Raw genomic sequence first — 60,948 nt, forward strand, 5'->3', positions numbered from 1 at the left:
CCAGCAGATTGGTTTTGCTCATGGCTGTGGCCTTTCACCCTGGCAGCTCCTTCAGTGAGGAATGGGGTCTCCCAGCCTGCCACCAGGAGAGCTGGACTCTGTAATCAGTAGGAGGCTGCTGTGATGGAGAGAAATTGCCGTGACCTTTATAAAATGGCCCCTAAGTAGGGCCTTGATAATCCTGATTGGCTGCCAGCCTCCATGGTGCATGCTGCCCACCTTGTTCCCAGCCCGCCCTTGGAAAATTATCTGGAGTTAGAGAAGCATCGGGAAGCCATCCCACTAGTCCCCTGCCGCCCCAAAACCTGTCTCCACGGGGCCGAGAAAATTCAGCCCGATAACTCTGTTATCTCTCCACAGTTGTTCCAGGGCCTGCTGAGTATTTCCAGCATTTTATGTTGTAATTTCAGATTTCCAGCATTTACAGTATTTTGCTTTAGTATTCAGATAAAACTGACTGATCCAATTCTCTTTGGCAGATAGCACCAACGTGAAAAGAATATCCAAATTAAATTTCCATAGGAATAAGATTTTGCTTTTTCTGGAAAAATGACTAAATGCAATAGGAATACACATTCCCACAGCCTCATCCCTCAGGTTCAATACATTCTTACAATCTGGATGTTGACTTGAAAGTATTATTGATGCATTTGTATCTGCAGATAGAGATCATTTGATAGCAAGGATTAGTCCATGGCACATCAGAATAGCTGAAAGGTCCACAATTCTATGTTAGACAGGGCCACAAATTATCAAGAAATTTCTTGGTAATACCTCCCTCAGTCCTGAGAGATTTTGCTTTTCCCATTAGTGGTGGTGGATCTTACCAGAATCTTTAAGGATGAGAAGAATCAAGCATGCAGTACAGAGCTGCACTGTCTAATCACATTACAAAGAGTTGAATTTCTATACATTTTGTGTATTCATGCACATATACAGAGCTAAAGATAATGCATTAAACACTGAAAATCCCCAAGCAGTGACCCTGGCACTGAGGCTGAGACTGCGGACTTCAGTGACCTCAAGCACTGACCCCTGATGCGGTATGTAGAGTCAGTGGGAGTTGACCTAGTTTAAGAGCTCCTGGCAGACACCTGATTCTGAGGCTCCTGCTTCCCTCGTGAGGCCTCAAACTGGTGAATGGTGCTGGTTTCGAGGAGGGTTGCCATGTTGAAGTATGTGCCCATAAAGCACCCTTTATCGCAGGAACGTATTATCAAGTTTATGGCGGGAATTCAGAACAATTCTTCTTTCAGTGTCATGCTGATATAAATGGAAATTTTATGATTCAACCCTCCTTTCACAGTAGTGTGAGTTCATAACAAGAATTCAAATGCAAATGTCATTCCTAAAAGGTACATAAGGCTTCAAAATTAGCATTGCACAACACCGTAGATTGATAGGCCGGGTGGCCTACCCACTGCCCTCCCACCTGCCCCTAAAATGTTTGCAATTTTGTGGGAACAAGTAAGGCTGAGGGCAGCTCATCCTCCCTCGCCCCATTTGAGCCCCTTAAGTGGTCAGGGCCACTGCCTGCTCAGCCATCGTTTTGAGTCTGGTGAGAGGATTCAGGGGCTTAGGGGAAATCTGGCAGTCACCCTGCTCAGGTTGCGAGCAGGGAGGGGGGGTGGAGGTGCCTCCCTTAAGGGACCCCTTTCCACATCGGGTGGCCTAAACTCCCCTACTCCTACTCCCCTTGAGTGCTCCCTGACCATCAAGACCCCTAAACCCCTCCCCACCTCCTTTGGGCCTCTCTTCCCTTCCCCATCATGAGACCCTTGGTGCTTATGCTGCTTGGACTCAGGGGATTTAGAATCTGAGGACTGCCTGTAGCCCCAGTCCTGGCTACTGCTGCTACTGGTGCTGCAGGGACTACATGGCTACTGACCAATCAGATTGGCTGGAAGCTCTCTGAGGAGGTACTTGTGACCAGATGAAGGGTGCAAGTCCCATCTTGAGCCAATTAACATTCCATGGCTACTGTATTTGGTGGGGGTGCATTCCCTGCTGATTCTTCGGGTGGCGGTGAGTGAAACCCCACCATCTGAAAAATCCTGCCTTAAGTCCTGGAGCACTGCCAGATAAGTGGAAGGGATTTCATGGCAGGGAGGGGAGCTAAGGCCCAAGGTGTAGGGAGAAAGGATGGGGTCACGATGGTGAGGCCAGGGGAGAGGGATCATCCTTGGGGACGGACCTCAGGTGGAGCACCTGACGTGGAAAAGGGGCCCTTGAGGGAAGTGCCCCACACCCCTTCCCACCCAAGGTCCAAACAGGGTGACCTGCCAAGCTTCCCCCTGCCTCTCAACACCTCCCACTAGCCTTGAGGCTGGGTGTGATGCTTCCCTGAATTGGTCACTTCCAGTCTGCTCCTTCTGTGATCTACATTTTCCATATTTCTATCACTAAAGAAAAACAGATTACCTGCTCATTTTAATATTGCTGTTTTCTTGCTGTGTGAAAATTGGTTGCTGAGTTCACTACATTACAACAGTAACTGAACTTCAGAGATACATAGACAACTGTAAAACTGAGGTCAAGAAGGGTGCTATATAAATGCAAGTCTTTTTGCTGTAAGATAATACAACATGAAGTATTTTTGTATCAGCAGAACCACAATTATCTATCACAAAGGAGACATTGCCACTAATTGACAATGGAAATTGGTCAGTGTAAAACCACAACCAATCCAGGTCCCGCCTACCACTACAACAACCACTCCCCCCCACCCCCCACCCCCCCCCTGCACCCCCCCCCCCCGCCAACCCCACCCCCCCCCCGCTCCCTCTCCCCCTACTCCCACCCAGAGCACACCAACTCCAACACCAACCCTGCATAACAGAGCATCACAGAGTTAGGTTTCAGTTTTCAATCTATTTTGATTAACTAATCATTTCCCAGCAAGTGCAGATAAGGCCATCATTTTCCCATCTTAGAAATGGAATATTCTTGAGAACAAATAATTCTTATTGCTCTCCTGAATTCGAAGCTCTGATTCCTGTGGTCTCCTAATGCAAGGCTAAATGCCAGGGAAGCATGGATTTAATGCAGCTTGTCGTGGCGGGAAACACGGCGGCTGGGCCCACTTAATCATGGGGGTAGCCCCATGTCAGCCCCCTGGCAGCAGCGAAACCTTCCCTGATTAAACTGAAGGGCAGAAGGAGCTGACACGGGATTCCAGTCACTGGCACAGGGTATCAATTGTCCCATTATCCCCGAGCCCACAGCAATTTAGTGGCAGCCCAGGGATTAACTGGAGGCAGCATAGCTTCCCCATGCCCTCAGAAGGCTACCCAGCAAAACCTTATCACGTTTGCCATGGCCTCCCAAATGGGTCCTTGGTTATCAAGCACTTTGTGCCCAATCAAGGGACCTGGCTTCAAGCAGGGTGGTGGCTGCTGAAAGCCTCCCCTCTGCCCTTGTCTCTGACCATCCCTCCATGCCCTTCCCCTCCCTTGATCGCCAACTTCCCAGCCCCCAGCCAGCCATCACTCACCATTGGTCCAGGATCCCACGATAACCCTGTGCCTCCGGTGAGTGCACTGCTGTCAGCAGGCACAAAATTAAAATTTTAAAATCTGCAAGGAAGATGGTTTGAATGAATTGTTTCAACATTTGATCTTTATAGCTAAATATCGATAATTTGCATACTATTTAAATACCTCACCCAAGAGGAACTAAAATTCTGCTTATATTTTAACAAAGTGCTTTGATATATTTCATATCTTAAGGCATATTTTAGGGTGTTTAAGCCATAGATTTGATCTAAAAGAAAAAGTAGGCCAAGATATGGTACTGCTTTTAGGTGCAAATGGGTATTTAAGGCCTGAATCTTTTGCTCGATGGATGCGCACGATTGGTGGGCCCGGGAGCACATGGGAAATGGCCCCCAACTGCAATCAGCCCCTGACCGCGATTTCACACTGGTTGGCCAGTTAACAGCCAGGCAACATGAAACGCACCCTGAGAAAGGCTCAGCACTGCCGGTGGTGGTAGGAAGAAGGCAGGCACCAACGTTACAGGCGGGTGCTGGTGAGCACTTCCAGTGAGCTCCCTGAAGGCAGACAGCTGCCTCATGGAACTGCAGACCCCAACAGAATAAATAAAACAACAAAAATGCGGCAAAACATGTCCACACAGCACAATCAAGAACCTGAAAGCATACATCATTAAAAAAAACAGTCCCCAGATATCTCTTTTTATCTTATTTCCCCACAGAGATTACATCCCGCCCTGGATCGAGGTTTGAGCAAATAGGTAAAGGCCGCTTGGCCGAATGACCCATCCACCAACCATAAAAGTGGACAGGCCACGAAAATCACTTTCAATTGCCTCCTTAATGGGCTTAATTGCCCACTTAATAGTCAGCGGGCACATGCGGCAGTCAGGAGCGTGCCCGCCGAGCGAGATATCACGCAAGTGTGCGATGACGTTGGGACGCTCGCCCAACATCTTCTCATGGCATTTCGCAGCCGGACGGGTTGGGCTTGCACCTACCCATGGGACGTAAAATTCGGGCCTGAGTCTCCAATTTGGCAGAGGAGGGTTGCACACCCATCATGCACTGGAAATGCACCACCCAGCCAAAAGGCAGAAGACAAGGCATCCAGGGCCTGCACCTGAAAAAGTCAGTAGACCCTTTATGTTTATGCAAGGAGATGAATTTGAGGCCTGTTTGAGTCACCCTCATAAATTTGGGCTGATTTGAATGCAGCTGGAAAGGATGTGCATCAGACAGGTGGCCTCATCAGTTGTGGCACAAAGCTTACCTGAGACTATTTCAGAGAAGAGTAAGAGTCAATTGGATTAGTTGTTGGACTGGTATCACATGTAGATCAGACTGGGTCCAAGCTCTGGGTTACTAGCCAATAATATAACCACAGCATTATCATTTCCTTTACAGTATGGGTCTGAATTTTGCATTCCGAGATTGGGTGTGCGTCCGACATGAACACATGTAAAATTGCATGAAAAGACACTGGGCATGTGTCCCAAAGTCATTGCGCACGCGTGTAATATTGAGGTTGGCGGGCTTGTGCGGGAGTTGGAGCAGCGCCCAATGACGATTAAAGGGCCAATTAAGGTCATTAAAAAGCCTATTGACCGCGAGTTTACGCTGCCTGTGCGATTTTTAGCTCATCGCACGGGCAAAGCGGGTGGTGGAATTCACGCTTTTATCATTTCCTCATCCATGGGCAGGATAAAAGGCCCCGCAGAGCAGCAGCACTTTCTCTGTCATTGTCTGTCCTCTGCTGTCTGTGTGTGTGTGTTGTCCCAGAGTTCCTTTGCATCTTATTTGATTGTCAAACCTGCCTTTCAGCATCTCAGGACCTCATCTTCCCTGGAAAGTCCCCCTGAGTATTGCAGCCCAGTGCTCCTTCATTTTCAAGGCACTGCTCCTCTGCATCCCATCTAATGGGGATAGTTTATTCCACTGGTGGAACCTCCTCTGAAGAGGAAGAGAGGGGCAGGAGGAAGAGAAGGCCAGGTGGGCGCAGGCAGCGTCCCAGGGTCAGACCTTTAAGAGGCAAGGTACGGGCTCAGGTGGTGCAGGGCCAGCAGGGAGGCCAAGGCGGGAGGGCATGCCGAAGACACAATTACTCAGTATTTAGAGTTTTCAGGCAGCGCTCCAACTACCTCCAGATGTCTGAGGTCCAGTGCTGCAGATGATTCCACCTCTCCAGGGACACAGTGACAGCAATATGTCACATGCTAGGTCCGGAAATCTGCCGACTGCGTGGGCAGATACCCCATGCCAGTGGCTTTGAAGATCACAGTGGTCCTCAACCTCTCTGCCTCCGGTTCTTTTCAGGGCTCAGTGTGGGATCTGTGCAGTGTTCCTCAATCAGCTGCACACAGTCGCATCAAGCTCATCACTGACGCTTTCTTTAAACACATATGCACGTTCCTCCATTTCCAGACAGACAAAGCGAGCCAGGCGGAGAGAGTACAAGGAGAGAGCTGCAATGGTGTAATAGATTGCACTCACATGGCAATCAAGGCACCAGCAGGTGAGCCAGGAGCTTTCATAAACAGAAAGGGGCTACACTCAATGAATGTTCAGATCATCTGTGACCATATGATGCAGATTCTTCATGATTGTGTCTGATACCCTGGGAGCTCACACGATCCTTACATCTTGTGGCACTCACAGATACTAAGACTGTTTGTGGCTCCTGCACCATTGGATGGATGGCTCCTGGGTGACAAGGGCTATCCCTTGAAGGGGTGGCTGGTGACCCCACTCAGTCACCCAAGAACTGAGGCCAAGGAGAGATACAACAGGAGTCATGCTTCCATGAGGGGAGTGGTAGAGAGGATAATCGGGCTGCTGAAGATGCGCTTTAGATGCTTGGGCCAATCGGGGGGGAGCATTGCAGTATCCTCCAGAGCATGTCTCCCTCATAGTTACTGCATGCTGCGCCCTTCACAACCTAGCTCTGGCAAGGGGGTACCCACTGGATGTTGAGAAAAGTGAGGCAGCTCCACAGGCAATGGAGGATGACTCAAGTGATGGATCCGAGAAAGAGCCTGGGGAGGTGCAGGGTGAGGAGCTTAAGGCAGAGGAACCTTCATGGAGGCAGGGACACCAGGGATGTTTTGATGCAGTGAACTTTCTGCTAGGCATCCAAGGCATCGATGCCTCATCAAGCTAATGGCACCATCCCCTTTGCTAACAATCAATAAATGAGAACCCAACCCAATACGCCAGCACCACACAACACTCATACTTTTACAAGCATATGCTGCATCTGGCACCTATTCAAACCATCCACCCAACTCAGCTTATTTAAATCAAATAAATGTTTATGTTACTTCACATGAACAAACAAAATATCCATTGTTAACACAAGAGTCAAAATAATTAATGCAAAAAATATCACCCATGACACGGCCCTGCTGTCCTCAAGGAGCCTTCCACTTACGTCTGTGAGTGCTGCGTCTTGGTGCCCCCTCCCCCTTGTTGACAGTGGTGTTGGAGGCAATCTGCTGACTTTGCTGTCCTAGTGGCCCTGATAACCTTGGCGGTCATCCTCAGGCTGCCGGAGCCTGAGAAAGCTCTGCCTGGGAGGGTGCATCCAGCAGCATAGCTGGGCACTCCTCAGTCATCACAGCATCATCAGATGCAGCGGCCATTGGCAGAGGGGAGGAGGAGACAGTGCCCTTGTCCAGAGAACCCTGAGAGAAGCCCATAGAGATGACAGGCAGCTCGTCTGCCAGCGTGAGGAGCATTTGCACCACCCTGCTGACTGTTGATGGATGGGGACCTAGCAGGGAGATTAGGTGCCTCATCCATCTCTCACACTGGCAGTGACCTCCTGAGGTCATTGCCTCTGTGACGGCTTGCAGGTCTGACTGCAACCCCAGGCATCCCTGAGTCTGCTCCTGAAGCTGCCTCTCCACAAGAGTCACCACTCACTCCATGGAGGAGGCAGTGTGCTAGGTGTTAAGGGTCAATGCAGAACCCATGCTCCACATGGACTCCTCCATGACAGAGACCATGGTACGCAGACCCTCATGGATCTCCGTCAGTTCTCCCCACGCATCCTGCTGGACATCCAGCCTCTGCCGCCTGCTGGACAACTCTGCAGGCTCATCATCTGCCTCGGATGCAGCACGGTCCTGGTCTCCAGCTGTGCTCCCACTGTCGGCTCCCTGGGGCCTCTCTGCTGCTGCCAGCCCCTCAAGCGAGTCTGGTGCATCCTCACCGCTGTGCATTACCCATGGAGCAGAATACCTAATGCCCACCAATGTGTGAGTATCTGCGTTCAAAGAGATGGTGTGACGCTGGTACAGGTGTGATGTCTTCCTTGGAGGTCAATGGGGGTCCTCAGGGTCACCATTGGCTCCTGTGGATGGTGCATTTGTGGGAGGAAGGCAAAAGGTCAGTACATTCAATCATCAAAGTCACTGTGCGTGTTAGGCGGGTTGAGGAGACAGTGGAGACCTGCTACATGGTGCTATCTGCATTGGAGCTTCAATAGGCTCTCTGGCTACGACAGTTCAGTTCCTGATGAGAGAGTCCATTATGTTTTCAGTACCCACTGCACACCTATCTCTCACCTGCACTGTTACCTTCATCCGAGACCCCCACCTCACCATGACCAGTGGAGTGAGGTGGCATTCCAGTTCCAGCGCATCGCTCTGTGCTCCGTGAGGATGCACAGATTTGCCATTCCTCCACCCGTTCTGCAGTGCTCCTCTTCTCCTGACAGAGAAAAATAGCCTCATTTTTGCTCCGTGTCCTTGAAAGTCCTTCCCTGGTTCCCAGCTGCTCTCCCACCCGGACATTAGGCAGGACCTGTCACTCTGGCACATCTCACCCTGCAATGCACTGAGGCCAGTCATGCTGACACCCCACCCTTGGCAGGGCAAGCTTCAGTGCCAGTTGGCATACTGCATCTCAGACCCCTGAATCTTCTGAGGAAAAAGCACTCGACTGAAGTTCTCTGCACAGGTCCATGCCATTTCTGCACTCACCCTTGCTGACCACAGCAGATCATTGAATCTTTTGCGGTACCAAATCCATATGCAGCGCACCACTTTGTGCCCACTGACCTAGACCTAGTCCAGGCCTTCATGGTCTTCTTGGGGTGGCCTTCTCTTGCCATCCTTGGGCATCATGATGTGTCGCCTGATCCTGACCTCCTTGACCAGCACTCCCGGGCACTCATCTTAGAAACGGGGGCAGAGTGTCCACCCAACTTGCCCTCCTGCCTTCCATGACTACCCAGTGCTGAGGTTATGAGTACACACCAGGACACTTCTTGACTAGCTTCAAAACAGCTCCCTCAATGTCCCCCACAATTTCTGGCAGCCTTCAGGGAGCTGCCGCTTCCGTTTTTTAAACACCCCACCGGGTCCCCATTGGACTCGGCACCTGATGCATTCCCAACCCCATGCACTGAAAACATATCTGGCGGTTGTGTTTCACGCAGGGCGGGCATTAATTAGACACCCAGTGTAAGATCGTGTTCACAGCGCGGACTTGGCTGGGAGCAGGTTTTACATCCATTCTGGCTGCGCCAACTTTGTGGTAAAATTCAAGCCATGGTCTCCAAGAAACACCGAGAAACAGAACTTGCACTGTATATCCGGTTGAATATGTATCTATGTGGGAGTGAATGACAAAGCATAAGCATTGCAAGGTTCTGGCTTTGGCTGCTTTTAATACTTCAAAGCCAGGTGGTGGTGTAGTGGTATTGTCACTGGAGACCCAGGGTAATTCTCTGGGGACCTGGGTTCAAATCCCACTGTAGCAGATGGTGAAATTTGAATTCAATAAAAAAAATCTGGAGTTGGAAGTCTAATGATGATCTGCTTCAGTAATGTCCTTTAGGGATACAAATTTGCTGTCTGGCCTACATGTGACTCCAAACCTACAGCAATGTGGTTGTTTCTTAAAATGCTCTCTGAACAAAGGCTCCAGTCAGCAATGCCCCCATCCCAAAAAAATGTATTATATGGTTATCCAGGTGCCTGTCACAGTATGAATCAAAGGCTTGTCATTTTTGAGCCCTTCTCCAAGTTAAAAATGTTCCAAACCAGTCTTGACATTTTGCAAGTCATAAAGAGCATGTGCACAGCGGCAGTCAGTTGGTGAAACTGCAGTTCAGCGTAGGTGTTATAGAGTGACCATCCATCATGCAAATAGATTTGGTTACAATGCTTTTACACATGACTCTCTTTGAAGGTGGGAATATGCTAAGGCTTTCAACTACAATTTACACCTGAGTAAACATGACCAAAATTGGAAGAGCTTGAAGATTGAGTGAGAGATTGGCATGCATCAGCAGTAGAGGCATAACCATTTGGCCAACTACAGTATGTATAGATTTTACCTGCCAGTCTCCTTAAATGTGTTATCTTATTGAGGGATTGAGCATGGTTACCACTCCATGCTTGATATGCTGCCCTGTTGTTCCCTGCAGTGTCAAGCAGATGAACCATACTTACATCCACTAAATGCAGCAATATCTTTGCTTTACCAACCATCCAACAGGGAGTTTGAGTGCTCTGCAGTTCCAAACTGGCCATCACTCTCCAACTGTTACCTTCACCTTCACAAAGAGTTTACAACAAATAAACAACCTATTTACCCCAACTGGTTCATAGCAGTATTTATGCTCTACATGAGTCTCCTGCCACTTTGCTTAACCTAACCCCATCAACATTTACTTCCATTCCTTTCTCTTTCTTGTATTTAGCTCCCTTTAAATGGATCTATGTTTCTCACCTCAAATATTCCAGGTGGTAATAAATTCCCCTCCAAGCCACTCATCATCCTGACTTGGAAATATATCAACATTCCTTCACTGTCGCTGAGTCAAAATCCTGAAACTCCCTTCCTAACAGAACTGTGGGTGTACCTACACAACATGGACTGCAGCCATTCAAGAAGGCAGCTCACCTTCTCAAGGGCAACTAGGGATGGGCAATAAATGCCCATCCCGTAAATGAATACAAATAAAATTAGGCAACTCTCTGTCATTCAAAGTATTTCCAAATCTGAAGGAAGTTTAAAGTGTCAGCATATAAGAAAAATCATCACAATTTGAATAAACTCCAAAATTGAATTGATTAGCCAAGTGGCATAACTCTAAACTGAGGAGAAGGGAGATTATTAGTTATTGAAATTCAACTGCCCTTAGCCTCTCATCTGAAACACCATACCTTATATTGCCTCAAATATGGTAAATAACAAGAACTTCAAATTAATGGCTTATCTATTCATTTTGACTGAACTCATTAATTCCAAAAATAAAATCTATGTTTGCTAAGTAGGCTAAAAAAAAAATCATGGAAAGCTGGTCACAGCCAAATGCAAATGTCAAAGCCTATTTTGTCTTCAGAGAACCTTGAAACGTTTCACAAACCATCAGCAGGCTAATCTGCGCTTAGTCAGGCTTTTGGGAGTGTTGTTTGGTATTTGCTGGGCCCAAGCTGTGTGCCCTGAAGGTGCGACCTTCTAATCATTATCTGTCTGTGTTATTACCCAACCGAACGGGTTCCACTTTTAAATAAAATATGCAAAGGTTTCTTAAATTATCACCTGAGGCAAAGCAGATTGCCTTTCTTGCTGTTACATGTTGTTAATCTGTGAAATGCAAATTCCTATCATCTTATAGTTTGGCTTTATTAACTTTTCTGAATTTAAAATTCTGGGAACAATGAGTTCTGTCATTTTTGAAATTATATTTTCTTATTTCTCTCTCTCTCTTCCTGTGAAAGTCAGTTTAAAGCATGAAATTGTCAAGGGAAATAAGAGGGGGATTCATCTCCTTTCCATGCAGTTTTAATTGGCTGCCTAGCAATTATTAGCTTCTTTTTTGTCGACCAAAGTCTGTATTATTCAAGCTCTTTTATTTATTTATTTATTGGACTGAAAACACGGCAGAAATCGGGTGGTAGAGAAATTGTATCGATAGTCTCTTGATCGCCTTTTGGACTAACACTGATCCCCAATTCAGCGGCAAACCTTGTGTTCTATTGGTTGTCAACCTGAAGATTGGAGCTCTTTTCGTTTTTGTACCCAGCAACATAGCCATCATCCTCTGGGAATTTGTGATGTGGATTACATACAACTCAGAACTTTGTACCAACAATTTGTATTTCAACTTTTAAAATGGAAAGCAGGCTCTACAAGTGAAAACAAACTTTGGTTCGACTGTATCTACATTAAAGAAGAACATGCTGCTGGTCGAATTGAGGTACGTCATGTCTTACAATGTGAGCTAAGGAAATGCAGTACTGAATAACAACATCAAGCCAGTAACTGTCACTTAGTTGAAGCTTGTCTGGCGAACTGGACACAATGGGGGCACCTTCCTCTGTTTATGAAGCTTTACCTAAAATACTAATACGTAAAAGGTGCTGCAATGTGGGGAGAAAGCGAGAATACATTAATCACCTGTGCTCTGGGTGTTCCTTCCCTCTGCAAGCAGTTGCTTGAAAAAATTAGAAGCTGTTTGGGGGGGTTTTGGGGGGGACAGAGGAGATATGTGCAGGCGGGAAAGGCCAATAAACGTGTTCCAGCCATGTTAAAAGTCATAAATTAGCAACCAGCGAGTGCAGCATTCCACAAATACAGGGACACATCATGAGCTGAGTACTTTATGGAAGTTCAGACCTCGTGCACATTTATGAGTACAAAGAGTTGTGAGTAGCAGAAGAACAGTGATTTGTTTTGAAGCATTGATGTAGCAGCCATTATTGGTCATTTACAGTGGAAGAAGAGAAGGAATGGGAAGTGTAATAACACAGGATGCACAGGAGGTTCAAATATCACAGCAGGCACAATCATATATAGGGAACCTATTAAAAATTTCAAATACCCAGCACCAAGAGGGATCTCAACCCCCAACACCCGCAGTACAAAGTGGAGTGTCCTGACATTGAACTAGCTGTAGCATCAGAAAAGATAGTGAGGAAACTTAAGGGGACAGAAGCCTCAAAATATTGGAATGATGCTTCTAACTACAAGCCTCAGCCCACACCATGGCCTTCAGTAGGTAGGTCTTTGGGGCAGTTGGACAATGGGGAGGTAATTTGGGAGATGGTGGTAACATCCCTAAACCAATAATCAAGTAATGCTCTGGGAGCATGGGCTCAAATCCCACCAAGTCAGCTAGTGGAATTTAAATTCAATTAATAAAAAAATGAAGCTAGCCTCAGCAAAAATGACTATGAAACTATCACTGATTGTTGAAAAGACCCATCTGGTTCACTAATACCTTTTAGGGAAGGTAATCTGCCATTCTTAGCACAGATGCTTAAGTGCTCTCTCAAACATCCAGTTCAAGGGTAATTGGGGATGGGCAAAAAACTCTGGTCTTTCCAGTGACACCCACAGAATAAAAAAATTATGAAGCTCTCTCCTATTATGGGAACTCAGGCCCACTATTACCAGCCTTGGGGCCTACAGCCAGTTTCCACATGCCAGTGCAGAGGAAGTGGCAGTAAATGGGCCAGAAAGCAGACTTTGCTTCAGACAGCATTTTTGTGCAGTGGACAGGAAAGGAGTAGCCACTGCCACTTGGGGTTCAAATGAGGGATGGAAATCCAGTGGAGGAAGTGAGGTGGAAATGGGCCTTATTGGGTGTATTATCTGAAATTCTGGGCCATGATCCCACCCACTTTATTTTCTGCACAGTGAAAGGAGAACAAACTGCAAAGCTTAATAAAATGTAATATGTTTTATAATATTGAGTAACGCACATAATGCAATTATTTAATCTGGTTGGACTGCGCTATTTGGCCTTTATGTTTGAATTCTCATTTCCCCAGTAAATGACAATGTAAGGTACTCCTTCCTCATTACAACTCAGTACCTTATTCTGTGTTTCTTTCCATCATCTGTATCAATATCATGCTAGTGCCTGCTTCAAGTAGCAAAGTGAGAGTGGTGATGATGAATATGTCAGAACTGTAGTGTAACTCAAATACATCCGGTATTTAACAGGGCTTTGCTTGAAATATGAAGGCAATAGATTATTTATTATCAGTTCTTAAGCACAGTTATCTATTTTGGTTCTGCATTGCTATTATGCACGCTATTATCTGTTGTTGACAACTAGTTATACTGACATAATATCAAAGGCATAGATCAGCACTGCAGCTTTTGAATTTATATGTTAAAGATTAGTGACCTGCAGATGTAAAGGGTCATTTTCTGATTGCACCCTTAGCAGGGAGTCCCACCTGTTGGGAATACTTATTAGAAATATTAACATATGCTGTGTGTGATTTTTTGGCCATAAGTTAACTGGTTGTAAAATCATGCGTGGTGCATATCCAAAATTCCAATCTCCACCCTCAGAGACTGAGGTTCCCTATAAAGAGCTCAAAGTCAGAAAATTCCTCCTCTAATGTCATGTCTTATAGTTCATTGCACCACTGTGTTTGAGAGTACCAGTAAAACCAGTGGAAGTACACAAGGAACTGAGTAGTCAAGGTAAAACACACTAAGAGTATTGTTATAGTCAAAACAAAGAAAAAAAGAAATGTAAATTTAACTAACACTATTTGAAATTCCATGTATGAAGTGAATTCTCACGATCCTCTTTGTCATAAGGTGCATTAAATTGTTATTTTTTTTAAAAGCATTGAAGACATATGGGGTAAATTTCTGATCTTCAACATCTGGTGGAATTGATCACCTACCCATTGTGGAATCTGTCAAACTTTTATCCATTGATTTTAGTGAAGTTAGTAATCTAACCCATAATAGACATTTTGGTCTAACACTTAAATGTTCAAGAATGAGTTTTTAATGTAAATCTGTGAATATGCTATCAAGATTTTTAAGGCCATGCTGAAAGTCCTCAGATAATGTCAATAATTTCCCTTGGTTGGTAGTTAAACCCATGGTACCGTGGCAGACTCTCCAGCATCCAAAATGGAGGAATTTAATGATATGCTCGTGATAATCACAGGTACCAAATTCTTTAAAAAGGGATGAAACTATATAGAGAAATTAGAAATGACAGAAGTTCATAGACTAAAGTAAGTGTTCAAATCCATTAAAAGAAAGCAGGCCAACAGAAGAATATAACATAGAAATTTGTTTTCTGCAGGCCTGGTGGTGTGAACTCAATGGAGGGAATGATCTCTGCACTGGAATTAGTAAATCTGAGGCACATTGGATGTTGGGCCTGCAGACATCTGCTGACCATCCCGAGAGAGTGCACCAGTGAAGAGGCTTCAGATCAAGTAGGTTGACAGGAAGAAGGGGGAGTAATCGAGAAGACGAGAACAGCCAGAAAAGGGAGGACAATTGAGGGGAATATGGAGCTACTAACTGGGGTGGGAGGGCAATCAGGAAACCAAGACTGGGGCTGATTATTACATTGAACTGAAGTGAATTGGTAGGTGGGATAGTGGGCGAGAGGTAAGAAGTGGTCAGCAGCTGCCTGCTTATGGAGCTCCTGCTCATTCCAGCTCCACATTCAAGAAAATATTTTTTAAAGAATTACTTGTAACGTGGTAGCTTCCAACAATCCTCTTAAGGTCTGTTGCTTAGGCCTCATGTTTATTATTTTTTCTTGGGATGTAAGTATTGCTGGCAAATTGCTCATCCCTAATTGCCTTGAGAAGTGGTGGCTAGCCACCTTCTTGAACTGCTGCAGTCCATGTGGTGTAAGTTCTCCAACAGTGCTGTTAAGTAGGGAATTCCAGGATTTTGATCCAGTCACAGTGAAGAAAAGGTGATATACTTTCAAGTCAGGATGGTGTGCGACTTGGAGGGGTCCTTGCAGCTGGTGGTGTTCCCTTGTGCCTGCTGCCTTTGGCCCCATAGGTGGCAGAGTTTGCAGGTTTGGAAGGTGCTGTCTCAGTGAGTTGCTGCAGTGCGCCTGTAGACCTGGTTTTCATTAACCTATTGTTGCACAAAGGGGCCTCAAACAGGCATTACACTCCTTGTTTTCATATACAAAGGACCTAAAACCTATTTCAAACGATGGTCCTGAATTACTATTTTTATACTTACATCAATATGACACACTTTCAACTCATTATATGTGCACTACTTGCCCACCATATTGCTTAGGTGTCCATTTGGCATCCAAAAATCAGGCATTTCACCATCAAATCCTTGGCCTCTCTTTGTGAGAAAGGTCCATTGTTAATGTGGAAGGCAGTGCTTACTAAGCTATGCTGAGCATATGTGTCCCAGATATAACAATGGGTAAGGTCAAGAGAATGAAGATAGTCCAAAGGAGTCCTCCAAAGATAATTAAAAGAAAAGTTAGAACAAGGATGCTAATGTTTTCCAGATTTATAAATTGGATAAAAAACAGATGAGTCATCCTGAGCTTTTTTTTATTTTTAGAAATAAATCCAGACCATAAATTTCATTCGGCTTTGGTGAACAATGAGACAAAGCTGCATGGTTTGAGGAACATTGCAATAGTGGCAATGTGTATGCTTTGATCAAGTGAATTCAGTTTTGCACCTATTTGGCTTCAAATCTCTCAAAGTGAAGTATTTTATTTTAATGTATTGTTTTAAACATTACTTTCTATCATTTGTATACACTAGTCTGTATTTGCATATGACTTCCATTTTGAGCTCTAATGCAATTTGAAATAAAATGTTCATTATTGTTGATTGAACCAGGCCAGTGGAGAGCTTTATTTGCCTCAGACTTTAATAAGTCAAAGCTGTCTTTTTTAACAGCTTTGGCTATAATTACTAAAAATGTATTGGCTGCCAAAAGCAAAATCGCAGTATGATTGAGTGAATGTGAGTTTTCTCCAAGTTGATAAAATACCTTGTTTAGTGATTCGGCACCAATCATAGGTTTTTTAATATATCCAGTTGTTCTTTTTAAACACTATTGAAACCTGCATGGTAGCCTAACATGGAAAAGTATAGAGGGAATGGGCAACATTGGCCAGTATTTTAACTTCCCTTGTTCAGCAGAGTTGGTGCAGGGGAAGGAAAAATAGCTCTCAACTCTAAGTACTGTGCTCTTTTTATTCGTTCATGGGGTATGAGTGTAACTGGCAAAGCCAGTGTTTATTGCCCATCTCTAATTGCCCTTGATAAGCTGGTGGCGAACTGCTGCAGTCTGTGCGGTGAAAGTATACCCAAAGTGCTGTTAAGAAGGGAACTCCAGGATTTTGACCCTGCAACAATGAAAGAACAGTGATATAGTTCCAAGTCAGGTGGTGGTGTTCCCATGTGTCAGCTTTCCTTGTCCTTCCAGGTGGCAGAGGTCACAAATTTGGAAGCTGTTGGCGAATTGCTGGAGTGCATCTTTAAATGTTGCACCCTGCTGCTATGTGTGACTGATGGAGGGAATGAATGTTTAAGGTGTGGATGGGGTACCAATCAAATACTTGCTTTGGTCTGGATGGTGCCTTCTTGAGTGTTGTTGAAGCTGCACTTATTCAGGCAAATGTAGAGTATTCCATCACACTCTTGACTCGTGCCTTCTAGATAATGGACAGGCTTTGGGGAATGAGGAGGTGAATTATTTGCCATAGAATTCCCAGCCTCTGAACTGCCTTTGTAGCTATAGTGTTTATATGGCTAGTCCAGTTCAGTTTCTAATCAATGGCAACCCCTAGGATGTTAATAGTTGGGGATTCAGTGATGGTAATGCCATTGAGTGCCAAAGGGAGGCGGTTAGGTTCCCGTTTTGTTGGAGATGGACATCTCTTGGAAATTATGAATGTTACTTGCCACTTATCAGCCCAAGCCTGAATGTTGTCCAGGTTCTTTTGCATATGGACATGGACTTCTTCAATGTTTGAAGAGTTGTGAATGGTGCTGAACATTGTGCAATCATCAGTGAATATCCCCACTTCTGACCATATGATGGAGGAAAGGTGAAGCTGAAGATGGTTGGACAGAGGACACAACACTGATGTCCTTAATCTGAGATTGACCACCAAGAACTACAATTATCTTCCTCTGTGCTGGGTTTTACTCCATCCAGTGGAGAGTTTGCCCCCGCCAACCACAACCCACCAACCCCCCCCCCCACCCCGCAACCCCCACCAACCACCCCCCCCCACCCACCTTGATTCCCATTGATTTCAGTTTTGCTAGGGCTCCTTGAAGTCATTCTCAGTGAAATGCTGCCTTGATGTCAAGGGCAGTCACTCTCACCTCACCTGTGAAATTCAGCTCTTTCATCCATGTTTGGACGATGGGTTGTAATGGGACATGAGGGGTCCTGGTGGAACCTAAACTGAGCATTGATGAGCAGGTTATTGCTGAGTAAGTGATGCTTGCTAGCACTGTCGATGACACCATCCATCACTTTTGCTGATGATGAAGAGGAGGCTGATGGGGCAGCAACTTGCCAGATTGGATTTTCTTTTAATAGACAGGACATACTAGGCAATTTTCCACATTGACAGGTAAATGCGAATGCTGCAGCTGAACTGGAACAGCTTGTTTGGGGCACAACTAGTTCTTGAGCACATCTTTAATATTGCAGCTGGGACTTCTGGGCCCATAGACTTTGCTGTCTCCAGTGCCTTTGGTGGATTAATGTAGAGTGAATTGAATTGACTGAAGATTGGCATCTATGATTTTGGGGACCTCAGGAAGGAGTCAAGATGTATCATTCACCTGGCATGAGTGGCTGAAGATGGTTGCACATGTTTCAGCCTTGTCTTTTGCACTTATATGCTGGGCTCCATCTTCTTTGAGGATGAGGTGTTTGTGCAGCCCCGTCCTCCTCCAGTTAGTTGCTTAATTGTCCATCACATTCACAATTGAATTTGGCAGGACTGCAGAACTTTGATAAGGTCCGTGATAGATTAGGCCTTAGTTAAAGGCAGGTTCAGCCTAGTTCACATTCAAGTCATTGGTGACCCAACGTGTTATTAACTGCATGTCTTGGAGAGCCCCACAGTGTCTGGATAACTGCGGATGCTATATCTCCCCCAACTCTCCCAGTGGGCTGCCTGCTTTAGCTTGTGGATGTCACTCCTGCTCTTTCACCGATTTTCCTGCAGTGGCCAGATCGGAAATTTAGACTGTAAATTTCACCATCTAGTATACTGACCTTGATGTTGGTACATTCCTCCGACACGATCGGTCTGCCAGGGCATTCCTGTTCTTGCCCCACGGAACTCATTTCTTGTTATCTTGGCTTCATTCTCTCTACCATTGTCCAGTCCCTTCCCACCTACATCCGTGATTCCTCTGACACCCTACATCATATCAACAATTTCCAGATCCCTGGCCCCAACCACTTCCTCTTCATCATGGACGTCCAATCCCTCTACACCTCCATCCCCCACCGGGATGGTCTGAAGGTTCTCCGTTTCTTCCTAAAATGGAGGCCTGAACAATCCCCATCCACCACTACTCTCCTCCGTCTGGCTGAACTTGTTCTCTCACTGAACATCTCCTACTTAAACTCCTCTCACTTCCTCCAAATAAAAGGTGTAGCAATGGGTATCTGCATGGGCCCCAGTTATGCCTATCTCTTTATGGGGTAAGTGGAACATTCCTTATTCCAGTCCCACTCCGGCCCCTTCCCACAATTTTTTCTCCAGTACATCAACAATTGTTTCGGTGCTGCTTCATGCTCTCGTCTGGACCTGGAATAATTTATTAATTTGCTTCCAATTTCCACCCCTCCATCATTTCACATGGTCCATCCCTGACACTTCCCTTCCCTTCCTTGACCTCTCTGTCTCCATTTCTGGTGATAGGCTGTCCACCAATATTCATTTCAAGCCTACCGACTCACACAGCTACCTCGGCTACAGCTCCTCACACCCCGATTCCTGTAAGGAATCCATCCCATTCTCTCAGTTCCTTCGCCTCCATCACATCTGTTCTGATGATGCCACTTTCAGAAACAGTTCCTCTGACATGTCCTCCTTCTTCCTTAACCGAGGTTTTCCACCCATGGTGGTTGACAGGGCCCTCAACTGTGTCTGGACCATCTTCCGTTCATCCGCCCTCATACCTTCCTCTCCCTCCCAGAACCATGATAGGATCCCCCTTGTCTTCACTTATCACCCCATCAGCCTCCACATTCAAAGGATCATCCTCTGCCATTTCCGCCAACTCCAGCATGATGCCACCACCAAACACATCTTCCCTACACACCCCCACCCACACTGCCCCTCCCCCTCCCCCCCTCCCCCTCCGGCAGCATTCTGCAGGGATCGTTCCCTCTGGGACACCCTGGTCCACTCCTCCATCACCCCTACACCTCAACCCCCTCCCACGGCACCTTCCTATGCAACCGCAGGTGGTGCAATACCTGCTCCTTTACTTCCCCTCTCCTCACCGTCCAAGGGCCCAAACACTCCTTTCAAGTGAAGCAGCATTTCACTTGCACTTCCCTCAATTTAGTCTACTGCATTCGCTGCTCCCAATGCGGTTTCCTCTACATTGGAGAGACCAAACGTAGACTGGGTGACCGCTTTGCGGAACACCTTCGGTCTGTCCGCAAGCATGACCCAGACCTCCCTGTCGCCATTTCAACACTCCACCCTGCTCTCATGCCCACATGTCCACCCTTGGCCTGCTGCAATGTTCCAGCGAAGTTCAACGCAAACTGAAGGAACAGCGCCTCATCTCTCGATTAGGCACTTTACAGCCTTCTGGACTGAATATTGAGTTTAACAATTTTAGATCATGAACTCTTTCCTCCATCCCCACCCCCTTTCTGATCCCTCTTTTTTCCAATAATTTATATAGATTTTTCTTTTCCCACCTATTTCCATTATTTTTAAATGTATTTCCATCTGTTGTTTTATCTCTACCTTTTAGCCTATTTCGATCCCTTCCCCACATCCCACCCCCACTAGGGCTATCTGTACCTTACTTGTCCTGCTATCTACCCTTAATGTTACCTATTAGCACATTCCTTAGATAATATCACCACCACCTTCAACATCTCTTTGTCCTTTTGCCTATGACATCTTTTGGCTATCTCCACCTATCAGCCCTCTATCCAGTGTCTACTTATCCCACCCCCCCATTAAACCAGCTTATATTTCACCTCTTTTCTATTTTTCCTTAGTTCTGTTGAAGAGTCATACAGACTCAAAATGTTAACTGTGTTCCTCTCCACAGATGCTGTCAGACCTGCTGAGTTTTTCCAGGTATTTTTATTTTTGTTCAGGTGAATTACTTTTTAAGCAGTAACACCTCCTTATGTTTCTCAGTGCCAAATTTAGTTTAGTGTAAAGTGCCGTGGGGTGTTTATTATCTTAAAATCACTATATAAATGCAAGTTGATGTTGTTGTTGGTGTCATTAACTATGAAAGATGTTGTTTTCAGGCCATAAGGACCATTATCTTTAATTCTAAATAGATGCAACCTGTAAAATGTTGAGTATTCAGCAAAATTGTGACTTGCATTGTTTTCAGTGGAGTTGGGGGGTTGGTGTGTAGCTATGAATATTGACTGGCAATTGTTTTTTTGTAGGATGTTGGTTACAGTTTTGTAGACCTGAAGAACCTTCATGGTTATAGGTATATTAACCCTAAGATAAAAGCAAAAACTGGGGATGCTGGAAATCCAAAATAAAAACAAAAATAAAAATACCTGGAAAAACTCAGCAGGTCTTACAGTATCTGCAGAGAGGAATACAGTTAACATTGTATTAATCCTAAGTCTTTATTGACTTGTGGAATGACTTACAAATATACAGTGAAGGATACAAGCTAGGAGCTGTCTCCATGCTTGCTGGTACATACAGCTCTGGCCAACACTCAACTGAACCTGGATGCAGGTCATATGCTCTCCCTCCTCACTGTGTGGGCGGTACTGTACACAGTCCCACATTAACTCTATATGTGTCAGACTTCTTTACTACACTTCCCTCCAAGTCTTTAGCCAATGTATTTAAGTGATTATAGCTTACCTTCTGTTGTACATTGTTATTGCAATCCTAAATTTACATTGTCATTACTATTATCATTATCTCATTTCCCCCCTTGAAGTCTTGAATTCAAAGGTTAAAGCAGTCTGGAGGCCTTATATATCCCTTCCATATCTTGTTTGCACTTCTGTCAGAGGAGGGTTGGTTCTATGGCTGCTGGTTCCTTCTGTAGGTTTGGAGGTTGTTCTGATGTATGTTTTCATCCCTTTCTTCCATTCCTTCATGTTGAACTGGGCTTGGTCGGTTCAGTGGTTGCTACCCTAACTCGTTTCTTGTGGGGTAGAAGAACATTGTATTCATCTCCTTGTCATTTCTTTAATTTCTTCCACCATCGTGTGGGTCATCGTGATGTCCTCTGTGGCAGAGGATGAGCATTCCAGTGACCAGAATGAGGTTTTGTGGTATGCTCAATTCAGCATTTTGTCGTCAGCAATGGACAGCTGCTACCAGGTTCCAGCATCTTTTGTGGCTTTGGCATACTGGCTGGCGGTTGCAGCATATGTTTGATGGTTGAAGTGTTGACCTGCAGTGCCGTCGTCAGGGCCAGAGGTTGAAGCTCATCGGACTGCTGGTCACTCTCTTTTACATACTCCAGTGGAGGCATTATGGTTTCCCCCTGGGTGGTTGGCTGGTCTGACCATTGAAGGTTTTCTGGCACCTGTAATGAGAATGGACAAACCTATTCCGCAAAGAGAGAAGATGGTTCAGAGCTGAAGACCCAGTCAGGATACCCTTTTTTGTTTGAGTACTTGGGAACTTGCAGTTCTGTATGATTAACGATGGTGGTTGTCTTCAAATCTTTTGCCATTTTGAGGAGATCCAGGGCTACACAGGCATCTGCGATCAAGAGAGAGAAAGGCTGGTTATAAATGACATACATCAGCTCGTAGAATTTTTTGCTGCCAAACCTTAGTGGTTCCAGAATCATGCCTATGATTAGAAATCGGATTCCTTTGGGCCCATAGAGTGGTCTGTCTGCTGTTCGAAGCCAGAGGTCTTTTAGCTATGGTTCTTTGCCTGGCAGGACTGTTACGTCTCCCTGTGTCTAATTTAAAATTTACTAAATGGCCATTGACTGAAATGTCCACATTTCAAAAAAAGAAACCAAGATCTTTGACCTCACCTAAGAAGCACGGTTGTGTATCTTCTGGACCTACAGTCTTGATCTCATGGAAAATCTTTGGGCCTCTTTGTATTTCAGAGTTTTTGCCCTCCACAGTTTGCCATAGTGCCCAATCCTTTTGCACTGAATGCATTGGGTTGAAATTGCAGGATATTGATCTCGCTTTGCTCCATAGCATTGGCATGGTCACTCTGCTGGCCAGTTCGGGTACTTCTTTCCCTGACCTGCAGTGTCCTTGTATCTTTATTGCTTAATTAGCTAAACTATGCATTGACCTCTGCATCATTGTTTATGTTTTCTCCTTAGAATGGTTCTGTTCTGCTCACAGATTTCTGACTGCCTAACTATCTGGATTGCCTTTACCAAGGTTATATCTCCCCACAGATAAAAGCAAAATACTGTGGATGCTGGAAATCTGAAATAAAAACAGAAAATGCTGGAAAACCTCAACAAGTATGACAGCATCTGTGGAGAGAGAAACAGAGTTAGTGTTTTGAGTCCATATGGGCTCTGAAGAAGAGTTACACGGACTCAAAATGTTCACTCTGTTTCTCTCTCCACAGATGCTGTCAGACCTGCTGAGTTTTTCTAGCATTTTCTGTTTTTAGATCTTCGCATGCTTGCATGATCAAAGAGTGCATCATCTGCTACTCCTACCACTATTCTGTCTCTGATGAGTTCAGAATCTAAATCTCCTTATCCGCAGCCTTCTGTCATCTTGTACAGATCATTGATCGACAGGATCTGCCATCCTGTGTAGATCATTAATCAACAGGTTCTACTGGCTGCTGGACTCGCTTGTTAAATTTAGCTCTTTCAAATATTTTATTGTTTTTAGATTAAAATAAACATTGAAAGTTTTTAGTGCTTCTTCAAATGTAACAGATGATTCATTGATTCCCTGTCTTGCAATAATGTTGTCTACAATTGGGCCTACCAAGTAAAGCAGTGTATTAACCTGCTCTGCTTCTGATGTTTTCTAAAACTGAAATGTTGATGTATCTTGGGAAGCTTTTTATCAAATGTCACCAGTTCTGTGATTGATTTGGGCCTTAGATGAGTCTAAATTGATTTAGAAGTGTGGAGTTCTGACCTGTGGTTACATTTTCAAATGTGTAGGCTCTGCTTTAGGAGCTTTCTAAACTTCAAGATGGCTTTGCCATTCATTTGGAGGCAAAGGGATTTCCTGCGCTTGCTAGTTTTCGTGGGCTCTGCTACAATTGCAATTGTGTTCAACTTGAAATTTTTTTTCTCAACAATAGCCACCTGGAATGGCTGCCTGCAGAGATCTCTTGCTCAGTGTTTACATTTAAAATCTTGAATTTGTTGATTCTTGGCTTTTGCTTGCCTTTAGCTGGGTTTAGAAAGTCGCGATTCTCCTGGAGTTTTCAATTAATTATTTATTGTTTTTTTGGCGCATTAAAGTGACAACTCGGGGATTGGGTTATTTCAAATTGTACTTCTGACTCTGAAATTTTTAAAGATTTTTCAGGACTTGCTGTAGCCTGGAATTTAAAAAAAAATTAGTTCACCCTTGCTTGACCTGCTGACCCCGTTCTCTGGGATGTGAAGCTGAACTTCCAAAGAAGATGCAATGGAATCTCCTGCTGCAATAAGGAGTTTTAAATCTTTGCCTTCAGCTTCCAGGCCTCTCTATGGAGCATTCTCCTGGCAATTTTTCCTCTGCACTTCTTCTTCTAGAGCTTCTTTTCAGGTTAGAATGCTTGGTTAAATCTTTTCTCAGTCTTCCAGCATTTTAGTTTTTCTCTGTATTGTGATACGGTAGCCATCACAGAGACGTGGCTGAGGGAGGGGCCGAATTGGCAGCTCAACATTCTGCGACATAGAATCTTCAGGCGGTGTAAGGTGTTGGTTACCGTTTGGTCGATCTGAAGAAGTCTTTATAGTCATATGTAGTTTAACTGTATTAACTTTATTGACTTTTGGAACTATTTACAAATATATAGTAAAAGGTACAAGCTAGGGGCTGTCTCCATGCTTGCTGGTACACATGGCGCTATCCGACACTCAACTAACCCTGGGTGCAGGTCATGTGCTTTCTTACATCACTGTGTGGGCAGTACTGTACTCAGTCCCACATGAACCCTATATGTGCCAGACCCTGATGCTATAGTTCTCAAAGCAAGAAAAAGTGCAAAAGTCACAGGAAAATATGAACTGCCATACCTGATGGTGTAAATGATGGTGTAAATTTAATAATTTTCCCATTTCATTTTGTGCTGTTCCAAGATTCAGCCAACAAACCTGCACTATATTGATGCAGGTTTCCAGGAAAATCTGGTTCAATGAGAGGAAAATGTACCATTTATGAGTTTTTCAGTGTAATTTCAACTGGTTTATTGTCCTTAAAAAAAAATTTCCCTCTTAAACTGAATCAAATAGTATCTACATTTCAGAGGATTAGACAAATATGCAAGTCAAAGCTTTGGGTTTGATTTCAAAGATGCATTGAATACTGAACAAATGAATCTGATAGTGTGAAGTACAAGCCTTGCATTTAGTTGTCAGTTTTTCAAGAGGATGTATCTTGTAAAGAATTGTGGGTGGAACTCTGAAGTAGTCAAAAAATAAACCTAAAAAATAAATTCAAACAAAAATAGCACATAGTTGTGATGAAACAAATTCTTAACTGTCACCAAAGCAGTTACACAGCCAAAGGCATATTGTATGCAACATCATGTGACATACCTTTCAGAGTCCAAAGCATTCCATCATTAGTTATCCTCTTATTTTTTATTATTACATTTTCCATAAACTATTGGAATACAGGTAGTATACCTTCGCTATTGCTATATGTTTCATTTTATGGGAAGTTCTACTGCCAGATCAGATGTTTTATTCTGAACAAATCAAAATTGTTTCTTTTTTAATAGAAAAAATGGTGAATGTGGACTAATTTGGATTCAGTGCAACAGGGAATTCAGGTAAACACTGGCGCCCATGCAAACATTGTGCTGTTTATGTAGAGGAAAAAATTCATTCAATTTTTGGCACTGCACAAATATGTTCATGGAGCATAGATAGGTTAAGTGGGTCAGCAAAAATTTGGCAGATGGAGTTTAATGTGGGAAAATGTGAACTTGTCCACTTTGGTGGGAAGAATGGAAAAGCAGTATATTAATTAAATGGAGAGAGATTGTAGAACACGGTGCTACAGAAGAATCTGGGTGTCCTGGTACATAAATTACAAAAGGTTAGTAAGCAGGTACAGCATGTGATTAGGAAGTCAAATGGAATGTAGGCATTTATTGCAAGGGGAACGAAATAGAAATAGTGAACAGGTTGGGCCGATACCCATTGGACTTTAGAAGAATGAGAGGTGATCTTATTAAAACATATAAGATCCTGAGGGGGATTCTTTTTTATTCTTTCACAGGATGTGAGCATCACTGGCTAGGCAGCATGTATTGCTCATTCCTAATTGCCCTTAAGAAGGTGGTGGTGAGCCGCCTTCTTAAACTGCTGTAGTCCATGTGGTGTAGGTACAACCACAATGCTGTTAGGGAGGGTGTTCCAGGATTTTGACCCAATGACAGTGAAGGAACGGCGATATATTTCCAAGTCAGGGTGGCGTGTGGCTTGGAGGGGAACTTGCAGGCGATGGTGTTCCCATGCATCTGCTGCCCTTTTCCTTCTAGGTGGCAGAGGTCACGGGTTCAAGAGGTGCTATCGAAGGAGTCTTGGTGGGTTACTGCAGTGCATCTTGTAAATGGTACACACTACTGCCACTGTGTGTCAGTGGATGGACGGAATGAACGTTGAAGCTGGTGGATGTGGTGCCAATCAAGCAGGATTGCTTTGTCCTGGACAGTGTCGAGCCTCTTGATTGTTGTTGGAGCTGCACTCATCCAGGTAAGTGGAGATTATTCCCTCACACTCCTGACTTGTGTCTTGTAGATTGTGGACAGGTTTTGGGGAGTCAGGAGGTGAGTTACTCGCTACAGAGTTCCCAGCCTCTGACCTGCGCTTGCAGCCACAGTATTTATATGGCTGTTTCAATTCAGTTTGTGGTCAATGGTAATCCCAGGATCAATTGGGTTCATAGCAGAAAGACTTGAATATAAAACTAGCAGTGCTGCACTAGAGCAATCAAAATAGAGTAAAACCAATTGCATATTGATCTTCATAGTGCGAGATTGGCCACTGTCTGCCATGGAGTTCAATAAGATAAGATCAGTATCTTTTCAGTAATCCTAACATATGTTTATTTGTTAGATGTTATAATCATGTCCATTCATGCTTGTTGCTCACAATGTTTTGTGATTACTTCAAAAGTTCTAAAACAAGTGAAATTTGTATTATTTTATAGTGTGCTTTAGTTTAATAGCAGTAGCAAGTACAGACAATATATAATGGTCTCTTCTGGGAAAGAAAGTAAAGAAGATAATCCTTTTGAGTGCAGGCAAGCTAAGAGAGAAAAATCTCTCGGAGACAAGTTTGAAACACCAGTGGTGCCTCAGGGAAATAAGGCTACATGTATGGATTTTTTAAATGTTCTGGTAGATGACACTGGAAAAATAACAGCTATGCAGACTCTCATGCTTCTATCTAGAATATTCATATAACCATCCTCTTGCAAAAGAGTGAAATTTAAGAATAAGAAGAAAATTCTGAAGATTTTTTGCAAATGTAAGTAAACTCACCAGGAATTAAAGGACAACAATACTTGATTTACTGATCCAGATGAGACAGCTGTTACATGAGAGAGGCAAAAAGTGTTCTGAGGTGCAATCCTGGGTTAGTTGGTGCTGGAGAAATAGGAAAGGAACAAACTCAACAAAACTTGTAAACAATCCAGTCATACCCCATCAAATTCATCTTGGAGAACCTAAAAGTATTAGAGCTTCAACCATTTTGAGAAATTATATATCAAAACACTAGGGCCCAGGGATTGTATTTTCTCATGTTTTCAGATTGCATGACATATATAGATGGCAATAAGGAAATGGTCAGTTATGAGGCAAGAGGAGAAAATTACATAGAATAGCATGACAAACTACAATCATTCTAGTCATAATGAACAAAAGACATTCACAAAAGAGCTGAAACAAATAATGGACTATACTCCTTTGGATTGTTTTAGCTCATTTCTTGAGCTGGTCTTTCAAACAGCACTATCTTTCAAATATTGATCATTTTTGCACTAATTTGCTGTATATCTCTCATTCTCTCATAACCCTCTCTGTTATGCGGTCAGTTAATAATGGAGGTACACAGAACTGAAGGAGTATTTGACTTGCAGCTCTTGGCTAGGCCAATCTGAAACTAATTTCACTGTCTTGCTTTCTGACCTGACTTGCTTTCTCACCATATTACCCTGTATGCTTCAAATGTTTATCCAATTTTTCCTTCAAAAATGCAATGGTGCCCACATTCCTGTGTCAATCTCTTGCATTCTCCAGCAGCCATCTATGTTCAAGAAATTTCAACTAACCTTTCTTCATACTATCATAGGCCCAGATTTTCACCACAACAAAAATGGTGGAATTATAAGTACCACCCCTGAATGTGGCACCTCCCATTTTCACGGGGGTGGAAAAGGGGGCGGTTAGTGTTTTGTGTGTGCATGGTTTACGGAGGTAGCTAAGAGCACTTAAATCACCAATTGCCTCCACCGATTTTGGTACCCAGGAGTGTTAAACCCAAAGTGTGCAGATTAGAGCAGGCGTGGAATTTGTGGATTCATCTGGATAGTCAGGGTACCCATTTGGATCTTGTCCTGAGACATAGAAATAGAAAATAGGAGCAGGAGTGGGCCATTTAGCCCCTCATTCTGCCATTCAGTGGGCAGAATTTTACAAGTCGGCGAGAGGGGAGGGGGCCGGCTCGCCAACACGTAAAATGATGCATACTGATGTCGGGGGGAACTCCCAATCTCACTGCGCCTCATTTAAATTTTCAGGAAGGCGGGGGCTCAGCAAAATCAGCTGTGCGCCCGCCGACCTGTCAATGGTCAATTGAGGCCATTGACAGGGTCAATTAAGTAATTAAAATACCTGCCCATCCAACCTTAAGGTTGGCAGGCAGGCCAGGAGCCCCAGCAGGAATTAGAAAAAGTATGAAACCTCATCCACGGGCGGGATGAGGTTTCATGTAAGGCTTAAAAAATTTAAATAAAGATTTTGTGAAAATTATGGACATGTTCCAACTCACATGACATTGTCACATGAGGGGACATGTAAGGGGATTTTACTTTTCTATTTTTGTCTTTTTCACATTTATAGCTGATCTCCCTGAGGCTGCACTTAGCCTTAGGGAGATGAATTTGCTCTTTAGTGTGCATGTGCGAAAGAGCGCACTCGCGATTTTGGGAATCCCCCCCCCCGCGCCCGCACAGGGAGAGCATAGCGCTTCTGTGTGGACGTCACACTGGGCGGGCCTTAATTGGCCCACCCACGTAAAATGGCGGCAGACCTCCGATTGGGAGCGCTGATTGGAAGCACGCCCGTACGCGCCCGCCTATCAACCTTCCCCCCCGACAGGGGGATAATTCAACCCTACATGATCATGGCTGATCCTTTATCCCAGCGCCATACTCCTGCTCTCTCCCCATACCCCTTGACACCTTTACAGTCTAGAAATCTATCTATTTCCTTCTTACATATATTCAGTGACTTGGCCTCCACAGCCTTCTGTGGTAGAGAATTCTACAGGGTCACCATCCTGTGAGTGAAGAGGTTTCTCCTATCTCTGAACGAAATGGCCTAACCCGTATCCTGAGATTGTGACCCCTTGTTCTAGAATACCAGCCAGAGGAAACATCATCCCTGCATCCAGTTTGTCCAGCCCTGTTAGAATTTTATAAGTTTCAATGAGATCACCTCTCATTCTTCTAACCTCCAGTGAATACAGGCCTAGCTGACCTAGTCTCCCCTCATACGACAATCCTGCCATCCCAGGAATCAGTCTGGTAAACCTTCACTACACTCCCTCTATAGCAATTTGTAAGGAGGTAAGGAGGCCAAAACTGCATACAACACTCCAGATGTGGTCTCATCAAGGCCCTGTACAGCTACATTAAGATCCCCTTGCTGCTGCACTGAAGTCCTCTCACAATGAAGGCCAACAAAAATTCATCCCTAGGAAGAAGAAGCATACTAAAGGGAGGACAGGCAACCATGGCTGACAAGGGAAATCAGGGACAGCATAAAAGCTAAAGAGAAAGCATACAATGCGGCTAAGAGCAGTGGGAAACTAGGGGATTGAGAAGCCTACAAAGACCAACAGAGGACAACTAAAAAAGAAAAAAGGATGGAGAAGATTAAATATGAGGGTAAACTAGCCAGTAATATAAAATAGATTGCAAGAGTTTTTTTTTAGATATATAAAGGGTAAGAGAGAGGCAAAAGTGGACATTGGGCAGCTGGAAAATGACACTGGAGAAGTCATAGTGGGGAACAAAGAAATGGTGGAGGAACTGAATAGGTACTTTGCTTCAGGCTTCACAATGGAAGACATGAGTAACATCCCCAAAGTTCAAGAGAGTCGGGGGGCAGAGGTGAGTATGGTGGCCATTACCAAGGAGAAGGTGCTAGGAAAACTGAAAGGTCTGGAGGTGGATAAATCACCTGGACCAGATGGATTACACCCCAGATTTCTGAAGGAGATAGCTGAAGAGATAGTGGAGGCATTAGTGGTATTCTTTCAGGAATCACTGGAGTCAGGGAGGATCCCAGAGGACTGGAAAATCACTAATGTAACCCTCATGTTTAAGAAGGGAATGAGGCAAAAGAAAGGAAATTACAGGCCGATTAGCCTGACCTCAGTTGTTGGTAAGATATTAGAGTCCATTATTAAGGATGAGATTTCGGAATACTTGAAAGTGCATGGTAAAATAGGGCAAAGTCAGCATGGTTTCATCAAGGGGAGGTCATACCTAACAAATCTGTTACAATTCTTTGAGTAGGTTAGACAAAGGAGAGCTAATGGATGTTATCTACTTGGACCTCGAGAAGGCCTTTGACAAGGTACCGCACAGGAGGCTGCTCAGTAAGATAAGAGCCCATGGTGTTAGAGGCAAGGTACTGGCATGGATAGAAAATTGGCTGTCTGGCAGGAGGCAGAGAGTGGGGATAAGGGGGTCCTTCTCAGGATGACGGCCGGTGACTAGTGGAGTTCTGCAGGGGTCAGTGCTGGGACCACAACTTTTCACTTTATACATTAATGATCTAGATGAAGGAACTGTGGGCATTCTGGCTAAGTTTGCAGATGATACAAAGATAGGTGGAGGGACAGGTAGTATTGAGGAGGTGGGGAGGCTGTAGAAGGATTTAGACAGGTTAGGAGTATGAGCAAAGAAGTGGCAGATGGAATACAACGTGGGGAAGTGTGAGGTCATGCACTTTGGTAGGAAGAATAGAGGCATAGACTATTTTATAAATGGGAAGAGAATTCATAAATCTGGAATGCAAAGGGACTTGGGAGTCCTAGTCCAGAATTCTCTTAAAGTTAACTTGCAGATTGAGTCGATTGTTAGGAAGGCAAATGCAATGTTGGCATTATTTTGAGAGGACTAGAATATATAAGCAGGGATGTGCTGCTGAGGCTTTATAAGGCTCTGGTCAGACCACATTTAGAATATTGTGAGCAATTTTGGGCCCCGTATCTCAGGAAGGATGTGCTGGCCCTGGAGAGGGTCCAGAGGAGGTTCACAAGAAGATCCCAGGAATGAAAGTCTTAAAATATGAGGAACGTTTGAGGACTCTGGGTCTATACTCAATGAAGTTTAGAAGGATGAGGGGGGATCTGATTGAAACTTACAGAATACTAAAAGGCCTGGATTGAGTGGACGTGGGGAAGATGTTTCCATTAGTAGGAGAGACTAGGACCCGAGGGTACAGAGTAAAGGGAAGACCTTTTAGAACAGAGGTGAGGAGAAACTTCTTTAGCCAGAGAGTGGTGAATCTATGGAATTCATTGCCACAGAAGGCTGTGGAGACCAGGTCCTTGAATGTATTTAAGACCAAGATAGATAGGTTCTTGATTGGTAAGGGGATCAAAGGTTACGGGGAGACGGCGGGAGAATGGGCTTGAGAAACTTATCAGCTACAATTGAAAGGCGGGGCAGACTCGATGGGCCAAATGGCCTAATTTTTGCTCCTATGTCTTATGGTCTTATGGTCTAACATGCCATTTGCCTTCTTAACTGCTTGCTGCACCTGCATGCTTCCTTTCAGTGATAAGTGTGCAAGGGCACCCGGGTACCATTGTAAATCAACATTTCCCAATGTATTACCATTTAAATAATACTCCTCCATTCTGTTTTTTCTACTAAAATGGATAAGTTCACACCTATCCACGTTACACTGCATCTGCCTTCTATTTGCCTACTCACTCAACTAGTCTAAATCACTTTGAAGTCTCATAACATCCTCCTCACTATTCATTCCCAACAGGTTTCGTGTCATGAGCAAACTTGGAAATATTACAATTGGTTCCCTCATCCAAATCATTGATATATACTGTGAATAACTGGGGGTCAAGCACTGATCTCTGTGGTACCCCACTAGTCATCGCCTGCCACTCCCAAAAAGACCCATTTATTCCTCCTCTGTTCCCTGTCTGCTAACCAATTCTCAATCCATGCCAATATATTACCCTCAATCTCATGTGCTTTAATTTTGCACACTAACCTTTTATGTGGGACTTTATCAAAAGCTTTCTGAAAATCCAAATACACCACAGCCACTGGTTCTCCCCTATCTATTCTGCTAGTTATGTCTTCAAAAGACTCTGGTAGGTTTGTCAAACATGATTTCCCTTTCATAAATCCATGTTGACTTTGTCTAACCGCATTGATATTTTCTAAGTGTCTTGTTATCACATCGTTTACAATAGACTCTAGCATTTTCCCAACTACTGATGATATGCTAACAGGTCTGTAATTCCTTTTTTCTCCCTCCCTCTTGTTTTAAATAGTGGGGTTACATTTGCCACCCTCCAATCTGCCAGGACTGTTCCAGAATCTACAGAATTTTGGAAGATGATAACCAATGCATCCGCTATTTCCATGGCCACCTCCGTTAGTACCCTGGGATGTAGATTATCAGGCCCTGGGGATTTATTGGCTTTCAGTCCCATTAATTTCTCCAGCGCTATTTTTTTAGCACTGCTAATTTCCTTCAATTCCTCCTTCTCACGAGATCCTTGGTTCCCTAGTATTTCTGGGAAGTTATCTGTGCCTTCCTCTGTGAAGACAGAGCTAAAGCAATTGTTTAATTCCTCTACCATGTCCTTGTTCTCTATTAAAAATTCTCCCATTTCAAACTGTAAGGATGCTACATTTAGCTTCACTAATCTTTTTCTTTTTACATACTTATAGCAGCTTTTACATTCCGCTTTTATGTTTCTTGCAAATTCATCCTCAATTTTTCCCATTTATTCATGAGATGCTGGTATTGCTGGCTAGGCCAGCATTTATTGCCCCTTGTTCAGAGGACAGTTAAGAGTCAACCACAACCTGGAGTCACATGTAGGCCAGACCAGGTAAGGATGGCAGACTTCCTTCCCTAAAAGACATTAGTGAATCAGATGGGTTTTTACGACAATCAACAATGGTTTCATGGTCATTCCAGATTCCACCATCTCCATGTTGAGATTCGCACCCGGGTGCCCAGAGCATTACTCTGGGTCTCTGGAATACTAGTCCAGTAACAATACCACTATGCCACCACCTTCCCGTATTAATCAGGATTAATCTTTTGATCCTCCTTTGCCGAATTCTAAACTGCTCCCAATCCTCAGGCTTGCTACTTTTCCTAGCAACTTTATATGACACGTCTTTGGATCTAATACTATCCTTAATTTTTTTTTTGTTAGCCATGGTTGGGCTGCTTTTCCTGTTGTGTTTTTGCACCAGAATGGAATGTATAACTGTTGCAATGCTTATATTCGTTCCTTAAATATTAGCCATTGCCTACCCACCGTCATGCCTTTTAATGAATTTCCCCAATCTATCTTAACCAATTCATGACTCATGACTTTGTAGTTTCCTTTTATTAGATTTATGACCCTAGTTTCAGATCAGACTACTTCATTTTCCATCCCAATGAAGAATTCTATCATGCATGGTCACTGTTCCCTGAATGACCCCGCAAAACAAGATTATTTATTAAACCGTTCTCATTGCACAATACCAAATCTAAGATAGCCTGTTCCCTAATTTGTTCCTTGATGTACTGGTCTAAAACAAATCTCATACGTACTCCAGGAATTCATCCACTACAGTATTATTGCTAAAATGGTTTACCCAACCTATATGTAGATTAAAATCACCCATGATTACTGTAACACCCTTGTTACATGCATCTCTAATTTCCTGTTAATTCCATCCCCTTCCTTATCACTACTATTTGGAGGCCTATAGACAATTCCCACTAATGTTTTCCACCCCTTGTTGCTTCTTAGTTCCACCCAAACTGATTCTACATCTGGGTTTTCTGAGCCAATGTCCTCTCTCACTATTGCACTGATTTCATCCTTAACTAGCAATGCCATCCCACCTCCTTTTCCTTTTTGCCTGTCCTTCCTAAATATCGAGTACCCTTGGATATTCAGTTCCCAGCCTTGATCACCCTGCAGCCATGTTTTCGTAATCGCAATCATATTGTACCCATTTCCATCTATTTATGCTGTTAATTTATCTACCTTTTTGCGAATGCTCCATGCATTCAGATACAGTGCCTTTAGACTTGTATTTTTAACATTTTTACACAATTTTTGCTGCTAGCCCTTGTTTCCTCTGCCTTCCACTTTTGCTTTCTACTTTTCTGTCTTTCATTCCTATTTTTGTTTCCCTCTCTTGTGTCTCCCCACACAGGTTCCCATCCTCCTGCCAGTCTAGTTTAAACCTACTCCCACATTACTAGTGAATACCTCTGCAAGGATATTGGACCCAGTCCTGCTAGGGTGCAACCCGTCCAACTCCTTCCCTAGAATCGGTCCCAATGCCTTAGGAATCTAAATCCTTCCCTCCTACACCACCTCCCCATCCACACATTCATCTGATCTATTCTCCTATTCCTGATTTCGCTTGCACATGGCACTGGGAGTAATCCTGAGATTATTACTTTGAGGTCCTGTTTTTTAATTCATTTCCTAGCTCCCTATATTCTGCTTTCAGGACTTCATCCCTTTTTTTACCTATGTCAACAATATAAAAATGACACTAAGGCCAAATTTCCATCTGCAAGTCAGGTGTGCAGAGTTGGGAACAAAGTAAAGTTCCAAATGTCTGTTGCAGCCTACCCAACCCAAGGAAATGTTTTTTTTTTCAAAGCACCCTTTCAAAATCTTTCATAATTGTAGAAACTTCTATTAAATCTGTTTTAACCCTTCTCTCATGGAAATAGTGCCAGAACTTGCTATAGAGGGAGTGCAGCGAAAATTTATCCGACTGATTCCTGGGATGGCGGGACTGACATATGAGGAGAGATTGAGTCAATTAGGATTATATTCACTGGAGTTCAGAAGAATGAGGAGAATCTCATAGAAACCTATAAAATTCTAACAAGACTAGACAGGGTAGATGCAGGAAGGATGTTCCCGATGTTGGGGGAGTCCAGAACCAGGGGTCACAGTCTGAAGATATGGGGTAGACCATTTAGGACTGAGTTATATATAGCTCTTGAGGCAAAAGGGATCAAAGGAAATGGGGAGAAAGTGGAAGCAGGCTATTGAATTGGATGATCAGCTATGATCATAATGAATGGTGGAGCAGGCATGAAGGGCCAAATGGCCTGCTCCTAGTTTCTATCTTTCTATGTTTCTATGTAATTGTCAAGTTTCTTTCATATGTTGTTATGACAGGAAACTAGCAGAACCTGTGAATTGTGTTGATAACAACAATGACTTGCATTTATTTCGTGCTCCCACTTCAGTTGTAAGTGGTCCGATCATGCAAAATTTGAAGGCTCGGACGTTTGAATTACTCTAGCAAGTTGCTTGTGGGGGCATCTTATTGAATGCCTTCTAAAAATCCATTTACACACCGCATCTACTATACTCTGTTCATCTATTCAGTTGGCAATTTCTTCAAAAGGGGCAATTAAATTAGTCATAAATGAATTTTCTTTTAACAAACTGTCACAGCTTCTCCTAAGTTAACTTTTATTTAAAAATGCTCACTGATTTTATCTTGGTTACCAAAGTAAATGGATTTTATACATTGTTAAAAAAGATTTAAAGTCTTCTATTAAAATTCAGCTCATTTTGATATTAAGTAATACTAAAAATACATTGTTCAATCTCTAATAATATGTTTGGTGTGACTTTGACAAAGAAAACCAGTACAAAAATCATTTCAATAATGTAGATCAAGGAAACAAACTACAAAAATATCAATACCCAAAATATCAATATCAAAATATTAACATCTATAATGACGAACGCTGGGCAAGTTCCATTCTGACAATCTCATCATGATCTTGCTCTATATCTCCTTTGCAAAAGTCAGTGGTTATGATACAGATGTTAAGTATAGTACAAATTATAACAATTTTTGGAAACAGGAAATCCTCAATGATAAAACGTTACCCTTTTAACTTTAGAACAGTACATGTTCAAACCCAAACATATTGAATTGAATTATTCCCTCGGAGTCATGAGGGTCCTAACTGCAAGAATCAACAACCAAAACAGTTAATAATTAAGCAATAACTGTTAAATTAGTAGTACGATGCAAAATATTTATAAGGATGCTGATGTAGGACAACGAAAGTTCACACCTTGCTTGTAGAAGCCAAGATGCTATTAAGTTCTGATGTCCTCTCTACGGGGTGTCCTATGAAAAAGTGCATAATATGCAGAGCCAACATTTTGAAATTATCAGACAATAAGTGCCAAAATGCGTGATGCATTGTGGAGCATGCTATCATGTGGGTGTTAAAGCAGGTTCTGTATTCTGTGTACCTGTTCTGGTGGTTCAGACTGACCAAAAATATCCTTTGGCACTTTTCAAAGATGGCTGGCAAATATTCTTCCTTTGTCCAACATCACGAAAAGCAATTGGCTATTTATCTAATTTTCAGTTCCTTGACTTGCTGTGCATAACCTGGCTGCTGCATGTGCCTACATAACAACAGTGATTGCAATCAAAAGTAATTCATTACCTGTGAAGCACTTCTGAAGGCCCTAAAATGTAATAAGCATCCATATGTATTGAAGTTTCTTCTTTCTCTTTCTAAATAAAGCTTAATGTTCTCTTCTACCTTACCAGAAATCTCACAATAACTGACACATTTTCAACAAAGCAGGGAAAACTGAAAATTATACTCCTACAATACAAACATACATGGGCGGTTACCAGTAACAAGGCATCTCAGTGAAAAGCGCTATACTCCAGAAAGCCAGTTGGTGAAAAATAGGGCAGAATTTTAGACCAACTCGCACCCTCCACCGCCCCCCCAACCCCCACCCGCCGTTGGCCGGTTTGCGGGCAGGGGGCCATTAAGTTATATGGTTGGCCATCCATCTGCTCCAGACCTGTCTGGTATTTTAGTAGCCCGCCTGCCCTTACCAATATTGGCCACCTAAGGATTACTTCCCACCTGGCTTCAATTTTAAGGATGACAAGAGGAGGTCAGAGGCTGGAGGAAGCCCTGCAGTTTATGCTGCTTGGGCTTTGAGCAGGAAAGGTGGAGGTAGGAAAGGTCATCACTTTGACAGCACGTCTCATTTTTCAGTAATACCGAAGAGTTGGACTTCTTCATTGACATAGCCATTTAGCAATTTTTGCCTCTACAGGCTCCAGGTCAGCAGGAGGTTGGTTAAAGATCTATGTCATCTTCTGCAAAGGCACTAATTCATTGTCTTAAACAATTAAAGTCTATCTGGAAATAATACATGGATGAATGCCAAACAAGCATTTTAAGTTCTGTCGAAGGGTCATGAGGACTCGAAACGTCAACTCTTTTCTTCTCCGCTGATGCTGCCAGACCTGCTGAGTTTTTCCAGGTAATTCTGTTTTTGTTAAGCATTTTAAGTATTTATCCTGGAACTTTGCAGATTGAAAGGAATACAATGCTTAGTTTGTAAAATGGTTCTAGATAGCCGAGAGGCAAAAGTTATAATATATCCTAAATGGACAAACTTTTTGGGGTGTGGTGGCTTCAGAGTGGTTATATTGAGAGAACTGACTCAAATAATAGTTTTTTTTTTCAAACAGAGCCACATCTAAAATGTAAGTTCTACCCTGCCTGCACAGTTGCTTTCTGGCCCTGATGAGCACTTTCAGCAACTTCTATGTTTATTCAGTATCACAGCTTCTGTAGCTTTGGCCAGGATTTTGCGCTTCTGTTGGTGGCAGGTGTCATGACAAAATAAAGGCCCACATGCCATTTTCCTTCCCTATTACCTGTTGAACTTGTATGTTAGCTTTCTGGAATTCATGCTCAGGGATTCCCAAATCCTTCTGTGCTGCAGCTTTCTGCAGTCTTTCTCCATTTAAATAATATTCAGCTCCTCTACTCTTCCTGCCAAAGTGCATAACCTCACATTTTCCACATTATATTCCATCTGCCAAGTTTTTGCCCACTCACTTAACCTGTCTATACCCCTCTGTAGGGTCCTTGTGTCATCTTCACCACTTGCCTTCCCACCTATTTTTGTGTCTTCTGCAAACTTGGTGATAATAAATTCACTTCCCTCATCCAATTTATTAATATATATTGTAAATAATTGAGGCCCCAGCACTGATCCCTGTGGCACTACACTGGTTACAGGTTGCCATCCTTATTTACCTGTGCTACTGCCTTCAGGGATCTAAGGACATATATACCAAGGTCCCTCTGATCCTCTGAACTTCCTAGGGTCCTACCATTCATTGTGTATTCCTTTACCGTGTTAGTCCTCCCAAAATGCATCACCTCACACTTCTCAGGAATAAATTCCATTTAACACTGCTGTGCCCATCTTACCAGCACATCTATATCATCCTTTAATCTAAGGCTTTCCTCCTCACTATTTACAACACCACCAATTTTCGTGCCATCTGCGAACTTACTGATCATACCTCCTATATTCACATTTAAATCATTAATGTACATGACAAACAGCAAGGGCCCTAGCACCGATCCCTGTGGTACACCACTCGTCACAGGCTTCCAATCGCAAAAGCAACATTCAACAATCATCCTCTGCCTCCTGCCACTAAGCCAATTTTGGATCCAATTTGCCAAATTGCTCTGGATCCCATGGGCTCTTACCTTCTTGGCCATTCTCCCATGTGGGACCTTGTCAAAAGCCTTACTGAAGTCCGTGTAGACTACATCAACTGCACTACCCTCATCTACACAACTAGTCACCACATCAAAAAATTCAAACGAATTTGTTAGACGTGATCTCTCCCTGACAAAGCCATGCTGACTACCTCTGATTAATCCCTGCCTCTCCACGTGGTGATTAATCCAGTCCCTCAGAATTTTTTCCAATAGTTTCCCTACCACTGATGTTAGACTCGCTGGCCTGTAATTACCTGGTTTATCTTTACTACCCTTCTTGAATAATGGTACCACATTCTCTATCCTCCAGTTCTCCGGCACCACTCTTGTGGCCAGACCGGATTTGAAAATTAGAGTCGGAGCTCCTGCAATCTCCTCCCTTGCCTCACATAGCAGCCTGGGATACATCTTCTCTGGCCCTGGGGACTAATCCACTTTTAAGCCCACTAAAAACGCTAATACCTCCTCCGTTTCAATGCTAATTTGTTCAAGTATATCACAGTCACCTCCCTGATTCCTACACCTACATCGTCCTTCTCCATAGTGAACACAGAGGAAAAGTAATCATTCAAAACCTCACCTACGTCCTCCGGCTCCAAGCACAGATTGCAACTTTTGTCCCTAATTGGCCCTACTCTTTCCCTGGTTAACCTCTTGCCCTTAATATATTTATAAAATGCCTTGGGATTTTCCTTTATTCTTGCCTGTCAATGTTTTTTCATGTCCCCTCTTCGTTCTCCTAATTACTTTTTTAAGTACCTCCCCTACACTTTCTGTATTCCTCTAGGGCTTCTGCTGTTTTCAGCCCTCTGTATCTGCCATAAGCTTCCTTTTTTCCCTTATCCAATCCTCTATATCCCTTGACATCCAGGGTGCCCTGGACTTGTTAGTCCTACCGTTCAATATTACGGGAATACGTTGGCCCTGAACTCCCACTATTTCCTTTTTGAATGACTCCCACTGTCTGATGTTCACTTTCCTACAAGTAGCCGCTCCCAGTCCACTTTGTCCAGATCCTCTCATATCATATTGAAACTGGCCTTCCCCCAGTTCAGGACTCTTATTTCTGGTCAATATTTGTCCTTTTCCATAACTACCTTAAATCTTATAGAGTTATGGTCATTATCCCTGAAATGCTCCCCCACTGACATTTCTACCACTTGCTCGGCTTCATTCCCTAAGATTAGATCCAGTACTGCCCCTTCTCTTATAGGACTTTCTATGTGCTGGCTCAAAAAGCTCTCCTGGATGCACTTTAACAATTCCACCCCCTCTAAGCCTTTCACACTAAGACTATCCCAGTTAGTATTCTGGAAGTTGAAATCCCCTACTATTATTACCTTATTATTTTTACGCTTCTCTGAGATTTGCCAACATACTTCCTCCTCTATCTCCCACTGGCTGTTTGGATAATACACTCCCAGCAATGTGTTTGCATCCTTTTTGTTTTTAGGTTCTACCCATATGGCCTAATTTGAGGAACCTTCTAAGATACCATCCCACCTTAATGCAATAATTGACTCCTTGATGAACAGTGCAATGCCACCTCCTCTTTCACACCACCACCACCCCCATCCCCAACCCCTGCCATGCCTGAAGATTCTATAACCTGGAATATTAAGCTGCCAGTCCTGCCCTTCCCTCAACCATGTCTCTGTGATAGCAACAATATCATATTCCAATGTGTTAATCAACGCCCTCAATTCATCTGCCTTACTTGTAAGATTCCTTGCATTAAAATAGATGCAATAAATCCAGCCATGCATTATTCCTTTGTGCCTTAACAGGTCTATATTTGCTCTGCCTTCCAGGCTGACTTAGTTTCTCTTCTATGTTGCACTATGCATCACCCCTGACTGTACCTCCACCCTGTATCCCTGCCAAATTAGTCTAAACTACGGGAAGGTGTAAAGTGGGAGGAAGGTTTAAGGGCTGAGGAAGATGTACAGAGGCGTGATAGTGTAAGGGGGCTGGAATGTCCAGGTGAATGTACAAGGGAGTTGCCTGTGGGGTCAATAACTGCTTCCTGGGGCGCGAACTCAGGGTGGGCGTAGTAGGAGGGAATGGTGAGTATTGGACGGTGCAGAGTGAGCCAGTAGGGTGAGGGTGGAAGGGTGATGGTGTGACAGTAGTGGTAGAAGGGCAGCGAGGCTGGTTGGTGGGGATACGAAGGCAAACTCAGACTCTGGGGGTGGAAAGGAGAAATTTGGGGAGGCCAATGTGGATGGGGGCAGAATTTTCAGGAAGGTAGGGAATGTGCATGTTCACCTGGACATTCTGGAAGGAGGAGAGTTCGGGCTGGATGGTAACGGTGAGGAGGTGGAAGGTGATGCCGGGGGGTCCACTGTGATGGGGGAAAGGACATAGGTGACTGGAGGAGGGGAAAAATTGGGGGATCTTATTAGAACCTTACTGACTACCATATTGCATAAATCAAAAGTGGGCTGAGCCTCATTTTGGACGGGCACAGGTGCTGCATGGGAGTGTGATCAGTGGGTGGGCGGTGTTGTAGGTAGGCTCAGATGGACAACTGAATGAGAACCCCAGCAGGCAGCATTGAAAATGCTCAGCACAGTGAGATGAGTGTGTGGATGAAGGTTCCACATACGTGGGAGAGTACTTGCATGAGGCTCGGGAAGGCCCTGCCACACACACACACAATTCTCCCTCCAGATTCGCTTCTGGTCCAGCTGTGTGCAGTTGAACTGCTAGAGGGGGGAGATGCAGGGGGAAAACTTGTGAAGCCTGCCAATGATGCTGAAAGATAAACATTACACATTATTCAGTGAAAGTGAATATATTTTCAAATTATAAAGTGACAAAATGCTTTCACTCATGCAACCACTTATGATCAAAATTTCTTGATGTTTCTAGGCCTACCACTTCTTCTAGGTGCTGCCCTAACATCTGCAGCAGGGGTAGAGACAGCCTGTGCAATGGCTATCCCTGTTGGTGACAGGCATGCGTCCTCTGGAGAGACGAGGCCTAGAGGGCCCTGGCTTGCTTTGCCTGTCCTCCTGTGGGCCAGCTGCTCCTTCTGCAGTGACAGAGGGGCTCACAGGCAAAAGGGACTCGGAGGGAGTGAACAGCCTCTAAGATTCCTGAGTGGATGACCCAGGGATGTCCAGCTGTCACTCCTCCTCCCTTTGGGTGCCCGAGGGCCATGGCCTAACTCCTTGAGGGGAAGAAGCACCCGAAGGGATGTCGAGGTGCCCCATTTCCCCCTCGTGTTGCCACTGCAGGAACTCACCCATGGCTACCCTGATGGAGCGCAGGTCTGCGTGTGTTTCTGTGCTCTGTCGGATCAGGGTTTCATGCGTCCGCCATCCTTCCCATGGAAACCTCCATAAGTGCACATGTAGGCACCACTTCATCAGAGAGCAGGCAGACACACTCCTCCGACTCACGTGCCACTCTGTTGAGGACATCCAACAGCTCTGCATGATGTTCCCCTGCCTTCTGCTGACTCTCCACGATGAGTTGGAAGGCTAGATGCAGAGGCCCGTCATCTGACTTGGACCTCACAGATGCCTCTTCCCCAGCAGTTCTCTGAGAGCCATGCAGCTCAGTTGAACCTACCTCTTCCTCCTATGGATACGTATCCATCCGGTGGCCACCAGATTGTGACCCCGAGCTTGCTCTAGGTCTAGGTTCCACTGAGGTGTGTGTCTCTGCGCTGGTGGAAGGTGTGGGTAAGTGCTGTGATGGGTCATCCAGCTCCTCAATGGAAGAAATGTCCTCTTGGTCTGGAGGTGAGGAGTTGGATGGAGCTGAGGAACTGGCTGACGGTGTTGGTCAATTGGCAGAGCCCCTGTGAACCAAAGTAGAGATAATTAGTGCATGGCAGCAGAGTGAAAAACAGGAGAGAGAGCACTCACAGTTGTGTTGAGAGAGGATCCTCATGTGGGCATTCACAGCCAACCTCATCTTTGGCACAGGAACAGTCTACATCACCAGCCAGTGTGATGGAATGCTCCTCAAAGTGAGTGAGGGGCCTAATATTGGGCACTCCACCTGGTCTGGGGCCTCTCCCTCCTGTTGTGAGCCTGCATGAAAGCAGATGGAGACAGTGTGAGCAGAACATGCCAGGGTAGATGATAAGTATGTGTGGTAAGTTTCTGTAGTGAGTGGAGCCATGGACGGGATGAGGATGCGAGCTGCAGAGGATAAGAGCCTGAGGGAGATGTAAGGGTGTGTGTGAGAGTCAATGGTGTTGCCCCTTGAGGTGTGAGATCCCTGTGGCTGTGCGATGGCTTTGTGAGTGTGTAAGTTGAGAGTGATGAGGTAGTTGACTTATCCTGGCGGAAAGAATGAGATCATTCATCCACTTCCTGCACTAGATGGCTGACGTCTTGTTTGCTCCGTTGGCGCTGACTGCTGCTGCCACCACCTCCCAGACCAGATTAGTGACTCTGGTGGACCTCCTGCGGCCGGAGTGGGAGCAGAGGACATTACGGTAGGCCTCAATGGTGTCCAAAAGGCGCTCCACTGAGGCGTCACTACATTTGAATGCTGCTGTCTTCTTTGGCTTCAGAGCCATTTGAAGCCTGGAGCGAACCTGCTCTGGAGACATGAAGTAGGCTGCGCTCTGGTACACTTTAAATATGGCACTTAGGTGACAGCATGTCTGGCAAATGCAAGCCCCCCCCCCCACCCCCCACCACCCACCCACCAGCAATCCAGCATGTTTCCTGTGAATGAATTATTACTGAAGTGGGACACACAGGGAAGGGGACAATATGGCGCAAAAGCTATTGGCCACCACTGCACTTCATGCAATTCAGGGAAAATTCCACCTTTCATTGACCGTTTAACAGGTGCTGTGACTTAATGGCATCTTAAACCAGCAATTACAAAAAATTTTTATCCTCTTGATATGAATTCTTATTCAGGCAAATTTGTGAATGTTCCACAAAGGATGTACTGATTAATTGAGGAGTTTCAGTGATATAGTTCCCTTCAAGAAAATTATTAATGTATACCCTGGTCCACGCAAATGATAAAACATTTGAAAATGATCTAAATAATCTATAAAATAATGAACACTTATTCTTTTCATTCAGTTTTCATCTCAAATTCCCCTATTTTCAATAATTTCCTTACTTCAGAGCTGTGTTGTAATGATTTAGAAAAAATAATTTGCATTTGTCTACGTATAGCCTTTCCCAATCTCAAGAGGTCCCAATTTATAACCAATGAATTACTTTTTGAGGTGTAGTCACTGTTGCAATGTAGGAAAGACTCAGTCAATTTACATATACCAAGCTCTGACAAATAGCAATGTGAGCATGATCGGATGATGGGCCAAATCTTCTGAAGAGTGGCAATCGCCATCATATTGTCACTTCACTCCTATTGACTTACCTTGCACTGGAACTCCACATTTCCCACCTGGACTTCCAAACCAGGCAACCTGAAAAATGTGGAGCATACCTGCTTTTGGAGTCCTTCCTTCATAATGTAGGAACATCAGGGAAAAGCCTTGCACCTCCCCCCCCGCCCCCCACCCCAATTTGTTACCGCACTAGCTGCCGTACTTTGGTGAGTTTAAATGTCCCAAATCATTTTGACAAACTCCGGAGAGAAAGGCATTGTGTAAAGTAAGTGGGTGAGGGAGTAGGGTGGCAGCTAAATGGGGGAGGGGGTAGGGTGGGGGTTTGGAGGGTAGTGAGGAGGTGGGTAGTTTAGTCAGGGGAGTCCTTGGGTGTTGGGAGCAGCAGTCAGGGGTAGAGGTGATATTTGGGGGGTAGTCATAGGGTCTGGAGGGTAGTCAGTGGTTGGGGGGCAATCAGGGAGTTGGGAGAGTAATAGAGGGGTGGGGACTAGTTGGAAGAGTAGTCAGAGATGGGGGGGGGGGGTAGACAGGGGTTGGGAGGCTAGTTGGGGGTGAGCGGATAGTCAGGGGTCAGGGATGAGTCGGGTGATCGGGCGGAGGGTAGGCTGGGTGGCCAGTGGAAAGTGGGAGGGGTGGCAGTATAGTTACGCAGTAGTTAGAACTGGTTTTAATCCTTCTAACATCTCCTGGTCAACTATTCTGTTAAATGAGTCCGAACCATCCAAAGCCTTTGTCTCCTAACTCAGAATTTCAGAGGGTTCCAGACACAGGGTAATTGTCCAATGGAACTTGAAACTTCCTGGGCAATTCCCGTGTAGTTAGTACATGGGGACTTCCGAGGGAACGCCAGCATATCTTCTAGGGTACCTCCAGGGTACAACCATCTGGGATCTGGGCCATTTAAGATGCTTTTGTAATGTTGACTGAGGATAGATATTGGCTAGAACACCTGGGATAACTCCCCTGCTTTTCTTTGCAATTGTACCATGGGTATTTTATGTGCCCCCACAAGAGCTGATGGGGGTCAATTTAACATCTCATCTGAAAGGTGGCACTTTCGATAGGGTAGCACTCCCACCAGTCTCTAGATTGTCAGACCCACAATCTACTGGCTCAAAGCTGAGAGTGCTGCCTAGTGGTGTTGATTTGGACCTGCTTGTATGCCTCCAATCTGAATTGTATATTCTACTAGAAACCATATATACTTGCAAGCTTGATAAAGGTTGCAAAATTGCTTTACTTTTGAGTAGCTAAGTGATTCGTCCTATAATGTTTAACAAAGGAACTTCCTGGTTTCTCACACTACGGCCTCAAAGCATCCTAAAACACTAAAGAACATCAAGCCAACAGATAAAGGAATGACAGATGTTTTAAACAAAGGGGCACAGGTCTCAACAACCTGCATGGCCTGAGAGCACATAACAACATTTTTGATGAAGAATAATGTTCTGATTAATGAAATACTTTGGAATCTCAGATAGCTAAATTACTTTGATAATCGATTGTAATTTAGCATTGCCAAGTCAAAGCTTAGCGATTGGTCTCTGTAATTGAGGGTTTATCTAGCCAACATTTTTTGACACTCTTGATGCTACTTAGATAACCTCAAAATATTTGCTTCTTGAAATGGATTGAGATTATGAAAATGGTTTAGCACTTAAAGCACAAGTCACATAAAATAGGAAATTCTTCAGCATTATGAAGATTACAAAGCATATGACAATTTATAAAATATTGTGGTCACCCCCTCCTTCCCAATTTTCCCCCAAGGCCACTTGAAAGCTACTATACTGAGGAAAACTTACAAACATGAGAGCTAGGTAAAGACCAGCTGGTCTAACTAGGCTACCCATACTCACCATACTTACCATATTCATGGTGGCCAAAGCATCAAAACATTTTTAAAAAGCAAGGGCTAATAAGATAATAAAAAACTCAAGAAAATTGCTAATTCAAAAGCAAAATACTACATATGCTGCAAACCTGAAATATAGATTTGTAAAAAAGTGGTAGCATCTGTGATCTGAGAAAGAGAGTTAATGTTTCAGGTCAATTACCTTTCCTTAGAAATGGAAAATGTTAGATATGTAACAAGCTTTAAGCATGTACAGAGGCAGGGGAGGGGGCAAAGAACAAAAGGGAAGGTCTGTGATAGCGTGAAAAGCTGGAGAGATTAAATGAGAAAAGGGATGGAAGTGAGACATAGAAAGAAAGAAAAATGGCTCTAGAAGGGAAGTGTAAATGGGAAAACAGAATCATTACCAGCCCTTGCAATCTGACAACATGGAGGCAGAAGTAATGATCTGAAATTATTGACCTCAATGTTGAGTTTGGAAGGCTGTAAAGTATGTACCGTAATCAATAGATGAGGTGCTATTCCGTGTGTTCATAATTGGAACAGCGTAGGAAGATGAGATCAGAAAGGTCAGAGTGACAGTCGGGTGGATATTAAAATTGCAGGCAACTGGAAGCTTGGGACTATGTTTACAAATTGAAGAGAGTTCCACAAAGTGGACACCCACTCAGCTCTGAAGAAGGGTCATACGGACACGAAAGGTTAACTCTGTTTCTCTCTCCCACAGATGCTGTTACACCAGTTGAGTTTTTCCAGCATTTTCTGTTTTTGTTGCACCCGATCTGTGTTTGGTTGCCCCAGAACAGGCGAGATTGCATTGTAAGCAGCAAATAATATATACCAAATTGAAAGAACTTCAAGAAAATTACTGTTTCACTAGGAAGGTGTGTTTGAAGCCTTGGACAGTGAGAAGGGAGGAGGTAAAAAGAGAGGTGCTGCATCTCCTACACTGAATCAGAATCAGAATCACAGAATCACAGAGCGGAAGAGGCCCTTTGGCCCACTGAGTCTGCACCGACACATGAGAAACACCTTACCTACCTACCTAATCCCATTTACCAGCACTTGGCCCATAGCCTTGAATGTTATGACGTGCCAAGTGCTCATCCAGGTACTTTTTAAAGGATGTGAGGCAATCCGCCTCCACCACCCTCCCAGGCAGTGCATTCTAAACCGTCACCACCCTCTGGGTAAAAAAGTTTTTCCTCACTGCCATAAGAAGTTGCAGTAAGAAGGGTAGGGGATTTTGGGGATGACTGAGGAGTGGACCAAGATGTCATGGAGGGATTGGTCTCTTCAGAACGCTGAAAGGAGAGGGGAAACTCTGCTTGATGGTGGCAGTAATCTGGAGGTGGCAGAAAGTGATCCCTTAAACAGGGCTGGTGGGGTGAAAGGCGAGGGCAAAGGGAACATAATCATGATTTTGGGAGGAAGGGGAAGGGCTGAGAGCAGGACTGCAGGAAGTGGGACAGACTCAGTAGAGAGCCCTGACAACAATGGTGGAAGCCAATTCTTGGCCGAGAAAAAAGGTAGAATTATCGGAAGCATTGATATGGAAGGCGATAAAGTCATAACAGATGCGATGGAGATGGAGAAACTGGGAGAATGGAATAGAGTCCTTATAGGAAGTGAGATGGGAGGAAGTGTAGCCAAGGTTCCATCCACAGAATCACAGAACCACACAGTGCAGAAGAGGCCTTCTGGCCCATCGAGTCTGCACCAATACGTGCAGTGGGCTAACAGTGGATATTGGTTATTGGCCATCCCCAGAAATGGAGAAGTCACTGAAGGTCACGGAAGAATCAGAGGTGGACCATGTGAAGGTGAGGGAAAGGTAGAAATTGGGAGCAAGGTTGGGAATTTTTTGTCTATTTGAGTGAGAGCAGGAAATGGCATCAATGTATGGAAAAAGAGGTGAGGGAGGGGACTTGATTGAGACTGGAACAAAGAACTGAAAGAAGTTAAAGATGTAACAGATTTTAAGCAAGAAGAGGGACATGGAAAGGGAAGTAGGGAGCATGGGGGCAAAAACAAAAGATACATCTTTGATATATCTGTTCTTGACCAGTAGAACTGATTCTTTCCTAGTTCAACACTAGGGACTTGCAGGCCTTCCACTTCTTCCTTGAACAAAGGGCCAAGTTCCCATTCATCCCTCCACCTGGCTGAAGTTCTGATGAAAGATCATCAAACTGAAACATCAGCCAGAATTTTCCGGCCCCCTCGCGGGTAGGACCCACCTCAGGTGAGGCGGAGCCCCAGCCAGAAGTCCATTGACTTGCGGCGGGACCAGACGATCCCAGCAGCAGGCTGGTGTGTAAAATCCTGCCCATTAATTCTGTTTCCATCTGCACAGATGCTGCCTGACCTGCTGAGTAGTTGCAACATTTTCTGATTTACTGCTGACAAATTTCATCCTGACTCCCTTAGATGATCAAAATCAGTGCAGCAGTGTGTTTCCGCTATGGTTCAGTTGGCCTCTTGCCTCTGTGTTAAAAGGTTGTGGGTTTAAGTCCCACTCCAGGACCTAAGGGCGAAAATCAAGGCTTACATTCCAGTGCAGTAATGAGCAAGTACTGCTGCACTGTTGGAGGTGCCACCTTTCAGAAGAGACATTAAACCAAGGCCCAACCAGTTTTCAGGTGGACATAAAAGATCCCATGGCACTATTTGAAAGAAGAGCCAGGGAGTTATCCCTGGTATCCTGGCCAATATTTATCCTCAATCAACATCACAAAGCATATTACCTGGTCATTATCACATTGTTGTTTGTGGGAGCTTGCTTTTTGCAAATTAGCTGCTACATGTCCTACATTACAGCTGTGACTATTCTTCAAGAAGTACTTCATTGGCTGTAAAACGCTTTGGAACATTTGAAAGACACTCCATTCTTCTTTAACACTTTGAGCACAAGTTGCATAAATGTGTTAATATGGGCAGTTATTCAACAATATAAGGGTTACTGTGTATAGGACAACCACATCTATTGGCACCACCAACCTTCTGCTACTTCATCTGAAAGGCTGTTCCTAAAATGTGTGTTGAGGCAATGAATTTTATCAGAATGTTATACCAAATACAATATCACCGAGCCTAAACCTGTCCTCTCCCGCTATCTAAATTTTTGAGCACAAGCTATCAACCAGGAGCAGGAACCTTGATTGATTTCTCCTCTCCATATCTCGGGCTAGTACTGAGGCTTAAATTGCTTTAGCTGAAACTAGCTAGCAAAGCACGGAACAGAAACTAAATCTGGACCTTCCTTAATCTGTATGATTTAGCATGATGCTGGACAATATGTTATTTGTTCTTGTTGTTGGACAGTTTATTTACCCATTCAAGGTTTATGCTTTGTCTGCCGTAGCACTTTCTTAAAATTCTATTGGCATGGCAAGGACCTGGATGACTGGTCTGAAACCAGAGCAGGTGGCGATGGGATTGTTGAGGCGGGGGGGTGGTGGTGCAACCCTGCCTCCGTCACTTTTGGGTCCCTTGGCCACATTTTTCAGTCATTCAGTAACCCAGTAGCTTATTAATTGATACTGAGGCTCCAGTCCCTTTAAAGGATGGGTGCCCACCTCTAAGATCTGCTACGCAATTGGAGATCAGCAGCTCAGCTGTCGCACCAGCACAATCAGGAGTGGTGGCCACTGCTGAGACTGTGCCTGAAAGTCAAGTATGCCATGGATGAACAGTGCCCTCACAACCAGGTAAGTAGGTTCTGGAGGGCACTGGGGCCAGTCAGGCTAGCCCTGGCGAGGGTGATGGTGATTAGTGAGGGCAGTGACTGTTGCCTTGGGTTGGCTATTTCTGCTGGGGTGCTCCCTCCATGGGTCACAGAGTGCCCAAATAGGAGGGACACTCACCTGAGCCTACTGGGAGTCTGACAGGATGGTAAAATGCCAGTGGTGCCAGGAATGGCCTTTGACTCACCACTTGCGTGACTCAGTTGGTCAGGAGGGCTGTCACTTTGTGTCACTGGTCAAATGCCAGGGTGAAGGGAAGATAATGAGCACTCCACCCTTGTTTTGCCTCAACATTTTACACCACCCCCATCCCAATTGCCTCTCAGCTCACTCCTAGAGGACTGCTAAAATCCACCTGAGGGTCAATGGTGGGATTAATGTCATTGGGCCAAAACCTTGGAACTCCCTCTCTAGCAGCACTGTGGATGTACCTACACCAGATGAATATCAGCAGTTCAAGAACGCAGCTCACCACCACCTTCTCAAGGGTAATTAGAGGTGGGCAATAGATGCTGGCCGAGCCAACAATGCCCATGTCCCGTCAACAAATTATTAAAAGTGTGCCATTTTCTTGCCAGAGACAGGAAGATACGGATTTCCTGTCTTGTTGTTTTGGTATGTTTCTTAAAATTTTATTTGACCAACGGTGTTTGTACTTCTCATGATGTTATGAATCTCCTGATAAATTATTAGATAGAATAGTATACAAAATAAACAAGATTTTTCATTTAACAGTCTTTAAGACAGGCTTGCTATCTCATCAAAAAGTCATGTTATTTCTCATGCAGTTACAATGATCTTTCCATCATGTTGCTAAGTGGATCTGAATTCCCCGGACTTCGCCTCAAGACCAAATCGCAAATAATTCTGGCCTAGATTTTCGCACCTGGGTTGGGTGCATAGAGATAGGAGAATTCCCTACTGTGAACCCGACCTATAAAATGGCCACCTGCAGGTCGGATTTTCTTTCCGGTGGGACAGGCTGGATTGGAAATCAGGACTGCTGCCCCTGGAACAAGTGTGGAAGTTGCCGGGTGTGGAGATGGGCCAGGTGGAACACCTACCTCTATGCTCTATCACTGTGTTGAAATAAACAACAAAAGCATCCCTTCAATCCTCACCTCATCTCATCGCCCCACACAATCCCCAAGCCCCGTTAATGCCAAACTATGCCACCTCATGGCCCCTCATAGCTTCTATGCCAATTCATGCCCCCTCTACCCAACCTCATGGTCCCCATATCACCTTGTCTCCCTGAATCCCCATGGCCCTTTATAGCCTCTCTTCCAACTTAGTGCCAATCATGCCAACCCTTGCCTCCACACACCACTCTTTGGCCTTACTCCTTCCAAGCCCATGTCACCTTGTATCCTTTGACAAGCTCATTGACTGCTTTGAAAGCTCCTTGATAGCTTTGACAGCTCCTTGACAGCTTTGACAGTTCCTTCTCCATTTTGATTGTTTCTTGATATTTTGACAATTCTTTGACGGCTGGACAATTCTTTAACAGCTGGACAGTTCTTTAGCAGCTTGACAGTTCTTTCACAGCTGGACAGTTCTTTAGCAACTGGACAGTTATTTAGCAGCTGGACAGTTCTTTCACAGCTGGACAGTTCTTTAGCAGCTGGACAGTTCTTTGATAGATCGACAGTTCTTTGACGGCTGGACAGTTCTTTAGCAGCTGGACAGTTCTTTGGCAGTTCTTTGACAGCTGGACAGTTATTTGATGGCTGGACAGTTCTTTAGCAGCTGGACAGTTCTTTTTGGCAGTTGACAGCTGGGCAGTTCTTTGACTGTTGGACAGTTCTTTAACAGTTTGACGGTTTCAATGAGTTTGTACATAAAACGTTCATAATCATATCCACTTTTAATAATGCCAAAAGGTGCCTTATCTCTCCCAAAGGTGTCCCGGGACCACATCCAAAGAGTACCTTAACCCTTCAAAGGCTATCCAAATTCAGACCTCTTACCTAGTCTAATCTGCACGCTCCAAGTTTCAGACTCCTGGCTTTTCAAAGTCCCACTTCATTGGAAGCAGCTGGTGGTTTAAATGACCAGCACAAGCGTGAACCCTGGGCCAATTCCACTCCCACAAAAAATAGAACATACCATTCAGGACTTAGAATTTTCAGCCATTTCCTGGAAAATATGGGCCTCTATTTTATTTTGTTAGTTCTGTTTTAAAACAGAGAACCAAATTGATTCCTGCAGCAGAAAAAGGCTTCTTGTCCATCACTAGTGCTATTGATTTTCTTTTTTAGCAGGAATACAGGTTTCTCCTAATGTAGGGGAAGTTGCAAAATTCAGTTTTAATTTTCTGTAATCAGAGGAATCTATCTGTCACTATATTGTTTCTATTTAGTTTCTACCTCTTTTCATAAATCGTATCATCTTCAAGAAAGTGTTTTTGGCCACGTATTTATACCATAAGTAATGTTTACAGCTGGAAATATTCTGTTGTGCCTTTGGTTTCCTCTTTTTCACATCTTTTATTGTGCTTTTCTGTTCAATGTTCACCCCTGGAGTTAACTTTACATATTGGCCTGATTTATCCGTAAGTCATAACTGGTGAATAAAAACAAAATAGCGAAATGAACAGGAAGCAGCATGGGTACGAGATGTTGTCTTATCCCAATGTGTTGCAATACCTTTTTTGGTATATGTGTTAATTGCTGGTGCTGATTTACCTCCCCTTAACCAGGTGCATGGAATTTTGGGGTGTAAAGTTGCATCAAGATGGCTCAAGAACCATTTGCATTTCATGTGGACTTCTGGTTGAGGGGCAGTTTCCAGTTCATTGTAGTTCATTGAGATATTAGTATGTGAGTAAGATCAGTTGATATCATACTGGGTTGCAATCATGTTTCACTTATTTTTTCTTGTCACAGGTCAGATGGAGGTAATCTCACCCTTCAGCCAGCAGCTTCCCACTGCTAGACCACTTATACCTACTCCTATTCACTTGCGCACCATAATCCAATGTGCTGCACCCAGACTGGCTTTATAAATCCATAATGTACATGGATCTATGCTGCAGGTTGCCACAGTAATGCCAGTGACAGAGTGGCAGGTGGGGATTGGCCCTTCTGTGAGGCCTCTGTCGCAGTTCTTCTGCCATATTGACAGAGGTAGCACAAAGAAACGTATCAGAGTATGTCCTCAAAATAGTTTACTAAACAGCAGCCTTTGCCAAACAGTTGGCATGTATGCAAACTGGCAGTTATGTAAGTAAATAGTATAGAGTACAAAGGAATTTTAAGTGTTGTACTAACCTCAAGCCCGGGCTATGCAGTTTTCTTATGCTTTTCTGGCTTCTTCCTTCGAGTTTCTCATGCAGATGAATATAGTGCTGGGCAGGGGAGATGCTGAAAAGTGTACAAGCTTGTGATTGGCATCAATAGGAAAATGAATAGAAAGTGAAGGAATGCATGGAAAATCCAAATATGCTAATTACCAGAACTCAGAAATGTAACAAGATCAGGTGTCTCCAGGTGGAATGGAGAGAAGAAGCTCAGCTCCACTCAGTTCCGTACCCTTTTTCTTGCCAACAGAAATATCTAATGGGGAGGAATAAATAATTTCTTATGAGTATTGCTGAAAAAATACATGTTGTTGAAGCTTTTTGTCATGCACCCTACAGACAATTTGCATGAGTACCAAAGGGAACAACAATTTATGCTTCATGAGAAGAGTGCTGATTTGTTGGCAAGTGTGTTGTGATTGGTAGAGGCATTGCAATGGAGAATACACCAGTTGTCCAATCGTGGAATCACTGTTGGACATTGTGTTTTGAGTTTTGCAAGCACGGGCTGGTTGGGTACATCTTTTTTGAACTTTTGAGCAACAGGTGAAATTAGCTGTTTCATACTGCTACTATGCAGTAGCAACACAAGTGGTGTTCAACACTAACAGGATGCTGCTATCAAGCCAAAAAGAGGTTCCGTCTATCACACAAATGAATAACATAGTATACGAATTTCAGTGCCGGGGTGATGCTATGTATGTAGGCCGTACACCCCAAATACTGGTGGATCGTATCAAATAGCATGTCCCTTGGGCTGTTTTCAACAGGCAAGGTACCAACCATACCCAACCAGCCTGTGCTTGCAAAACTCAAAACACATGTCCAACAATAGATGTAATTCTGAGATTGGACAACATTTACTAAATAATCCTGAGTGTGCTAAGAATTACACCGACAACCAATTTAAGATTATCAGTTGGGTTTGCAGTGTGGTGTACTTACATGTGCTAGAAGCCACATATATTAACACACAGACCCCTATTCTTTGCAGACAGAAAGAACATGTACACACATTGCATCTGTTTTAGCTAAACACAATAGGCAACAGCCATTCTCTGGTTCATTCCCCAGTTCATTTCCCAGTGCAATGTCTTGACAATCAGAATCAATCTGCCTGATTTGAATTTAAACAAAGCTTGGCAGTTAACTGGTGCATTCTCCATTGCAATGTCCCTACCAGAGTCCACTTGCCAACTAATCAACACTCTCCTCTCATGAAGTATAAATGGTTGTTCACTTTACATTTAGTATTCTTGTGAATTGTCCTGATGGGTGCTAGATGAAAAGCTTCGACAACATGTGTCGTTTTTCAGCAACACTCAAGTTCCATACTACCAAATCTCTTCTGAGTTGGGTCAAAATTGCCAGCAGCTTTACAAAGTACAATCTTAGGCTACTCACAACCTGTAAGCTGGGTTTGATTCTATTCAGTATTTAGTTGTTTGTCACATTTCATTCAATTCTAATGGTGAAGACAAATAGAATTCCCATGTTTTAAGCCAATAGCCACACACAGACACACTTTCCAATTGAGTCACAGTATCACAATCAGGACAGAAGCCTGAAATGATTTGTTTCTCCTCCTTTCTAGCCCAGGGATTCTAAGACCAAAGGTAGCACATCTACTACTGGTCTAGCTGACTCAATACAGAGCAGAAATTGAGCTTGGGGTGATTCTGTTATTTATGTTTAACTTAGTTCTATATGAGGAAATGCACTTACATTCTGAAGAATTGGGATATCCATAGATCACTTTGCAACATTAACACACTCGTTAAATTTGTGCCACAACTAGTAGTTAAATATTTACTTCACAGTTCTGCATTTTTAAGTAAAGGGTTCAAGCTGTCTGATCCTTGAATCTGCTATTGGTGAAACAGTGTGTAAAATTATTTTCCATTTAACTTCAGCTTCAGAAGCTAAATGTGGAATTCATCAGCAATCAGAATTCAAATAATAACTCAGACATTTCATTAGGCCCTAAGCCTAACCATAATCAGAGTTTTAAACAGTGGTGATGACCATGTTTAACAGTAGTTGTTTAACAGAGGTACAAATGCTAGTTACTTACATTAAGAAGCAATCATTCTTAAGCCCTCAATTACATTTAATTATTTAATCAAAAGCTTCACTTTTGGGAGTGTAATCCTTTTAACCCTGAAGATTGGACGTATGAAGCTATGGCCATTTATAAAACTGATGCTGCTCCAATGCCATTATGATTTCCCCTCATAAAATACTGAATTAGGGATAGAAATAGCGTAAAATGTGGTGGCAAGTCAGTTACGTTCTGCATTATCAGCAGAGGGACACGTAAGGTGGAATTTAGTCCAGGAGATGGGGGTCCTGCCAGTAGACCCAGAAGTTGGTGGGATGCTCAAATTGATGGAAAGGGCCAACCACGATCACCAAGGCCAATTAGGGAAAGTGGTGTGTGGTGCCCATCTAATTACATGTCAGAGATGGGCCCTTTTGCTGCTCTCGCTGTTAATGATGCCTCTGGTGCCTGCGGATGCCTTGCTTGGCCTTGCTCCGCTCATGTGTCAAACAGTGTGATCTCCATTAAAAAATTAGGAAGACTGAGTTATACTGTTCAAAGAAAGAACAGCATTAATCTTGTTCCACATCAGGGTGCTATCCGATTGCTCATAATTAGAAAACAAAAGGTGATTATGCTCTACAGTGCAAAGTTGTGCTGCTCTTAGATTTTTTTATATATTCCTCACAACCAAGGTTCCAATGTCAAAGAAAGACATGCTGAAGTGAAGTTGACAAAAAAATCTTCCTGAATTTGAAGTTCTGTTCTCTGCCTCTCTGACTTTCCATCAGGCCCTCCTCCTCTGATCTGCCCTGTCAAACTGCAACTTTGTGAACACTTCCTATGGAAGGCAGCAGTTTAATGACTGGCCTTCCACCTCCCTACTTCTGCACCACAAGCTGTCACTTGTAGGGAATCTGACGGCCCATGATCTCTGCTCACCACTCGCTCAATCCCAAAAGGTATGTGTAATACCATTCAGCAGCATGAATGAATGTTAACAGCCTTCTTAACTATCTAAATTGGCTTCCCACTTTGTTGATGCAAATTCACTACCTCACTGCTTTCCCACGGCCGTTTAACTCGGCCACCAGTTTCTTTCATCAGGATTCCTATTTGTCTGCTCCCTCCCGATTCTATCACCATTCATGCCACAAAACCCACTTTGACAGGTTGCCCTAAATTCTGCCCACACAATTTTAAATCAGTCACAAAAAAGTCAGGAGAGAAACAATGCCTAAAGTCTCCTGGACACTAATGGGGGAAATTTTCCTCTCCTTTGCGAACAATGTCCAAATTTCAGCTGCAGAGCAGAGAAAAATGGGATTGAGTCCTGTCATGCCAAGAAGATACTAAGAGCTGTTTTTGGAAAGCAACTGCAGAACCTCACATAGGTAGTCATTATCATGGCAGTGACTCAATTTCTGCCTCAATTCTGGCCAAAATGCAGCAGGCCAAAACTCGGGACACATTTGGACAACAACACTTGAATCTGGAAATTCAGACAGGGGCAAGTCTGTGATGAGGAGGAATGCACTTAAGGAAAATGATCCCCGACCACTGCCTGAAAGGAGTGAGGAAAATTATTTTGGATCTTATACCTAACTTACTCGATGGATTGAAAAAAATTAACAAACCATATCACATTGTCCTCTGCAAAGTGTATGTAACACAGGGTGCTGCAAAGTACATGTAACACAGAGTGCTGCAACGTATATGTAACGCAGAGTGCTGCAAAGTATATGTAACACAGAGTGTCATGGTACTTATAAGGTCACCTGACACTAACATATATGTAAGTTGTAAACATTTGAGTAAAAGAAAGGCTTGAAAGCCTTGCACATGTTTGTGTAAAACCTATATAACTATAAATATTATGCTATATTAGATCAAAATTCCTAAATGGGAACAGGTCATTTGGCCCAACCAGTCCATTTTGGTGCTTATTTCCTACACAAACAATAAACTGAATGCTAAACACATACAACCAATGCAGAACATTAATCAATAAAGCTAATAAAAGGTTGAACTACTTAGCCAAAACAGCAGAATATAAGGCATATGAAGCAGTGATTCATTTTTGTAGTGCTCTGACCATACTGCACCTGGAATAATGCATTCAGTTGTGGTTGCTAAGAAGCCAAGAGAGACCTCATTTAACTAGCTCCACAAATACACCTAATTCTGACAGCTTGAGGAGGCCTTTCCCCTTATCCATCTCCAATGGTCATTTGTCTTTTAAGAAGTGGATGAGACTCCCCCTCCCCCCACCAAAGCCACTTAGCAAACACATAGGTAACTCCCAGAAAAGGTGGAAAACAAAGGCAACAATAATTTTTATAGGAATTCTGCCAGTCTTTCAGGCCCATTAATTGCTTTAAAAAAAATCACTGTAATGATCTACAATTCTCATATTTAAACAATTGTGTACAAATTTTACTTAAAATTTCCAAAGGCTTTGTTAGTTTAAGAGAATTCATAGTCAAAAATATAGGCTTAATTGTACGTTATTTAGTTTTATTTCTACATCTTTTTATTTTAATAGTTTTTGAATCAAATTTTTTCTATGATTTGATAAATGCTGCTCATAAAATGCAGCACGATAATTTAAAATATTAATTCATTATTTTTTCTATAATATCATCAAAGCATCTCCAGCCTGCAATAATTAGTCGAAAGAATGAGCTGCCAGCTGGTTTGTGTTTATTACATTATAATTCATTTTTTTCATAATCTGAATTTGCAACAGCTTTAATTTTAATGCTTGTTAACTTATATTGAAATAAGTATCTTTAAACAGACAGAACTTTATTTTTTGTATTCGGTAATTCAGAGAAAAAAAGATTAAATAGTAAAGTCCAAAAGTTGTATTTGGAACTTAGACTGAATCCAAAACGAGCACACCTCCGATTAGCAATATGTAGATTATGATGACAGAATTCTGTTTTTAAATATTGCAAAATAAATCATAAAGCAGCATTTTTACTTGGGCAGAAATACGTACTCCCATATCAAAATATCCTGGCACCCATTAATATGTCTGTTTTTCTACAGCAGTACTTATAGGCATTGCATGCTCCAAACCTTGCTTTTCTGCTAGCTGGACTTCTTTACGTATAATGTGGAAAAGAAGCTGGAAATAAAGAACAGACATTTCAGTACCTTAAAAAAGAAAATTAAAGTTCACATTTCAAATGTAGAAGCTTTGCCAGACCACAATCTTCAAGTCTGCATCTGAACAGTTAACTTGCCTCTAAATTATGAACTTTTAGAAGTTACTGTTCTTATTTCAGATTTGTAGTATTTGATTTTGCTCTTGATATAATATATTTACAATATATACGAAGCAATAAATTACCAACTACAAAAAATGAACCTGCATCATCTTTGTGCTTGTCTTGTGGTACTTAGGGATTCACTTTTCTTCGGTAGATAGTATGTATTTGGTGTTTATATTTGCATGTCCAATTTTGCTACATGCAGAAGCAACAATATTTATGTGTGCATGTTGGTATTGTGCATAATTTCCATTTATTTATTAATAGTCATTGGGTTAGGCTGTCTTTGTGCTTATTGATGCATTAACTGGGACTTCATGAGAAATTTTGGACACTGTATCCAATATCATCCAGTTGAATTTCATAAACAAATTCAATAGAAGACCCCAGTGGTATCAGATTTTTGAAGTGTGGAGCACATGTTCTGCTAGTCAATAACAGAGATAACAGTATAATAGCATAACTTTTTTTCCTTTGTTTCAATGTAAAGTCGGGCATGCTAAAAAGGCAGAAGGTATTCTATTGTATGGGTATATTACTCTTATTTAGATGTTTGTGAAGCAACAAACAACAGTAATCTCCAGGGATTGTGTTTTCCAAAACTATTGTTGCCCTGTGCAAAACGCAAAGGGCTGATTGTAAAGATACTGTGGTAAATACAGCTTTACTGGTGGTAGTGGATGTTGTGTTACTGGGTTCTTCACACAAACTTACCAATCACACACTGATGAATGCTAACATACGTTGAGTTCTTTATATTGAAGATTCACAATGCTACGTACAAGTTACAGGAGAGCTCTATATGCAAATCTTACTAGGGAATCAATACAATGCCTACTGCTGTGTCACATGCCACATCACATCACTTCCTGCAGTGATGATGCATACTCAATTATTCCATTAAAGCAATGTCACAGCATCCCCCTTTTCCTCAGGTAGAAGTATACAACACATAGTAAGAATAAAACGCACAACATAACAGAATTGTGAACACTTTTTACATAAAAGTTAGACCTCCACCCATCACTTAAGAGCTCATTAAAACTATAGGTGGTTTACTAATATATCCAGACCTCGTAAAAGTTAAACTCTTCTGAGATCTACAATTATCCCCACAGTGTCTTGACTTGTTGATGTTGATGCATGGGTATCCTGCACATTAGCATTGTGCTGGTTGGCTTCACAGTGGTCTTCCACAATTTCACTCTCAGACCTTACCCACAAACATATCCTTCATGCTATTAAAGTATTGGACAAGATGCAGTTGGATAATTCTCACAGTTGACATCTGTTCCTTCTTAATGTCACTCCATTAGATGTTGTGACTTTGTATGGTCTTGGTTTACTGCAACTTTACATACCTCTGCAGGGAACCAGGTTGCTTCTGTTGGGTGAAAAACTTGAACTTTTGCTGCACAATAAACTGGACAATTCTGCATGTGCAAGCCGATTGTGTATAGACTTCACTTTCTTCCTGCACTGATGCAAGCCTGGGCCTTTGATGACTCAGAAGTGTCAATCTGTTCTGCGTCCCAAGCATGATTTCAGCTAGTGACAGTAATCCCATGTCTAATGGTGTTTCCTGTAAATGCAACATAGCAACCTGGAAATCTTGCTTGTTTCCCTGCGTTTCACAATAAGCAATTTAATCATGAGAAGCATAATCTTAGCAGGACTGTTGGATCTAAGATAATGTAGAGATGCTATTCCATTGTTTATGCCCCATGTGGCCCACATATCCTGAAATAGTTTGCCTGTATATTGTGGACCATTATCTGATACAATCTCCTCTGATGTACCAAAAAGACTAAAGTAGCACTTATCGTATATGCTACAGATGTGATGTATCCCTCAACTGTGAGGATAGAGAGTTTTGAAAATGAATCTGTGATAAAGAGAAAATTGTCACAATGAATGGTGCACAGATCCTCAACCAGGGGTGTGATGGAACTTTGTGAGGGTGTAGTGGTTCCAGCTGTGCTGGGTTGGCTGATGCACTTGGCACACCTTGCACATCATCATGGCTCTTTCGATATAACAGTTAATCCCAGGACAGTACACAAGCTCCGCCCCCCTCCCCCACCAAGGTGTCTCATTCTCTCAATGCCCATGTGGCCCTGGTACAATTGTGATGACATATCCTGATGAACAGATTCAGGGAGTAGCACCTATGTTCCTTTAAATATGACTCCTCTTAAGATAGTAACACATCTCTATAGGACCAAAAGCATTTTATGTTGTCTTAAGCCTCCTGTATTTTATCAGGCCAACCATCAACAATGCCTCGCTACAACGCCTTCAGCAGTGGATCATTGGCTGCTTCTGCTCTAAGTTGCTTGCACTTGTGTTGTCCAAAGATCACCAAGTAAATATTAAGTATGTCTTTGACCTCTTTATCCATACTGTCAACTTGTAGATCTAATGAAATATGCACGATGTTCTTCAGATTTGGCAATCAGCTCAATATGTCTGCTGTAACTATCCTTTCCCCTGGCTTATAATGCACTTCATAATTATATCCTTTGCTTTTGACTTGTAACCTTGTCAGAGATTTATGCCATATCATTTTTAACAACATGTAATCTGTTTCTACAATGAAACGCTAACCAAAATTGTATGCCTAGAACCTCGTAATGCCAAACACCCTGTCTCATGCTATATGTTCG

General features: G+C 43.4%; 1 long non-coding RNA gene across 2 annotated transcripts; it reads right to left on the reverse strand.

Annotated features, from left to right (window-relative positions):
* Positions 1-21,061: 21,061 nt before the first annotated feature.
* LOC121278324 lies at positions 21,062-58,126 on the reverse strand. Of its 2 annotated transcripts, none has more exons than XR_005943105.1 (4): positions 58,089-58,126; positions 52,935-53,027; positions 27,153-27,257; positions 21,062-22,202 (listed from the first exon to the last, which is right to left on the reverse strand). It is a non-coding gene; the product is annotated as an uncharacterized LOC121278324 (long non-coding RNA). The 2 variants fall into 2 exon arrangements; XR_005943106.1 differs by lacking the exon at positions 58,089-58,126 and adding an exon at positions 53,117-53,187.
* Positions 58,127-60,948: the final 2,822 nt, after the last annotated feature.

The sequence above is a fragment of the Carcharodon carcharias genome, chromosome 5 (genome assembly GCF_017639515.1).
Source record: "Carcharodon carcharias isolate sCarCar2 chromosome 5, sCarCar2.pri, whole genome shotgun sequence".
Lineage (NCBI taxonomy): Eukaryota > Metazoa > Chordata > Chondrichthyes > Lamniformes > Lamnidae > Carcharodon > Carcharodon carcharias.